At 35.9% G+C, this 72,089-nt stretch overlaps 1 pseudogene; it reads left to right on the top strand.

The window, feature by feature from the left end:
- Nucleotides 1–36,202: 36,202 nt before the first annotated feature.
- On the top strand, nt 36,203–36,967 carry LOC134391808 (dermatan-sulfate epimerase-like; annotated as a pseudogene).
- Nucleotides 36,968–72,089: the final 35,122 nt, after the last annotated feature.

Raw genomic sequence — 72,089 nt, 5'->3', positions numbered from 1 at the left:
TATATATATATATATATATATATATATATATATATATATATATATATATATATATATATATATATATATATATATCGGTGATCCTTTAAGAGGGTAGGAGATATTAAGGGCAATTAGATTCTGAATGTAAGAGGAGAGAACTTTCCAAAGTGTCTTTTTCTTATTGCCTCTATTTCATTTGGTAGTATTAAAAAAAAAAAAAAAAAAAAACTCTCTTTACTGGTAAAGTTTAATTGCTAAACTAATGTTATTGTGAGAATTTTTGTAGCGGCTACACTTGTTTTATGTTGATTATATACACATGTGAGTTGAAAACTAGAAATTTATAATTAAGAAGAGCCTGAGCATTCTATTCTCACGAAACCAACAGAACTCTGTTTTCAGAGCATATAATAGCTGTATATTTCAAAGGTTATTGAACTTATTAGGCTAAAAACTTACCATTTGGGACTTTCAGAAACTTTTTCCTGTGTTTCTCTCCTGAATAGAGCCATCAGCCAACTTGTTGTGTAACGATATCACTAGTCTCAATTTGTGATTATAAACTCCTTAATCAGACAGATGAAGAAAAGCCCCTGTTTTATTTCACTTTTTTTCATTCAGGAGTTGAGTGGTTACCGAGTATGCACTTGTAGGCATGAGGCAGTTTCTAGGCACCCTAGACTATGTCTTGATTCCTTCTAATTCGATTCATACCTATGCCTCTATTCTCTACCATCTTTCTTTTTGATCACTGTAATACTTTCTTACTAATCTCACTTCCTCCAACATCAACCCCTATTCATTCAAGCCCATATGAATGCATTTGACATTATTCTACAACATAAATTTGATTAAATTATTCTTCTGCTTAAACACTACAGTAGATTCTCACCAAGTAAAATCCAAACTCCTTAACATGGCTAAGCAGTGTGTAGACATGAATGGTTCTTAAATTTATTTCCGTCTTTCTTTACATTCCATTTTAGCTATATTGGATTCAATCTCTTCTTTTATTTTTTAATTTTGTTTTATTTTGTCAATATACAATTTGGTTGATTGTTGTGGCCCATCACTGAAACCCCCCTCCCAAATGGCAGTATTTCATTCTTTTTTATAGCTGAGTAGTATTGCATTGTGTAGATATACCACATTTTCCATATCCACTCATCTGATGACGGACATTTGGGGTGTTTCCAACTCTAGCTATGGTAAAGAGTGCTGTGATGAACATCGGGGAACAGGCATACCTTCGACTTGATGATTTCTATTCCTCTAGGTATATTCTCAGCAGTGGGATAGCTGGGTCATTTGGTAGATCTATTTGCAATTCTTGAGGAACCTCCATACCATTTTCCATAGAGGCTGCACCATTTTGCAGTCCCACCAAAAATGTATGAGAGTTCCTTTTTCTCTGCAACCTCACGAGCATTTATCATTCAGTCTTTTGGATATCAGCCGTCCTAACTGGGGTGAGATAGTATATCAGTGTGGTTTTGATTTGCATTTCCCGAATACTAAGTGATGTTGAGCATTTTTTCATGTGTCTGTTGGCAATTCATATATCTTCCTTTGAGAAATGCCTATTTAGCTGTTTTGCCCATTTTTTAATTGGATTATTTGATTTTTTTTGTTGTAAAGTTGTTTCAGTTCCTTGTATATTCTGGATATTAATCCTTTGTCAGATGTATATTTTGAAAATATTTTCTCTCACTCTTTTGGTTGTGTTTTAACTCTGTTAATTGTTTCTTTTACTGAGAGGAAGCTTTTTACTTTGATATAATCCATTTATTTATTTTTACTTTGGTTGCCCATCCTTTTGGGGTCATATTCATGAAGTCTGTGTTCAGTCCTACTTCCTGGAGTGTTTCCCCAATGTTTTATTTATGGAGTTTTATTGTTTCAGGATCTATATTGAATTTTTTAATCCATTTTCAGTTGATTTTGGTTTATGGTGAAAGATACAGGTCTAGTTTCATTCTCCTACATTGAGTATCCAGTTTTCCCAGCACCACTTGTTGAAAAATGAGTCTATTCCCGAGTATGTAGCTTTACCACCTTTGTCAGATGGCTGTACCTGTGTGATTTTATTTCTGGGTTCTCTGTTCTATTCCATCAGTCTGTGTGTCTATTTTTATGCCAGTACCATGCTGTTTTGGTTATTATAACTTTGTAATATAGTTTAAAGTTAGGTAGTGTTATGCTTCCAGCTTTAATTTTTGCTCAGAATTTCTTTGGCTATGGGTGGTCTTTTGTTATTTTATGTAAATGTTTGGATAGTTTTTTCTGTTTCTGAGATAAATGTCATTGGAATTTTGATGGGGAATGCATTGAATTTGTATATCACTTTGGGTAGTATGGACATTTTCACTATGTTGATTCTTCCAATCCAAGAGCATGGGATATCTTTCCATCTTCTTGTGTCCTCTTTAATTTCTCTCCGCAGTGGTTTGTAGTTCTCATTAGAGAGATTTTTCATATCCTTGTTTAACTCATTCCTAAGTATTTTATTTTTTTTTGTGGCTTTTGTAAATGGGCAAGCTTTCTTGATTTCTCTTTCTGCATATTCACTATTAGAGAATAGAAATGCTGCTGAGTTTTGTGTGTTGATTTTGTATCCTGCTCCTGTGCTGAAATCATTTATCAACTCCCAGAGATTTTTGGTAGAGGCTTTAGGCTAATTGATATATAGGATCATGTCATCTGCAAAGAGGGACACTTTGACTTCATCTTTTCCAATCTGGATGCCCTTTATTTCCTTCTCTTCTCAGATTGCTGTGGCTAGTACTTCCAACACTATGTTGAATAGGAGAGGTGAGAGTGGGCATCCTTGTCTAGTTCCTGTTCCTAAAGGAAAGCTTTCAGCTTTGCCTCATTCAGGATTATATTGGCAGTGGGTTTATCATATATGGCTTTAATTATGTTGAGATACTTTCCATCTATACCAAACTTATAGAGAGTCTTTGTCATGAATGAGTTTTGAATTTTATCAAATACTTTTTCAGCATCTATAGAGATGATCATATGGTCCTTGTGTTTGATTTTATTAATATCGTGTATCACATTTATTGATTTGCATATATTGAACCAACCTTGCATCCATAGGATGAATCCCACTTGATCACGGTGTATAATTGTGCATATGTGTTGCTGTATTCTGTTAGGTAGTATTTTATTGAGGATTTTGCATCTATATTCATCAAGGATATTGGCCTGTAGTTTTCTTTTTTAGTTGTATCTTTACCTGGTTTTGGTATCAGGGTGATGTTTGCTTCATAGAATGAGTTTGGAAGAATTGCCTCTGTTTCAATCTTTTGCAACAGTTTGTAGAGAATTGGTGTCAATTCCTCTTTGAATGTTTGGTAAAATTCTGCTGGGAATCCATCTGGTCCTGGGCTTTTCTTTGTTGGGAGCCTTCTGATAACAGCTTCAATCTGTTTTATTGTTATTGGGCTGTTCAGATTTTCTACATCTTGGCTCGGTTCTAGTAGCTTGTGTGGGTCCAGAAATTTATCCATTTCCTCCAGATTTTCAAATTTGTTGGCATATAGTTCTTTACAATAGTCTCAAATGATTCCTTGTATTTCAAATGTATCAGTTGTAATATCACCTTTTTCATTTGTAATTTTTGTTATTTGGATCTCCTCTCTTCTTTTTTTAGTTAGCTGTGCTAATGGTTTGTCAATTTTAATTATCTTTTCAAAAAACCAAATTTTGATTCATTGATCTTTTGTATTTTGTGGGGGGTTTCAATTTCATTACATTCTGCTCTGATCTTATTGATTTTTTTCGATCTGCTAACTTTGGATATGGATTGTTCTTGTTTTTCTAGTTCTGTAAGGTGAAGTATTAGGTTGTTAACTTACCATCATTCCATTCTTCTATAGTAAGCATTTATTGTGATAAATTTCCCCTTTAGTATTGCTTTTGCAGTATCCTACACGTTTTGGTATGATGTATCATTATTTTCATTAGTTTCAATATTTTTTTTTATTTCCTGCTTGATTTCTTCTTGGACCCATATGTCATTAAGTAGAATGCTGTTTAATTTCCATGTGTTTGTATAGTTTCCAGAATTTCATTTGTTATTCATTTCTAAATTTAATCCATTGTGGTCTGAAAAAATACATGGGATAATTCCAATTGTTTTGAATTTGTTGAGACTTGATTTGTGACCTAACACGTGATCTATCCTGGAGAATGATCCATGTGCTGATGAGAAGAATGAATATTCTGAGGTTGTTGGATGGAATGTTCTGTAGATATCTGCAAAGTCCAATTGGTCTAGAGTGTTGGCTAGATCTTGTGTTTCTCTGCTGATTCTTTGCCTAGATGATCTGTCCTATTGACAGTGGTGTGTTCAGGTCCCCTGCTATTATGGTATTAGTGTCTATTTCCTTTTCTAGGTCTAACAGAGTTTGTTTTATAGATCTGGCTGCTGCAACATTGGGTGCGTAAATATTTATGATTGTTATGTCTTCTTGATGGATCAATCCTTTTATCATTATGTAGTTGCCTTTATTCTCTCTTTTTATGGTTGTTAGTTTAAAGTCTACTTTTTCTGATATCAGAATAGCTACTGCAGCTCATTTTTCATCTCTGTTTTCGTGGCAAATCTTTTTCCATCCTTTCACTCTTAGTCTATGTGAGTCTTTGTAGGTGAGGTGGGTCTCTTGAAGGCAGCATATAGTTGGATCTTCCTTTTTAATCCATTCAGGCAGTCTGTGTCTTTTGATTGGGGAATTTAAGCCTTTTACATTCAGAGATTTTATTGAAAAGTGTTGATTTAATCCTAGCATTTTATTGATTTTTGTTTGCATGTCTTAAATGACTTTTGTTCCTTTCTGATTTACGTATTGTTTTCTGTATTTGTCAGTTCCTTGGGTTGTAGATAAACTTTTTTCTCCTCATTGTTGCCATTTTTATTTTACTAGTGGGTTTTGATTTTTCTTGAGTTTTTATGGCAGTGGTAGTTGTTTCTTGGGTACCAAACACAGTACTCCCTTGAGAATTTCTTGTAAGGGTGGTCATGTGGTAGTGAACTCCTGCAGTTTTTGTTGGTCTGAGAAATATACTATTTGCCCTTCATTTCAGAAGGATAGCCTTGTGGGGTAGAGTATTCTTGGCTGACAATCTCTGTCTTTTAGCATTTTGAATATATCATCCCATTCCTTTCTGGCTTTTAGGGTTTGTGATGAAAAGTCTGATGTTAGCCTCATTGGGGCTCCCTTATAGGTGATTTGACGCTTCTCTCTTGCTGCTTTTAAGATTCTCTCTTTGTCTTTGAGTTTTGCCAATCTGACTATAACATGTCTTGGAGAAGAACTTTTTGGTTTGAATACATTTGGGGATCTACGAGCTTCCTGAATCTGAAGATCAGTGATTTTTCCTATACCTGGGAAGTTTTCTGCAACTATTTTGTTGAATATGTTTTCAATGCAATCTCCTTTTTCCTCCCCTTCTGGAATACCCATGACTCGAATATTTGAGTGCTTAGTATTGTCTGATATCTCTCTTAGATTTTCTTCGATGTTTTTAATTCTTTTTCCTTCTTTTTTTTTTTTTTTTTGTCTGCCTGTGTTATTTCAAACAGCCCTTCTTCAAGGTCAGAAATTATCTCTTCTGCTTCTGCAAGCCTGCTGGTTAAACTCTCTGTTGTGTTTTTTATTTCGTTGAATGAATTCTTCCACTTGGCAAGCTCTGCTGCATTCTTTTTCAGGGCATTGATTTCCTTGTACATTTCATCTTTCAGGTCCTGTATACTTTTTCTCATTTCATCATGTTGTCTAGCTGAGTTTTCTTGTATCTCATTTAGTTTCCTTAGAATTATCACTTGAAATTCCTTGTCAGACATTTCAAGGGCTTCTTGTTCTATAGGATCTAGAGCTTGAGAGTTATTACCCTTTGGTGGTGTACTTTCTTGCTTTTTCATATTTCTGGTATCTTTCCTTTGATCTTAGTCATTATGGCAGGGGATTTCACAGTCCGCTGGCTTGACACTATTGTCTGGCTAGGATGTTGCTGGAGCTGCCAATTTAGTATGGCTGCCTCAGTGTCCGCTTGGTTGCCCACTAGTTCCTTGGGTATATGGTCACTCCAGGTCTTGGGCCTCTCTTGGGTGGCGCCTCTCTGCTCAGTATGCACTCTGCTGGGCTGGGGATGGAGTCAGGTGGTGGCGGCGAGGCCTACCTGCTAGGTCATGCACTGGCACCACAGGGCGTGTGGTCTCCGTGGATCTTCCGCTTCTCTGGCTGTGCACCTCTCTGATCGGTGCACACTTGGCTGGGCTGGGGATGGAGTTGGGCCCGCAGCAGCAAGGCCTACCTGCTGGGTCACATGTTGGTACCGCAGGGTGTATGGTCTCTGTGGATCTTCCACTTCTCCCCAATCTCTTCTTCATAGGTATTCACACAAGGAGTCTTCAAAAAGTTCATGGAATGATTTCTACTGCCTTTTAATACCATTTTTCCACAGACTTTCTGAAGTCCCCTCGTATATGCCATTTTCTCTAATAGAAACCACCTTATCTATAGAGTCAACTTCTCCTGCGTAATTCCAATTCAGTCCTTCAGATTTAATTTCTTTATTCTATCATGAACACTCTGATATTTCCAGATTCTCTTTTCAGAACAATGTTACTAATTTTCACAGATGCTGGGAATGCTGTCTGCTGACAGCTCTTAGCACTCAGCCCAGAGTTAAGAGATCTGCCTCCCCCAAGATCACTACCCTTCCTATAGGCCACCTGTACCAACAGCTGGGTGATGCAAGAGATATAAAGACCGGGGCCTCACCCAAGTGTGGGATTATTCTGAAGAGATCCTATCAAGTTGGCTAAACCTCCATCATAAGTTCATTGCAGCTCATTCCATCTAATACTGCTTCCTTCCCTCCCTCCAAGTGTTGATCCCAAGAGCACTTTTGACATAGTAACCTCTGTCTCCAGATACATAGAACCTATGAAATAGGAGATAGATACATAGAAACTAGGAGTAAGTATTGTCCATGTTTCCTATTATATAGAAGAAATCAACCTTCTTGATAAAAATAATAAAACCCACACTGAAAAAGAAAAGCAGTAGAGAATGCTGGTAGGGTCTGAGGTCCTAGCTACGGTTTTTCCTGTGGCTAAAATGTATCACTACCTTTCTTGTGGTTTATATATTCAAACTTTTCTTTAATTGTATATAATAATCAAGTATATTTTCTAAGGTTTCCTCCTTTTGCCCAGGCTAGGTTGAATTCTGTTTTTGTCACTTATAATGAATAAAGTTTACCTCTCGAACAGGAAAAAGAAAGGAAGATAGAAAAGAAAGAAAACAGCATAGATAGTTGAATTAAAAAATAAGAGAATAGGAAGGAATGGTAAAAAGGTTATTGTAATATGTGTAAACATAGCATGCATTTCATTCACCAAAATTCCTACACTTTACCATAATCGTTTGTACTAAGTATACTTTTAACTTGTATAGAGCTTCATAGTTTACAAGAAACTTGCATTTTTCCTGCTTATCTAAAACAATAGCTAACTCCTATCAAACACTTATACTTTCAGTGGCATTTAGAAGCATTCTTCTAAATGCTTCAGACATATGGTACTATTTAACCCTCCAACAGCTGTAAGTTACAGTTATCAGCCCAATCTTATGAATTATGAAACTGAGACTCACAGATGCGGAACAACTTGCAGAATGTCAAATATATAGGAAGTGTAATAAAAGATATGTGAGCTTCAACCTGGTCTCAAAGTTCTCTCTACTGCACCTGTGTCAATAAATCAAATGTTATCCTAAATGACATGAGTGTTCCCTAATAAAACCTTCAAGCTGAAAACATTAGGGAACAATGAGAGAAAAATCCATAAAGGAGACTCAAACTACAGGAACAGAGTGGTAGGAAGAAGACTAAGAAAGACCAAAACTGTTAAGTGCAAAATAATACTACACATAGATATTAAAAACAACCCCAATAATAACAATAATAGTTTTCAAGAAGAATGGGATGATAATCCAGTAAAATGCTGGTCATAGATCAAATAACATAAGGCTCGAAATAAATTGATTAAACTTACTGCTAAAACAGAGACAAACACATGAAACACCCAAAGTGAATGCATGAAGGAATAACAAGTAGATCATTAATGGCTTAAACAAAAGCAGTCTCAACAAAGAGGAGAAAAGATAAGCCCGATAACAGTGTTCTAAATAATAACTGCAAAGTGAGAAGTACACGATCAGTGGATGTTCTTTGCTCGAGTACATTCACGTGGAAGTGAAATTTTTGGGAGGCTGGGGAGGCAATTAGAGGAGGACACGAGTTTGAAGTGACAGAGAGAGATACACGGGTATGTTCATGTCTTGAAGGTAATGCATTTTAAATGGAAGTGGCTGCCTGTATGTGAGGGAGCCAATTAATGGAATAAAAACTTGAAACAATATGGGGGTATGGGGTAATGAATCCAAAGCCTATCAAAAGTAGACTACAGGACAGATATCTATACTTTCTGCTAAGACAGGTAGCAAGGAATTAAAAATGTAGGTGAACTAGATATATTTAAAATATACTAAGAAGACTCCTGTAAGCAACTTGGAAAACAAACAAAATTGGTTTTAATTTAATTTTTTTTTTGTATTTTATGCTATTTGTTGCTATTAAAATTTCTTTGTATTTTTGCCAATTTTGTATGTTATGTGTTAAATCATTTATCACTTGCATTTCTCATTGCATTTGTTCTGGTGTTTTGTTTGCATAGTGTCCCAATTCTAAACGAATAAACAGATTTTGAAATATAAGAAAGAGCCAAGATCTAAGTATTTATAACAAATAATATGTTTATTAGCTCAGTTACATAATTCTCACAAAATCAATGAGGTGCTAAAATTTCTAAGTTTTCTGGGCTACCCTGATATTTTTTTCTGTAATTCTACACTCTGCTCTTTCTATCATGAATTCATGTATCAGTTTCTGCCGTGAAAAAAAAGAGTTACAAATGAAATAACAACAGGCAGGCAGAGCATAAATCTAGAATATTATTAAAGTTTTTAATGAACCCTCTTCTTCTCAGTTTTTAGCACAAACAAGCTTCTCACACATGCATGATGAAGACGTGGTGCAGTTATCAGTACTAACGGTGTGTGCATTTAGATATACACATTTCCTCCGGAAATCCGGTCTTGGTTCTGGCAAACCCTTGAGAAACTGAAAAAACAAAACTCACTGGTCATATTCAGTGTGTGCAAACTAAACAGCCTTACTTAAGAACTTAGTATGTGAAATTCATTATATGAGGTGCTCTGGGGAATTCAAAGATTTAAAGACACTCTCCTTCTTCTAAAAGAACTCCTACTTTTATAAAAGAGATGAGATAGGCATAAAAATAATAAGTAAGCTATACTGAATGTCATAATGATTTATAATGGGAAAAAAATACACTTGTATAGACAGTAAGAGAATTGTTTGGCTGGAAGATTACTGCAATAACATGAAAGATGGGACATATGACCTGGGATATAAAATTATGTTTCAGTACAAATTGGCATGAGAGAAGCCATTCAACTATGTACAGTTGCAGTTAGAAGACAGTAGTGTGTGTGTGTGTGTGTGTGTGTGTGTGTGTGTGTGTGTGTGTAATATGTCACTACATTTTGCTCTGATATGCACCACAATTTACAAAATCAGCACTGACAGAAATAGCACAGGGAAGATGCCGTCAAGTACTTTGGTTGAGTTTAGTCCTTGACTACAGAGCTAGATTACAGAGAGCACATTAGGTCAATATCAACAACACTGCCTTTCATCAACTCTAGACAAAATCTGGTTGTCTATTAAAGCCTAAAAAGGGTAAATCTTGTCTGCTCAATTACTAAACACATACTATGTTCCTTTTCAAAATGTCAAAGAAATTTGAAAAAAAAAAAAAAGAATTCTGAACTTTATTAGGAAAAGTTAATTGCCAAAATACTTTTATATATTTTCCATTTACTAATTCAATATATCTATTGGGTACTCTGTGTGCCATTGTACAAAGTCTGAAGCATAGGAGAACTATCAAATAACAAAATTCTAATAGTTAAAATGATTACCATAAAAGTAGGAATAGACTCATTATTGATGCAATAGTACAGGGAAGCACAAGAAAATATCCAAAAATGTTTACACATAAAATATTCACACAAATTATGAAATATTTAAATTAGTCTTTAAATGACAAATTATTTAAATATTAAATATTTAGTATATGATAAATATAACATTAAAATCAGTGATAAAAGAACGATGAATCATTTAAATAGTACTCTGGCAATGACTACCTAAATGAAATATATATAGAAAGAGAGATGGGTAGAATCATATCTACATTTAGACACACACATGCATGCTTCTCCTGTCTTCCTCACATGCCAAAATAAATTTCGAATAAATAAAAACAATTTCAGTCTGCTTAAATTTTAAATACTATCTCACATAATAAAAAATAAATAAACTTAAAAGGCAAATTACTAAGGAAAAAAACATAAAGACGTGCCTGAAAAGTTACAAGACTAATATAAGGCATTTATATCAAAAAATAAAAGTTAAATATGATAAAAAAATTTTATCCAAGTATAGCAAAAACAGCCTTAATTAACATCAGAAGAATATAACGTGAAAGAACAAAGTAAAAATAGTCACCTATCAAAACTTTAAAACACTACAGCTTGTTATTATGGGTTTGGGGGGGTTTTTTTGGTTTTTGTTTTTTGGGTTTTTTTGCCATAGTTGTCTAATGCAGTGTTTCTGCAGAACAATTTGAAAACATGTATTTAAAACCATAGAAAAGGCCCAAACTATTTGGCTGAAGAATAACAACTCTATACTCTTTCCCAGTAAAAATACCAGAGATGTTTCAAAATTCATATATAATTATGTTCTTCTTTATATATTTGTTATCAAAAATTGTAATCAATCAAATTATCCAATAATAGTAGCATATTTACACAAATCATAAATGTCTAAATGACTTTCTGATTTATAAAATTGCTGACAGCATAATACGAAATAACGAAAACAAGAAATAAAGTGTCTAAATTCTGTCCCCAGAAATCTTCTCTACCTCCTCCAGCTCTTTAAGAAAGAGACAATGAGACACTGAGAAAGAGACGAGGAACTGGATTATCAACTAGAAATTTACGGGCCAGGAGAAGCAGAGGAACCGTCTTCCCACTGCCGTGCGTTGCCCTCTTCCTGATACGATACGCCAATCCAGGTGTGACTTCCTAGAATAACTCCGTGATATTCTGCTTGAGGACAAAGTACACAAACATAATTTCTTAATACTAAAAGTGCATAAGAAATTTTTTAAAATATGAAACGTGTCAAGTTAGAAGTAATTATAAAAATAATACAGTCTATATATGGCCACTGATAAATGAAATATCAAAAATAACATTTCAGTACTTCAATGTCTGTGCATTTTTCAAATCATGAATTAAATACAAAAAAAGAACAAAAAGACGGCAATTAGAAAGTTTTATATTCAAGAAGATATTGCACTACAATATAAATTCCTTTTCTTAACTCATTTTATCATTTATTCAACTCTGTGCCTATGCTTTAAGTTTGAGATTTATCATTGAACAAAAATGACAAAAATCCTTGGTTTGGGGAGATTTGGGACAAGTACAAATAAACAACATATGTGAAATTAATATGGTATGTGAGAAGGTGACATGTTCTACGAAAAAAAATTAGAGCAAGGTCACAGGGGCTGAGAGAACATGGAATGCAGAATGAACAGAGACGGCAAAGGCTCTAGGCTGTACGGTGAGGGCATGCCTGGTATGTTGAAGAAAAGAAAGCCATGCTGAAGTGGAGTACAATCAGGAAAGATGAGCAAAAAAGTTAAGAAAGAGACTGTCCCTTTCCCTTCTTTTAGAGCTGCAGGTGAGTCCTTCCTGTGCCTGGGCTCTACTATATGTTCATATTTCAGAAGTAAAGAAAGAAATTCGACTTCACTATCAATATGCTCCTTTCTGTCTTTAAAAATGTACCATTCAAAGAGACGCAAAGATTAAAACAGTTTAACCAAGAAAACACTTCCATGGTTTGGCGGTAGCTGTGGTCCCAGTGGTTCAGAGGACTTCCATGTTTGTCTCCTAGGAAAGAAAATATTTGTAACTCAGAGCTCACAGAACGTTGTGAAGAAGGCTGAGAGCTTCATACCTTTCTCTCTTGGAAGATTGAGGCTGATATTAAGAATTATTATCAGCTCAGCATTCTCACTTCCAAATTACCTTGTCTGGCCTTTAGTTCTTATAGATCCTCCATGAGGTACACATTCTGCTTTCGGAGCCACTCTAGGGTTTCTATATGGGACAACAAGAGTTAACACTAGATGACAGTGCACATTGCACCTGGTTTTTTGTACTATTTCAAAATTCACATAATAATAATGATCAAGTGCCAAAATATATCCATAACTTTAGACCAGTCCCTTCCTCTACTGAATTAGTTTGATCTCTGGCTGAAAAAATTGATTACTTAGAATCCCTCCTTTTTTTTTTAAAGATATTATATATATCTTAAGATATATATATATATATATATATAATATCTTTGATATATATATATAATATCTTTTATATATATATATATAATATCTTTTATATATATATATATTTATTTATTTCTTTATTTTTTAAATTTTATTTTATTTTGTCAATACACAATGTGGTTGATTATTGTGGCCCATCACCGAAACCTCCCTCCCTCCGCCCTCTCCCCCGTCCCTCCCAACAACATGACCAACCACTGAAGTACTCTGCAATGGTTGAGTTCATTATTCACTGTAGTCTCAGTAACTCATAAGCAAAAAACCCCCCACAGTTTAATAAGGACTTTAAAAAATATTTACCGTGAACATAGACTATTTTTATATTACAATTTAAATGACACAAAGTAAGCTTTTTATCACTCCAGCATTTTAAACTCCTCTCCTTAAGGAGGAATTTAGAAACCATGAAAACACCACTTGTCAGGTATTTAAGCTCTGATTCTGTGCACCCTGAACATCTGCACCTAACTCTATTGCACATCTTGACACTTTGGTTTATTTTTGGTTTCTATGTTTTCTTTAAGCCTCTCAAAGGTAGGATTCATATCGCACTTGTTGACCACCAGCCTAGTGGCTAACATGTAGTGTACATTGAATACGTGTGCATGAAAAGATGAGTGACTAAGCAAATCAATTAGCACATGAGACTGTGTTTGATGAGTATGAGACTCACACACTTTCAGAAGATGACACAAGGAACTAAAAGAGGCGAAATGCCATCAGAACGACCTTGCTGCTGTATTAGAGGGCTCCATATTACATAAAGCAAGAATACATTTCAGGGCTGTAACAAGGAAAACATTCTAGCATTCTGTAAAGATAGGTTGTTCCAGCTCCAATATTACCTTTATTTTGGTCAAGAGTTTTTTGGACCAGAAGAAATTTTTCTGCTTAGTTTTGGAAAGACTCAATCAATTGGTCAAAGCTCTTCATCTTGTTCTCTGATGCCTGAACACTTTGAAAATCTAAAAACAAAATTTAAAACATGGATAAGACACATGCTCAATTTTGAAACAGTAGCTTATTAGATTACAAAGGTTAAATTTTATATTTAGTTCCTTAATAAAGTTTCCCATATGATTTATTAAACTATAAAAAGATATTTGATTAAATAGGTCTTAACTTAGTATTATTTCTAAAATCCATACCTAAAACTGAAACATTAACTCAATTTATTTTAAGATTGAATGTTTGTGTTTATATGAATAGATGAGTGGTTTAACTCAATTAAAACAGACAACAACAGCCACAAAAACCAAGTCCTCAAACAAATCTTTCAGCATCATTACTGGCTGATTTAATATCTATAATTTCACTTCCTATTCAAAATTTTAGAATTTTGAGTTTCAAACTAATGTTATCACTAAGAAACTACTATTGCAAAATAAAATTCTGCAAACAATTTTCATAATGATAAAAACATTCTATTAATCTCATTTAGGCTGCTGCAGCAAAGAAAGCAATCAACAGAGTAAAAAGACAAACTACAGAATGGAAGAAAATATTTGCAAACTACATATCCGAAAAGGGATTAATATCCATAATATACAAAGAGCCCAAACAACTTAACAGCAAATCAAAACAAATAATCCAATTAAAAAATGGGCAAAAGATCTGAATAGACATTTCTCAAAGGAAGACATACAAATGACCAACAGGTATATGAAAAACGTTCAACATCACTAATCAACAGAGAAATGAAATTCAAAACCATTTTGAGATATCACCTCTCCCTAGTCAGACTGGCCATTATCAAAAAGACGAAGAATAACAAATGCTGGCGAGGATGAGGAGAAAGGGGAAACCTTTCTGCACTGCTGGTGGGACTGTGAATTAGTGCAGCCATTGCGGAGAACAGTGTGGAGGTTCCTCAAACAACTACTGATAGAACTATCATACGATCCAGCAATCCCACTCCTAGAGATATATCCAGAGGACTGGAAATCATTATGTCAAAGGGACACCTGCACTCCCATGTTTACTGCAGCTCTATTTTCAATAGCCAGGCAATGGAACCAACTTAAATGTCCATCAGTGGATGACTGGATAAGGAAAATGTGGTATATACACATGATGGAATACTACTCAGCCATTAAAAAGAATGAAATTCTGCCATTTGAAGCAACATGGACAAGGCTGGAGAAAAATCATCCTAAGTGAAACAACCGAGGTGCAGAAAGAGAAATACCACATGTTCTCACTCATAAGCAGGAGCTGAACCTATAAATAAATAAACAATTGAGACAGAGAGAGAAAAAGAAAGAAACAACAATCACAGTAATACATTGAACTTTTAGCAAGAAAGAAAAGACTGTTGATTACTAGAGGTGAAAAAGGGTGGGGGGTTAATGAGGAATTGGTTAGCCATTATTAAAAAGACCAAGAATAACAAATGCTGATAACGCATTGAACCAAGAATGATTACACATTGTAATGACGAATAAGCTAGCTAACCTCATCTAACCAGCACACATTATACACACTATTGAAATCAACACTGTACCCCACTGGTACGTATAATAAATTATCTTAAAAATGTGTTTAAATAAAATAAAATAAGGACATTGCTTCTGTGACAACAACAAAAACAAACAAGCAAAAAAAAATAATTTAGGCTGCAGGAGGCAAATTATTTTTTATTTTATTTTATTTATTTATTTATTTATTTATTTATTTTGTCGATATACATTGTAGCTGATTATTGCTCCCCATCACCAAAACCTCCCTCCCTTCTCCCTCCCCCCCTCCCCCCCAACAATGTCCTTTCTGTTTGCTTGTCGTATCAACTTCAAGTAATTGTGGTTGTTATATCTTCTCCCCCACCCCCGGTTTTTGTGTGTGTGTGTGTGTGTGTGTGTGTGTGTGTGTGTGTGTGTGTGTGAATTTATATATTAATTTTTAGCTCCCACCAATAAGTGAGAACATGCGGTATTTCTCTTTCTGTGCCTGACTTGTTTCACTTAATATAATTCTCTCAAGGTCCATCCATGTTGTTGCAAATGGCAGTATTTCATTCGTTTTTATAGCTGAGTAGTAATCCATTGTGTAGATGTACCACATTTTCCGTATCCACTCATCTGATGATGGGCATTAATGCAGGAGGCAAATTATAAGTTACTTTCTATGACAGTTGTAAATTCATCAAACTAAATTTCTTAATAAGTTGTAAATTTTCCAAATAATAATAATCACATTACTATCGATATCATCTGCCGAAACTGCAATTGTGTAACTTTCCTTGGTGAAATGTGCAGTTACTGAGAGCTCACAAGGTCAAGTTCACCCATGTAATAAAAAGTTCTGAGACTTTTGTAACATTTTACCTGTTTCCTGTTCAGTGTGGCAATAAAACACAAAAAATATTATCTGCAATATGTTTAGAGAAATATGGTAATCTGACAAAGAATCTATTTCTTCTTTTTCTTTGATTAATCAGACTTAACACTGATAAGCAAAGAATCCACACAACATTAAAAGCAGCAGGCTGAGGACACCCCGAGTCACAGGAATTATTCCATATGGAGAAAAGGAAAAAGAAGAAGCTGAGAAACAGAAAAAATAATAATTAGAAATAATGTGAGTTCTTGTTATTCTATATATTGTCCTCATTTTCCATTTCATATTGTTCTCAAAATACCTTGAATTTTCTGAAAGATAATGTCCAATGTATGAATTCCTATGAACCGCTAGACTGAATGAGAAAAAAAAACATTTAAAATGATGTGCAGAAAAGAGTTAATAGAGCAAAGCTGACTGCTCTCTCTGAAAGTCCTACTTACAAGGGTGGCCTTGGCTGGCATCTGGAAACTTAGGTTTTGAGAGGGTACCCTTCACCGTTAACTGATGAGAGTGTCTCACTGTGCCTGAACTCTTTGCACAAATAATATGGTTTATGCTGAACACCTGCTTTCCTTCTGGAATTCTGGAATTGTTACATGCCGGCCAGAAGCTGCCTATGTGGACAGTGTCCAATAAAGACGCTACCCACTGAGCCTCTGATGAGTTTCCTTGATGGGCAACATCTCACATTCACTGCCACAACCTGTTGCTGGGGGAATTAGCATGTCCTGCGTGACTCCACTGGGAGAGAACCCATGGAAACTTTCACTTGCTCTCTCCACACCTCACTGTGTGTGCCATTTCCCTTTATCCTTTCACTGTCATAAATCTTAGCTATGACTACAGCTATATACTGAGCCTGAGAGGCCTTCTAGGGAATCGTCAAACCTAAGAGTGGTCTAAGGATCACCAGCACAAGCAAAAATGTTATGTACCATGTATTACTAAACATCCTTAAATACCACATATAAAATTTCAGCTCAGATTGCATTATTCCGATTGATATGATCAAATAAGGACAGCCCTAATCATTTTAAGTTTGTGTTACTATTACAATAAAATTCTTTATCTGGACTCGATGACTAGCAGCATACTCCCTTCATAGAGAATTGCTATAAAGCTCAGGACTAATTTTAACCAGATATTTGCTTTCAAGCCCAACAACATCTATGAATATAACTATTTCAATTCCTTAAAAAAATAAGATGCTACATCTCCATATTCTAGAAACTGAACTTTCAGACATCATTGCTTAGATTCTTTTTATCTGTATGATGATCTTCCTCCAAAATAAATCTGTATATTCTAGTACTAAAAAAATTATTTCCTTACATTATAGAAAAATTGCACTTTTGAAACAAGGTAAAAAGTTTCCATCAAAGAAAATAGTTATATTCATAATCTAATGTCCAAAACATTTTTTAATTTTCGGACTAATAAAACTCAGTGGTTATCAACCAGGGGCAATTTTGCTCACCAGCAGAGAGTTGTGAATATCTGGATATTTTTGATATCATTACTAAGGGGCAGGTGCTGGCATCTAGTTGGTAGAAGCCAGGGATGCTCTTAAACATCCTACACTCACAGGAAAGTCCTTCAAAACAAAGAATATTTTAGGCTAAAACGTCAGGAGTGTTGAAGTTAAGAAATCCTGCTCTATCTAAATGATGATCAAAAGGAAGCAGACTTTTAGTAGTGTTCTGTTCTGTTTTGTTTTTTAAAAAATTTACTGACTTTTAAACCTTGATTAGCTTGATTAAATCTCTCAGCCTCATGTAAGGAAACAAGTCTAAATTTTAAAAAATAGTTTATCATCTTTAAATGTCTCCTTAATACATAAAATTATCAAACATCTCTGTGAGTAAATATGCCTTTGTTTTTCTATTTCAATCTCTATATTTTGTCTAAATATAAAAATTCCACATAGTAACAACTAGATAGTAAAATCCAGAAAAAATGTACATTCCTATTAAAAAAAGAGAGAACTTAAGTAAAATCGGGCATATATACTTTACCATTCACATTGGTGCTTTCAGGAATTGGGCCCCGTTCATCCTATGGAGGAGGAGGAAGAGGAGGAAGGTCATGAGCTGGTTCCAAGTTCACCATAAGGACTGTTTCTGTCTGCTCTGTGATTTCTTTTAGTACAGAAAATATGTAAGAAATGTATAATCTTGTAAAAAAAAAAACAGGATTAGAATTTGGTTTAAGATATTCATTTCTATTTTCAAAAATTGCTAGAAATACAAATGTAGTAGTATAGACTCTGGACCCCGACTTAAGATGGCTCAACTTACAATTTTTCACTTTACAATGGTGAGAGACTGTCATAATTTCTACCTAATGTACCTTATTCAATAAATAGACATGAGACAGTCGACATGTTATTATAAAATAGGCTTTGTGTTAGATGATTTTGCCCAACTGTAAATGTCCTGAGCACACTAGAGGTAGGCTAAGTTGATCTATGATGTTCAGTAGGTTAGCTGTATTAAATGCATTTTTGACTTACAGCATTTTCTACTTATAATAGGTTTGCCAGGATTTAACCCAATCATAAGTCAAGGAGCATCTGTAGTAGAAAAATCAGAGAAAAGACACTCAAATCACATTTCAACTCCATCCAGCTCTTCTAAAACCATTTAAATTGATTTGTTATAACATTGATCTAGTCAGGAAAGAGGCAATTTTTCTGTTAATTACCTTTAAAAGCACTCTTTCAGGTATTTCTGAAAAGTATTAAAAAAATATATAGAACATTTAGGCCCCTGTTATAACCAGCAGTGATGATAGACACAAATAACTAAAATTTTTACTTTTATTAAAGTGACATAGGATAGATATTTGAATTAAAAAATAATACCTGGAGACTGTTCAGAGTCTGAAGCATTTGACATTATGGAGATTTTTTTTCATGATTTATTAGTTCCAATGGTGAAGAAAAGTCAACAAAGATGTTGGTAGATGATTGAAGTGATATTTCAATAATATCACTTTTCAATGATATCACTTCTAAAGTGATAGAAGATGGAAGTCTTCTTTCCTCCTAGAGGTGAGGAGAAGTCCAGAGGTAGCCTAGGGTGGGGCAGCTACTTAGAGTTGTGTGATGCTAAGTTACTTTGGTAAAAACCACAGAGGAAATGCGAATTAGTAACTGGAATATATTCATAATAGGCTTGAAAAAATAAAAATTGTACCCATTTAATATGTACAACAAGACTTGTAATAGCACCTGACTTGTATGGGGTATACTCCATCACTCTGGGAATAAAAACCTTAACTAGGATAATCTTCTGTAATAAAGCAAAAATTATAATCAAGTACCCTAGAGTGACAATTTCCATAAATTAGTATGTAGTAAAGGAAGACATAATGTATATGGAAAATAAGAGACTAAACAACAAAAGGATAAAAAAAGGAATAATATTGAAAATAACAGATAATTTGTTAATCAAAAGTGGATTTAAGTCATAGACTGTGAAATGGCATTTGAAGGTAGAAGTCACGTATTAAAAATCTCTGTTCAGATATGGACAATTCGGCTTAAGCTTTCTCGGTTACTCTCACCCTTTTTTTTTTTTCAAGTAAAAACAATTTCTATTTATAGAAATATAATTGGGCAACCACCAAAAACCTATATTTTGCTATTTATTGGACACACATCAACAAAGCTCAATATTTTTCATTGAGTAGAAACAGATAATGCACATAAACAAAAATAGACATGAGTCTATCTTATTGGGGTTATAACCTCATAGAAACTAATTTATATTTGAGCCAGACTGGTTTAAACCACACAGGATACCTCAGATATATGCAGTTGTAAACTTTTCATCCTTCCATGTCTAGTTCAGATCAAATGGTCATACAAGTAATCCTAAAAATACATTATGTCTTATTTTTTAATGTATGAAAGACAAGACTGATTAACTAAAAGGAATATTATAACTATACCATTCACTCAAAGATCTCATCAAAGTCATGGATGAGCAGAGGAGAGGCTTAATCAAAAAATATCCTACATCTTTGATTTTTCTGCTTAAATCGTAATTTATTTTTATTTTGTTTACTTACTGACTCAAAAATTAATAATCTGATTTCATTGCATTAAAATTGGATCAGAATTCAGATAATTATAAGTGGGAAGGAGGAAAAATATTAATCATTAATGTTTAAATATAACTTATAATAAGAAACTACGAAAGGTTATTATATGCATTATGTCAGTTGTGGATATATCCACCCTGTTAGAATGAAATAATCTTACTATACCGAAGCCTTGTGATATGATTAACCACCTCTCTACTTGGGTAGTTATAAATGCATTTTAAAGGAAGAACCTCTTAAAGAATGATGTAGAAGGAAGAGTCTGTTTTGTTGTTTAAGAGCAAAAAGGAAAGTGTATAGTGATGGGCACTTATAATAACATTTAAATAAAGGAAAAGAAGGAGGAAGACAAAGAAGAAAAAGAGGGAGAGTAGAAGAAGAAACAATATATGCAAATGTACTTACTTAATTCATATGAGTAAAGAAAATTATTTGCAGTGGTCATCATAGGCTAATGAGACTTTAGGGAAGAGAAAAAGATTATAAATATTTGCTTCTATTGTTAGGCCTCACATTATATACCTGTATTACATTTATAAAGTTTTAAAAGAAATTCTATTAAAGAGAGGGAAGTAAAACCAGAGGTAGTGAGTCAAATAAGGAACAATTCATATTGTAGGCAAATATTTATCTCAGAGTGCTCATAACGGTGTTTTATCTGAGGACCAGAAATATTAGAAAAATGTGTGTCCATAAGTGGAAAACTCTCTATAATTAAATGGTTAATTCTCTACTATTATTATGAAATACTATGCATACAATATAATCACTTTATTGAAGTTTGCTTAATAACACAGTGATATGCTCATGTAGAAAAATTGATCTAATAAAAGGGCCGGGTAAAATAAGGACGGTTTTAACTCAAAATTACAAGGATAAAAAGGATATGGAAGTGTGAACTTTATTCCCCCCCCCCACTACATCCTATCTGTTCACTTGTCTAAACAAGTTCAAGGAATTGTTGTGATTGTTGTGTCTTCTTCCCCCCCCCCCGCACCCTTTATTTGTTTGTATATTTATTTATTTATAGCTCTCACAAATAAGTGAAAAATATGGTATTTCTCTTTCTGTGCCTGACTTGTTTCACAATATAATTTTCTCTAAGTCCATCCATGTCATTGTGAATGGTAGTATTTCATTCTTTTTTATAGCAGAGTAGTATTCCATTGTGTAGATATACCACAGTTTCCTTATCCACTCATCCAATGATGGACATTTGGGCTGGTTCCAACTCTTGACTATTGTAAATAATGCTGCAATAAGCATGGGAGAACAGGTATCCCTTTGGCATGATGATTTCCAATCCTCTGGGTATATTCCCAGCAGTGGAATAGCTGGGTCATATGGTAGATCTATCTGTAATTGTTTGAGGAAACTCTATACCATTTTCCATAAAAACCACACCATTTTGCAGTCTCACCAACAGTGTATGAGAGTTCCTTTTTCTCCACAACCTTGCCAGCATTTTATCATTCTCAGTCTTTTGGATATTAGCCATCCTAACTGGGGTGAGATGGTATCTCAGTATGGTTTTGATTTGCATTTCCCAATTGCTCAGTGATGGTGAGAATTTTTTCATGTATCTGTTGTCAATCCATATATCTTCCTTTGAGAAATGCCTGTTCAACTCCTTTGCCCATTTTTTCATTGGCTTATTTGTTTTTTTGCTGTAAAGTTGTTTGAGCTCCTTTTATATCCTGGATATTAATCCTTTGTCAGATGTATATTTTGCAAATGTTTTCTCCTGCTCTGTTGGTTGTCTTTTCACTCTGTTGATTGTTCCTTTTTCTGTGCAAAAGCTTTTTAGTTTGGTATAATCCCACTTGTTTATTTTTCCTTTGGTTGTTTGTACTTTTGGGGTTATATTCATGAATTCTGTACCCAATCCTACTTCCTGGAGTGTTTCCCCTAAGTTTTCTTTAATGAGTTTTATTGTTTCAGGATGTATATTTAATTCTCTAATCCATTTTGAGTCGATTTTGGTATGTGGTGAGAAGTACGGGTCTAGTTTCATTCTCCTGCATATGAATATCCAGTTTTCCCAGCAACATTAGCTGAAGAGGCAGTCTCTTCCCCAGTGTGTAGACTTGGTGCCTTTTTCAAAGATCAGATGTAGTTGTATGGGTTGATTTCTGGGTTCTCTATTCTATTCCATTGATCCGTGTGTCTGTTTTTATGCCAGTACCATACTGTTTGTGTTACTATTGCTTTGTAGTATAGTTTAAAGCCAGGTAGTGTTATGCCTCCAGTTTTAATTTTTTGGTCAGGATTGCTTTGGCTATGCGTGGTCTTTTGTAATTCCATATAAATGTCTGGATGGTGTTTTCCAGTTCTGAGAAAAACATCACTGGAATTTTGCTGGGGATTGCATTGCATGTGTAGGTCACTTTGGGTAATAGGATTATCTCTATAGATGCTGAAAAAGCATTTGACAAAATTCAACATTCGTTCATGATAAAGACTCCCTACAAGTTAAGTATTCATGGAAAGTATCTCAACACAATCAAAGCCATATATGATAAACCCACTGCCAATATCATCCTGAACAGGGAAAAGCTGAAAGCTTTTCCTTAAGAACAGGAACTAGACAAGGATGCCCAGTCTCACCACTCCTATTCAACATAGTGTTGGAAGTACTCGCCAGAGCAATCAGAGAAGAGAAGGAAACAAAGGGCATCCAGACTGGAAAAGATGAAGTCAAACTGTCCCTGTTTGAGGATGATATAATCCTATATATTGAACAGCCTAAAGCCTCTACAAAAAAAACTCTTGGAGTTGATAAATGATTTCAGCAAAGCTGCAGGACACAAAATCAACACACAAAAATCAGTCGCATTTCTACACTCCAACAGTGAATGTGCAGAAAAAGAAATCAAGAAAGCCCGCCCATTTACAGTAGCCGCCAAAAAAATGAAATATTTAGGAATAAAGTTAACCAATGATGGGAAAAATCTCTACAAAGAGAACTACAAACCACTGTTGAGAGAAATTAAAGAGGACACAAGAAGATGGAAAGATAGCCCATGCTCTTGGATTGGAAGAATTAATGTTGTGGAAATGTACACTTTAGAAGGTTGCCAGTAGCCTCCTCCAGGCAACATATAATAGCTGCTGTGCATATTCTTCCTTGTGCTCTAATGTATTTCAAAAATTTTTTATAAGAATATGCTTTATATTTGTAAGTACACGAAACAACAAATGTTGTTTAAAATTACTAAATAAAATAGAACATCAGCAATATTATTACTTCATTATCTATTACTTACTTATCTATATTCAGTTAAGAATGTCACCTCTTGGAACCCATTAGTTCCAATTTGTGTAATAACACGTATTCCTAAATCCATACAGAGGAATCCCTTTGCTTTCTGATTGAGAATCTTAAGGCTTTCATAACTAAAATGAATTTAAAAATGCAGAGTATAATGGAAAAGGCATGGAGTAAGTTTTAGAAAACTTGCATTGGAAACAACACACCTGGATTCTCATCTAAGCTTTGTAGCTTTCATTGATTAGCTTTCAAGTCAATTGCCTTTTGATAAACTTCCCCATCCTGAACATGACCAGAGAAATTTGTCTTTGTTTTACTATAAGATGGCACAAACATTTTAACATACCTGTAAGGTCCATTTTATTTCCTTTAGTGTATAAGCAAAAAGTTGGAGCATCTAATTTGATATGACTATTATATTTTTAATCACCTTTATTGGGATGAAGTATCAGATAAATGATTAAGCTTTTTAAAAGTAAATGAGATTTTGCCTGAGCTCCTTTCTATTTCCTTCAACAAATCCATAAAACGGACACTCAGTTCTTTGAAGTAAAAAGTAGTGACCTAAAGTCTCAATCACTTTGGTAAAAAAAATAAATAAATAAACGAGCTTCCAGCTTCAGAATTACATATTTGCTGGGGTGGAGGCTGGGTGAGATACACAAAAGTGATCCTAGTTAGCGTTATAAGCACTTGAGTCTAACACTGCAGATGTGGGGGAATGCCTCCAATTAACATAATATAATTACTGACATGTCTGGTGAAAACAAATTTATAATATAATACCTGAATTCTCCTTCTAAAAATAAACAAAATTTAAACTAATTTGGTAATTCATCCTCTGAAATAATCTGTGAAGTTTTAATTCACAAAACATATACAAAATAGGATAAATATTAAATAGGTGGTATAGATTAAAAAATAAAATAATTTTTATCTTTCTACCTCTTTAAGGTACAGTACATATGTTAGATTAATATAATAAAAATGCCACAGTCTCTGAGGACACTTTTCACATTTTACTTACATTTGAACACTAACTTAAATCTCAAAATCACACACACACACACACACACACACACACACACAGACACACACACACACACATCTATTTCCTTTCTGTTTTTTTCACTAGAAGTTAAAAGTATGGTATGTTAAACAAAGACTGCAAACAAATATTTACCATTAGTATTACATGTAACATACAGGAGCTGCCTTTAACAAAAATTCCTCCCTCCTACACATACACACATACACACATGCATATCAAAACATTTTTGAACACATTTTCATATCAATATTAGTCAAGGATCACTACTCTGAAAATTATTCTTAAATAATTAAATATTACACTAGATCAACCAATTATTATTCTTTGCTCATGTTATATTTTTAGGGATTTTATTTATAATATGTTCCAAAATTATATAACTTATTCAGACTTAGGTATTGTGACATTCTGATTTAAAAAAACAAAACTTTAAACCCAGAAGGTATAATTTTTTTGTATGTTTTTCTGGTAGAGTGGCACTGCCTACCACTCCACATATCAACTCAGTGTAATCTCCAGTAGGCCTAAAATCTCATTTACAGTGTAAAATCTGTACGTGCTACTTATTTTTAACTAAACTTAATGATTGAGATAACACAGTATGCCACTGAGTAGATTTCTCAAGGTATGGTCATGAAAGTACAAGGCAGATCTGGTTAGGAAGAGGAAACAAAGAGAAGTGGAAGACAAATAGCAAACATAGGCCCCTGAATTATTCTATAACAAATGTGGATCTTATTATAATTATGCTCTACATGATTTTTACTCTGCCTTTTAAAAATAAGGAACTAAAAATATATACATCACCCAGATACAATTTTATGAATTAGAAAACACAATATTGTTGACATCATCATGTCTCTCCAATTTAATCTATAATTCAACACAATCACAATCCAAATTCCAGAAAACAATTAGGCATTGAAAAGCTAATTCTAAAAAATATGGAAATGAAAAAGAATTGGAAAAGCCAAAACAATTTGGAAAAGAAGAACCAAGGACGCATGTTGCCTGATTTAAGACATTGTAAAGCTACATTAATCAGGAGAGTATAGTATATTCAACAAGATTAGCATATAGATCAACAGGACAATATAGAAATACCAGAAATAGACCAACAAAAATTTACTCATAGTACACTGATTTTTAACAAAGTTGCATTTTAATTCAATGGGGAAAAATTTGGTTCCACCCTCCTCCCCCCAACAAATGGTGCTGGAAAAAATGGATGTTAAAAGGAGGAAAAAAATTACACACAAAAAACAAAAACAAACAAAAACCTCAAAGTAGATTGTAGACCTAAACATAAAACATGAAAGTGCAAAAATTCCAAAATCCAGTACAGCAGAAAACCTAGATTAGTTTGTGTCTGGCAATGAGTTTCTAGATACAGTAACAAAAGCACAATTCGTGATAAAAAGAAGATAAATAGGACTTTATCAAAACTGAAAGCTTTAGCTGCACAAAAGAAGCTATTAAGAGAATAAAAAGACAAGCCACAGATTGAGAGAAAATATTTGCAAATCACATATCTGAAAATGGACATACCCATAATATATAGAGAACTTAAAAAAGTAACCATAAGAAAACACACAACCTAATTTGGCAGTTTCTAGTCAAGTTAAGCATAGGCATACCAGGACCCAGCAACAGCAATCCTAGATATTTACCCAAGAAAAGTTGAAAACTTATGTCTATACAAAGTCCTATGTGCAAGTTTTTATATCACCTTTTTTTTTTATAATCCCTAAAAACTTTAAGCAACCAAGATGTTCTTCCACAGAGATGGATAAGCACACTGTGGCAAATTCATACCAGGGAATACTGAGCATTAAAAAAAAAACAGCTGAAATGCCATCAGCAAAGTGGTAGACTAGAAAGTCTCAAGCTTTCATTCCCCTACAGAAACATTACTTTTTTTAAAAATAAAATAAATGAAAAAGCAGAAACTGGTAGATCCAGTTTTGCTAAAGCTCTGTAAATCAGTCAAAGGCTTACAGCAACTGAGAAAATGCTCAATCAAGAAAAAAGTGTCTTCAAAATGAAAGTTTTGTGGCATTTTTACTCATCTAGACCCAATCTCCTCCTGGAACAGTGGTGGCCCTGGTTTTGAAGCTGTGGCAGCCCAGTTCCCTCCCTCAAACCAGTAGGAGGAGAGTGGGCCTCATTGGCAAAATACTGTGAACATGTATGTAACCTCTCCGGGGAATAGCTGAGGGACTGATCCAAAGTACTCATCTCTGTTTCACCTAGTTTAGAACTCAGGCAGGAAAAGCAGTGGGTACCATGAATAAAAGCTGCAGGTAGGGTGAAACCCACAGACATTGGGGCAAGATATTTCAGGTTGGGACATACACTAGAACGACTAAGACCTGGAGGAGAATCTGAGAAAATATTCTTTGGAAAATCATGATATTCAAAGCTGTGATGTAGGGTGACCTATAAAGCGATTTTAGGGTGGGCCAGACCCCCACTAAAAAGCAAACAAACAAACAAACAAAAACCACAGCTGTGATGTATATAAGGAAATTTAGAAAGTCATGAACTTACCCAGGGCAAGATGGCTACTGAGAAAAGAGTTCCGAAAACCTTCAGTTTTCATCTCAGGCTGATACCTAGGCCAGAGCAAGCCTTGCTAAGTATCAAAAGAGTGCCAAATCACAAAGCCAATCTTCAAAGACTAAGAGAGGTGGTTGGCTTTGTTGTTCGTTTGTTTATTTTCAGTTTCTCTCTTCTTTATGTGTATACATGTGTTTGTGTTTAGCTCCTGGCATTGGAGAAAATCCCCACAAAATATTAGTTGAAAACAAGCTAAAGGAACAGAGACTTTAGTTCAGTGACCACGCAAAACAAGAAATATTTTTTTTTTTTTTTGCCAAATAGTTTTAAAGTTTCACTAAAGAAATGAACTATTTCAGCATTCAATTTAAAAAAGTAAGAACAGCAAACCTAAGGAAAGGAGAGAATATGATTTCCAAAGTTATCACTACATAATATCTAAATGCCTGCTTTTAACAAAATTAAAAAGAAAAAGCTTTCAAAGAAACAGTAACATGCCACACATTCAAAACTACATAAACTGGCCTTAGAAAGCCCAGACATCAGACTTAATAGAAAAAGACTTTAAGACAAATATCTTAAAGATGCTCAAGAGCCAAAGGAAAACAGAAACAAAACATTGAGGTAAAACAGGAAAATGATGTATGACAAAATGAGAACATCAATAATGATGTAAAAATAATAAAAAAGAAAGCAAACAAAAACCGAAAGTAGAATAAATGAAATAAAGAATCCACTAGAGCATTTCAACAGCAGATATGAGTAGGCAGAAAAAAGAATCAGTGAACTTGAAAGCAGGACTACTTAGAGGACACGGTCTGAGGCGTAGAAAGAGAAAAGAATAGAGAAAAGTGAGCAAAGGTTACTGAACGTGTGGGGCACCAACGAGTGGATGAAAATATGTATTACGGAAGTCCCAGAAGGAGAAGAGGGTTAGAGAAAGGAAAGAGATATAGAAAGATTTTAAAGAAATAATGGCTGAAAACTTCCTAAATTTGACAAAAGACATTAATCCACAAATTCAAGCAGCTTTACAAGTCCAAGTCAGAAAAACCCAAAGAAACTCACACTTTGGTGGGTTGATACATTATAATCAAAATGGTAAACACAAACTCAAGGAGAGAATATTGAGAGCAGCAAGAGAGAAGTTACTCATTATATACAAGGACCAGCAGTAAGATTATTAGCCAATTTTTCATCAGAAACCTTGGATACCAGAGGTAGCAAGTTTAAAGAACTAAAGAAAGAAAAAAGAAACCTAGAATTATATAGCTGCCAAAATTCTCCTTCAAAAAAAGAGGGAAAAATTAACACATTCCCAGCTTAACAAAAGCCAGGGTTGGGTGTTACCATGAGTCCTGCCCTACAAGAAATTCTAAAGAAAATCCTTCTTGGTGAAATGAAAGGATGATAGACGGTCACTCAAAGCCTTATGAAGAAATGAAGATCTCTGTTAAAGGTAAATAAATGGGCAAATATAAAAGCCAGTATTATTTTAATTTTAGTTTGTAACTTCAATTTTTTTTATTTTCTACATAACGTAATAGACAAATGCATTTTAAAGTATTTGTAAATCTATGTTTCTTGGGCACACAACGTATGAAGACGTAATTTGTTACATCAATAGCATGAAGGGGGAAGGAGAGTGTAATAACTTTAGGATATTATATGTAACCTTAAAGGTAACTGAAAGAAAATATCTATAGAATATACACAAAGGGAAGTAAGAAGGGAATCAAAACATTTCACTACAAAAACAATCAACTAAATATAAAATAAGGCAATAATGGAGCAAATGAGGAGCTTAAAACCTTTGTACATATTAAAAAACAAATAGCAAAATGGAAAAATTACTTATTAGCAACTACATTAAGTATAAATGGGTTTCACTCTCTAAACATCAAAATATATGAGGAAAAAACTGAGAAGTGCAAGGAGAAATAGATGAATCCATTTTTATAGTTGGATACTTCAACACCCCTCTAAGTAATGGACAGATTCAGCAGACAGAAAATCAGAAAAGTCGTAGTCAAACACACCCCCACCACCAAACAACTGGATATAACGGACATTTATAAAACACTTCATCCAACAGCAGAAGAATACACATTCTGTTCAGCATATTCTTGGCCATAAAATACATCTAAACAAAAGCTAAAGAGTAGAATTCATACAATATCTGTTCTGAGACCACAATGGAATGAAACTAGAAATCAGTAATAGAAAGATAGTTGGAAAATTCCCAGATGCTTCCATATATTTTTAAAAATTTATTTATTTATGAATATTTATGACATACAAAGCTGATTGTCCCACCTCTTGCCCATGATGTGGGAGCCAGATTCATACTGGGGACGTATCCATTACCAGAAATTACTTTTGCACCTGTTGTCCCCTCCCAATTATCTCCCAACCTGCCTCCCCCTCCCCTTGTCCCCTCAACTTCAATTTGTAGCCCTAGGAATGTCCCCTCCCTCTGTTGGATCATGGCACTACTGTGGTCATTCTTTCCTGCCTTCCTTTCTCTCTTAGCTCCAACATATGAGTGAGCACATGTGGCATTTATCTGTCTCAGCTTTGCTTGCTTCACTCAACATAAGTTTCTGCAAGTTCATCCATGTTGTTGAAAATGGGAGTATTTCATTCTTTTTTATGGCTGAGTAGTAGTAGTATTCCATGGTGTATATATACCACAGTCTCCTTATCCACTCATCTATTGATGGACATTTAGGTTGATTCCATATCTTGGCTATTGTAAACAGAGCTGCAATAAACACGGGAGTGCAGGTATCTCTTCCACATGATGATTTCCATTCCTCTGGATATATACCCAGAAGAGGGATTGCTGGATCATATGGAAGATCTATCTGTAGTTGTTTGAGAAAACTCCAAATTGTTTTCCAAAGCAGTTGTACTAATTTACAGTCCCACCAACAGTGCAGTAGTGTCCCCTTCTCTCCACACCTTCACCAGCATTTGTTATTCACCATCTTTTTGATCATAGCCAGTCTAACTGGAGTGAGGTGGTATCTCAATGAGGTTTTAATTTGCATTTCTCTGATGACTAGTGATGCTGAGCATTTTTTTCATGTATTTGTTGGCCACTTGTATGTCTTCCTTTGAAAAATGTCTATTCAGCTCCTTTGCCCATTTTTTAATTGGGTCATTTATTTTTTTTACTGTATAATTGCTCGAGTTCTATGTATATTCTGGATATTAGCCCCTTGTGGGATGCATAGTTGGCAAAAATTTTCTCCCAGTCTGTAGGCTTTCTTTTCGCTCTGTTGATTGTTTCTTTTGCTGTGCAGAAAATTTTTAGTTTGATATAGTCCCATTTGTTTATTTTTTCTTTTGCTGCTTATGCTTTTGGGCTCATGTTCATAAAGCCTCTGCCCTGACCTAACTGCTGCAGTGTTTCACCTATATTTTCTCTTAGTAATTTTACAGTTTTGGGTCTTATACCTAGGTCCTTAATCCATTTTGAGTTGATTTTAGTGTATGGTGAGAGATGCATATAGTTTCATTCTTCTTCATATGAATATCCAGTTTTCCCAGCATCACTTGTTGAAGAGGCAATCTTTTCCCCAATGTAGATTTTTGTTGCCTTTGTCTAAAATCAGACGGCTATAAGCCTGAGGAGTGGGGTTTTGAGTTATAGAAAAATCTCCCTCTAACCCTTCTCTTTAATTCATGAAACACCCCCCATATATCCTCAGTATTTCTTTTTCTCTCTGGGCAGAGTCTTTGGATACACTCTCCAGTTTCACATTGTAGTGATTCTTTGAATCTTCTGTGTCCTTCTTCTTTTAACAACTAGAATCATGGGATTTGTGGGGAGGTAAACTAGTTTTTTGGCCTGAACCAATCATCTCCTTCCTGAGGAATTTTTGTATTTACTGGTATTCCTTTCCTATGAGTTCTGTAGCTGTGATCCCCAGTTCTGCTCAGGTAACCTTCTACTTTCACTAATAGAGTAACCACTTCACCATTTACAGACTTCCACTAAGGCTTTGAGGACTTCTTAATTATAAACCTGGATCATACTAGGGCTTTTTTTTGTCAAGAAAGGCTATATTAGAGGTTGTGCTGTCAGTAGATAATGCTGTGTGCTAATCTTCTTTCTCCTCTCCTCAAGTACCTTATTTGAATAAATTGTCGAGTCCTATTGGTTCTACCTTCATCTCTCTGTAATGAAGTTTGAACTTATTTCTTAATTTTTTATTCTCAAAAACACCTAATATAAGCCAATAATACTTGTCTTCTGTACTATTACAATTGCCTCCTAATTTATCCTGAAGTGAACAGGTTTTTAAAATCCTGTTGAAAAATTAACTGCCAAATAAATTTCTCCAAATATATCCCTTATCCTGTCCTCCAAATGCCTAGAAACCATTAAGGTGTTTTTGTTCTGTTGTTGTTTTTTATTGTTGTTTTTTATTCTCTAATGAACTATGTTCAAAGTTCTCTACTTATGTTTGAGTTCGTAAATTATAATCTTATTTCATTCAAGTAAATTTAAGCTTTACTCCACACATTCCAATCTAGATGACTTCCCGCTCCCTGAATGTTCTCTAAGTGTCTCTGTTCCACTGTATTTGTTTATGCTGTTCCCCTCATCTGGGCAGTCTTTCTCATGCACTTATCTCTGCCTGTGGAAATCATACCCATGTCTTAAGACCCATATTAGCAGACATTGATGACTTCTCTAATTCCTCCATGATGTCTTTTCTAATTCCATAAGCAAATGAGAGTACTCTCCATAAGAGAACAATTAATTATTTTCAACATGCAATATCTTTCTTTCCTCTAGATCAGGGTCTCTCAATTTCAGCAATATTGAGATTTGGTGGGATAATTTTTTGTTGGCGAGTCTCCTCTTTATAAAATGTTTAGCAGCATTCCTGCCCTGTACTCACTAGATGATAGTAGTTACACCTAGGATGTCTCCATACATTGTCAATATTTCCTTGAAGGTAAAGTAACCACCAATTGAGAATAACTGCTCTATATAAGTCTCCTTTCATGTCAAACACTGTAGGTGATTCAAATATTGTTTGGTAATTAATAAGTCCTTCACTGATGGAAGTTATAGTTAGTTGAATATTTATAGTTCTCTGTGTATATTTTTTTTAAGAACACCATCCTGTTTAAGGACATAGCTGAGTTTAGGCACCAAGCTTTCTGATTTGCAGAGCAAGCCATTTGAATCATGTGTGTGAGTGTAATGTATATAATTATATGAATTATACATTATATAATTATATATGATTATACACATATGTAATATCAGCTTTTGGGGGATATAATTCTCTGCTGTACAATGGAATACAATGGATTTTAATACATTCACAAGTTATGCAACCATAAGCACAATCAACATTAGAATATTTTCATCACGCTCCACATTTCCCTCCAATCTTACCAGCCCTAGGGAATTACTAGTCTACTTTCTGTCTGTATAGATTTTCCTATTATGGACATTTTATAAAATGAAATAATGTAATATATGTTGTTTTGTAACTGGCCTTTTAATATTTTCAAGTTTCATCCATGTTGTAGCATGTATCAGTATGCCATTCCTTTTTATTGCCAAAAATATTTTATTGTATGTATATAACATATTTTATTTATCCACTCATCATATGAGAGAATTTAGTTTTGTTCCACTTTTTTGCCATTATGAGTAATGCTATTATGAACATTTGTGTACAAGTTTTGAATGGGCATATGTTGTCATATCTCTTGTGGTTACACCTAGGATTGGAATTGCTGGGTCGTATAATAGCTGTATGCTTAAACTTCTGAGGAACTGCCAGAGTATATTCCAAAGTGGCTCTACCATTTTCCATTCCTACCAGCAGTGTATGAGAGTTTGAGATTCTCCATATCCTTACCAATACCTACTATTATCTATTTTATTATTATTATTGCCACTTAGTAGGTATGTCGTGGCATACCATGGTGATTTTGATTTGCTTTTCCCTGGTAGCTAAAGATATTGAGCATATTCGCACATGCTTATTGATGATCTGTATATCTTCTTCAGAGAAATGTCTTTGTGTATGTTTACTTGGGTTATGTATTTTTATTACTGAAATATAAGAGTTATTTATATATTCTGGATACAAGTCCCTAATCAGATATATAATTTGCAAATATTTTCTCTGATTCTCTAGGTTGCTTTTTTACTTTCATAATAGTGTTCTTTGAAGCACAAAAGTTCTTGATTTTGTTAAAGTTTAATTTATCTATTTTTGGCTGTTTGTGCTTTTAGTGTCACATGTAAGACACCTTTTACCTAATCTAAGATCTCATCTAAGAATTTTATAGTTCTTACTCCTGCATTTGTTAAATATCCTTGGTCTATTATAAGCAAATTTTTGTATATTTTGTCAGGCAAATATGAGATGCCTTTTCATTAATTTAAGTCTTTATAAATTTCTTTCAACAATGTTCTGTAGTTTCAAGAGTATATGTTTTGACTTCTTTCACTCATTTTACTCCCTAACAGTTTATCCTTTTTGGTACTTTTGTGTATGAAATTTTTTTCTTAACTTTACTTTCAGATTGTTCATTGCAAGTGTATAAAAAACAGTTGATTTTTGTGTATTGCTCTTGTACCATGAAAGCTTACAGAATTTATTACGTCTAATAATTTTTCAGTGGATTCTTCTGGATTTTCCATTTACTTTTCATGTCAACTATAAGTACAGATAGTTTTATCTCTTTCTTTCCAATAGGGATGGCTTTATGTCATATCTTGAACAACTTCCTTCATCAGAGCTCCTAGAAGTGGTGAGATGGTACATTTTTATCTTGTTTCTGATGTAAGTGGAAAAGAATTCAATAGTCTTGGAAGCAGCCTTGGGCATGTACATAATGATTCATGAATGACAATGATGTTGCAAGGTTTTCTTTGTCTCTTTCCCTAATCACTCTTAAGATGTTTGCGTATGTTGCTATTAAATCTAGTTGTTAGGCCCTACTAAATGGTAGCTGATTGCTCTATTATTTTTGACAATGCCCTAAGTAATAAATTGCTGTAATGTCTGATGCTATTAAATTTGGGTCCCTTTGCAGGGATAGTTTTTTAGGACAGACTTTGAGGTTTATCTTTACCCCAGGAAGATTAGTGGTCTCTTTTCCTAGTTCTCTATGACAAACTTGCTTTCCTGTATTTACGCTTTCATGGAGCTCCCAATCTCCTCTCAATAACTTATCCCTCAGATCTCCATTTTCCTCAAGAGCATTCTTAGACTTGCACTTCCCAACACTCTGTTCCAAATGAAGTCAGTTTTCTTAAGGAAAGCTTTATGGCTCTGTGTTCTTATAGCATTTCTTTCCCCCTGGACCCAAAATTCTCTGACCTACTGCTTCAGAGCTGGGGACAGTGACAGTGGTCCACTTCTTTCAGACTAACACTCTTGCTTTATGAAGAGGGCCTTGTGGGGAGGAAATAGGAATTTCTGATCTTCTTAGCATGCCACTCCTGGCCTAGAACTTCCTCCCTACTAGTAAGCTGGGAGGAGAGCAACCTGCAGTCCAGTACTAGTGGCCTGCTATAGCTGGGGTAGTGCCTCTATGCCATATGTGTGGGTTGGGTGGAGAAAGGAAGTCTCAATCTCTTGGCCATTCTTGCTTGCAAGTCAGTCTGTATAACATAGAGCTGGGATTAATAGAAATGCTGGTGGCGTATTCCTTTTTGGGAGATATCATAGATTTGGCTTGGAGTCAGAGGGAAAAGGAAGCTGGTCTTTTGGCCACATCCGCAGTTATGTGGTTTGAGCTGGAGTTGCGGAGAGGAAGATGGTCATGGCACAAGGGTACAGACTCACTGTTCTTACCAATATGTAGTAGATTTTGTTAATTTGCTTCATTCCCTTAAGACAAGTACAAAAGATTTAAAATTGTTGTTTTTTTATAGTTTTCAACACTTGTGGTTGTTTTCCGAGGAGTGGTTCCACTGAGCTTATTATGCTACCATTCCAAAAGGTGGCACACCATTATCTGTATGTTTTCTGTTTTCTTTTCTTTCTTTTTTTTTTAATGGAGACAAATACATTTTATTTTGCAAATCTTCTCTCACCACTGACCATATCACAGATGACCAGTCCAGACTGCCTATGGCTGGTTGGGTTCCAAGAAGAATGCTGGGGAGTTCCCTGGGTTTTTTGTGGGTACTGGATTTATGGTTACTAGGCAGAGCCCTGTAGTGGCTGCAGCACCATGGAGAGGCTGTGATTCTCTGTGGAGCTTGTCTTTGGATGGATTTTTTGGGAAGCAGGTGGTGGAGCTGCTGCCCAGTGACCTGAGTCCACAAATCACTTTCCACAGCCTGCAATGGGAGACATTGGTGTCTCACCTGTAATCAACCTATTGGTTGGTCTCTTATTTTTATTGAGACTTGTTCAGTCTGTTAGAAGCTGACTATATGTAAGACCAAAACAGCAGCTTGCAGAACCCTGGCTGTGCAGGTTGAGGATAAATGCCAACTCATTGACAAGCTTAGTGCCGCTGAAAAGGAGTAAACAGATTCTCTACAGAGAATGCCAGGCTAGAGAAAAGTCTAATTATATGCAACCTTACAGATGCTTGCAGAAAGCTGAAGAGCACCAAGTTGAGGCTCATGGAGGAATTAACTTCCATGGCTCAAGAACTGAGAAAAGAGAGATCCAAACTCTCAGACAAAAACAGGCAATAATAGAGATGTTAAAAACTCTAAAGTCCCTAGAAAAGACCATGGGAGTCATCACATCACAGGGAGCTTTTCTGGACCTGCCAAGCCAACAAACAAGCAGTGCTGGACTCTTTCCCAAGAGTGGGCCTGGGTCTTATGGCAGCAGTGTTCACCTGACCTCTGTTCAGGCCTCTGGAACTGCCAAAGTTTTTAACCACCTCAACTCCATCTCAGGGTCATTGAAGCCAATGGCTCCAGGGGGACCCCTCCCTGGGCTGGAGTTCTTCCACCTTCACATGCTGGATACACTGCAACTATCTCCTTCATGGTTAGTTCCTCCAAATCTAAAGAACATTGAACGTCCTTGAGTGAGGCTAGTGGATGTTACAGACCAAGTAAACTCTAATGAAAGGAAGCCAGATCTTTATCGAGTAGAATGTGATTTCCTAACAGAGCAGCAAAAATAGAAAAACGATTTGGATTCAGGTCCAGTTGCTTGGCAGCTTCATGCATCAGATATTGTGTTGTCCTGAGACTTTTCCCCTTCCGGCTCAGTTTCAGGGCCTGGGCACTGAAATAGTAAAGGATGCTGCACAGTGCATAATCAGAATCATATGATACCAAGCAATGCGAAATTTTCTGTCTGCAGAAACCAACCACTTCTTGAAGGTGATCCTCAAGGCTCTGTGTAACCTTGTCGTGGATGTGGGTAAGAGCCAGGCAGATGCAGTGGGCTATGCAGACTGGCGCAGGAACCAGACATTGGGCAGCAGGAAGTCTGTGCTCTGGACGTGGCTGAAGATCTGCTGCACCGTCTGGCGCTCATTGGCCTGCTGCTTGACCCACTCCTGCAGCCGAGCCTTTTCCAGTGTGCCATCTGTGAACAACTCCATGTTGCCGCCAAGCAGGCCTTGGCCAGCTCTCCAGGTAGCCGAGCATGTGGTTCCACTGTCTGCCACTGACCCAGCTGGTTTAGAAGCCGCCTTAGAGGACCCCAAGGATCACAGCGCCCGCTGGAATGAAACTTACAGAAACAACCTGGGTGCCTTGACCACGTTCTGTGTGCTGTATCCTGAGAGCACTGAAGCCCGAGACACGGCCAGAGACTACATGGAAGGGACGGCAGCGCAGCCTAGCTGCTGAAGGCTGCTCCTTGGGATGAGGTCCCGCTTGCTCACTCCCTGGTTGGTTTTGCCACTGCTTGTGACTTCTTGTACAACTACCTGAGCAAGACACAACAGGAGAAGTTTCTTGAAGTGATTGCCACTGCCTCAGGATATACGTATGAAATTCATGCAGGAGAGGATGGGATTTCAATACCTGCACAATCACCAGCCCACCAGCTGCATGGCTTTGCTCACAGGAAGCCTAGTTCTGATGAATCAAGGGTAACTTCAAGAAGCCTACTTATGGACCAAACAGGTTCTGACCATCATGGAGAAATCTCTGGTCTTGCTCCGGGAGGTGACGGACGGCTCCCTCTATGAAGAAGTTGCACATGGCAGCTACACCACTCGATCACTCTTCCAGTAGATGTTTCTCATTCAGAGGCACTTTGGCATCAACCACTTTGGCCATCCGTGGCCAAACAAATTAAGGGAAGGTATTTTCACACAAGAAAGCAGGGACTTGGAGAAATCAGAACTGGAGCAGGCAAAGAAATTATTAAAGGAATAAAAGTAGCTCAGTTGTCCCATGCTGCTTCTCGAAGTGTTTGGCTTTGCTAATTTAGTAGTCTGTATACTACTAGTGTTAGAAGAAACAAAATCTGTTTTTTTTTTTTTATGTAATGATTTTTCTTAAGAGAAACAAAAGATTTAGATAGGATTGGGTTTTATTAATATTAATTTAATGCTATTAGCAAATTTCAGATGCTGTATTATGGAAAAGACTGAAGCACACAATTCTAAGGAAAACAGAAATTTTTTATTAGTGGTGTAGTCATGCTGAAAAATGAGTGTTGCTAAGTCCTGGTATGATGATGTCAGCTTCCTTGGAGAAGTAGTTCTTTAGTTATGTGAATAGCAGGAACTGTTACTACAGGATCTGGATGGCTATTCAGGTTACCTAGTAAAAAAAGATGGCAGAAGATCATTAAAAACTTAAAAGACATGTTCAGTAGAAAACATATGTCTATGAATGAATATTTCTTTGATGATACTGCTCTCTCCCACATGTAATTGGTTGCTTGTATTTGCATTCATGGGTTGATCAATAAGTCAATTACAGGTTACTTAATATTGTATTTTCCTTATATGGAAAACTGTTGTAGACCCAGTGACTAAACTTTTTAAAATGAAATAATTTATATCCTGAATGTTGATCTCAATACCAAAGAAGATGGGAAATCCAAAATTTGGATATATTCTTGTTTTTTAATAGAAAATTTCTTCAAGTTTATTTTGCTAAATAAACACATTATAATTGAGAAAAAAAATATATGTCCATTTAAGTGTGTGTGTGTGTGTGTGTGTGTGTGTGTGTGTCTGTTTGCATGGCTGTTGATATACAAAATCAGAATATGAACTGTTATTTCTTCTAGATTTAAGTATTTTGGTATGTGTCCCATATGAACTTGAATTTACATATATTGGTTTTTGCAATTTGTTACCATCATTATTATTTGAATAAAACTAGGACAGATCTTAAATTTAGTTGTACAATAATATCACCTGCAGAGTGATAAAACAAGGCAATGGTTTACTTATGAGCATCAATTGAAATGTGAATAAGTGAAATCATTAGTATGCTTAGCCAAATGACAAATGTGGTCAGTTAGGTCCACATATGTCTAAAGAGAAAGTCTTACTGTTTGGCCATTAGGTTGCAGAGTTTATTTAACTAAGTAAACAGATCGAAAATCATTCATTTAGAAATTCCTCAATACTTGATTCCTCATTTCACCAAAAAGTAAGAATATATTCCTCTATATCCTTGAAATTTAGCCATTCAGAAACCTACCTGAGATGTGGAAGTCTTTCTGTCCTTATCTCTCGTACATGAACAATAGATCACATTTTATTTTTACCTACTGACTGATGGGACTTAAATCTCTTAAGCTTCTACCTTCACTTTTCTGTGTTATCTAAACATAATTAATTAGATTCCTGTTGTGTATTTTCCCCTGGGTATGCTGCAACAACTTTAGCAAAGGCTGAAGAGAGAGAGTGTGTGTGTGTGTGTGTGTGTGTGTGTGTGTGTGTGTGTGTGTGTGTGTGTGTGTGTGTGAGTCCGGTAATGGGATCGTAATCCTTGGCTTGGTGTCGCCCACACCGCGCTCAGCCAGTGAGCTCACAGGCCGTCCCTACATAGGATCCGAACTCCTGTCCACAGAGCACCCAGCCACACTCTCCCGAGTGAGCCAAGGGGTCGCCCCCCCCCCCCTTTTTGTGTGTGACGGATAAGGGGATCGTAACCCTTGGCTTGGTGTCGCCCACACCGCGCTCAGCCAGTGAGCTCACAGGCCGTCCCTACATAGGATCCGATGTATTGATCATGGGATTATTTTTCTGCTAATGCAGCTCATGTACACAAGGATGATGCATCACCGCAGCACCTCTCTCTGCTCCGCAGCCGCTTTCAGAGCGGGTGTCGTGGCCGCCTGCGTCGAGTTGGCAGGAATGGCCCACAGGACTGGGGAATGTCACTACAGCAGAGGAAGCAGCGACCCAGTCCGGATGGTGGGAAGTCGTGGGAGTGAGTAGAGGCCCCGCGTGGGTGACGGTGTCACTAGAGGCGGGCCCCTGGCAAAGTTCCGGGCCAGGCCTCAGCATTTCCAGGCAGAACCCGGCCCTTGGGGGGAGCCCCCCCGCCCCCCGCCCCGCGAAGCCGGCGTTGCCAAGGAAGCCGGCGTTGCCAGGGAACCCCGTGTTGTGCGTGGAATTCCGACCGTTTGGATCTGGACTAGTCCGTGAAGACCTACGTTCCAGGACATTTGGCGGGGTTGTCCGACGGCGCTGGACGCTTTCTTCGGAGCTGACAGGGTCGTTCTCTAAACCCGCAGCGATGTCGTCCTGGCTTGGGGGCCTCGGCACCGGCGTGGGCCAGTCTCTGGGTCGCGTGTGGGGTGGCCTGGCTTCCGTCACTGGCCAGACTTCAAATCGGACAGAGAACATGCTGAGGGAGGCCATGGAGGACGTGGAAAGTAAGAGCTGGAGCCAGGGGAGGGAGGGCTTTCCTGGGACCCTGGGAACGTCCGACAGCAGACGGGGACAGGTCGCAGACGAGTCCCACCCCGTCCCTTTTTATTCCCACTCCTCCTTCAGACTCTTCCCGGTTGGTTTTCTGTGATGCATGACCACGGGGGTCTGCGGGAGGAGTCTGGTTCTCGTGCTTTGGGCTACTCTGGAGATCTCAGAGTCAAACTGCGCCCAGGTGGAGTAGACTTTAGTTTCCTTTGGTTCATTCACACCCACCACTTATTCTGCCCTCATTTTGGGGGCGGATCTGAATTTTGACCACCTTCATTTTGTCACAGTTATAAGAATTTTATATGATAAGTCACTTTTTTTGTTTTCTTCTATTTTTGTAACAATAGAAATAATTAAAACATTTGGTAACTCTTGCCCTTTCTGTCTTGCGTGTATTATTTGTTAGTGAGACATAGCTGTTTTTCCATTCAGTTGTATTTTTACTTACTGTGATGACACATTGTAAAGTTCCAGCTGCTTTTAAAAACAACCATTCCAAACAGATTAGGTTGTACTTTGTTTTCTTCAGGGTAGCAATTAGACAGCCAGAGTTTCAAACAAAATGTGTAAACAACCAGAGAAGCAACCCTACCTGTGATTTTTAAAACAAGGGTGTTTTGTCAATATAATTTATTGCATGCTGCTTGTATTTTCTTTTGACTTATACTATAATTCAGAGAAGTTATTTTTATAATATTAGAGTGCTGTGAGTAATGAAAAAACACTAATACTTAGAAAAAAATAACTCTGTGGATGATAATTTTCTGACAGCATCAGTGGTACTATTTTGGCACTACTGGGCTCTGACTTTACTTTTAAATGCAAATGTATAAAACCAGACTGAGCTCATTATTATTTTTATTACGTTATATCTATGTTGCTTTAAATAAGCGTTCTTTTAGTGTATTTTCATTTTTTGTTTACAGGTCATTAATTATTTGATATTAGAAGCAGGAGTTAGAAATAAGGCCTTAACTCCCAGTTGAATAAGTTTCATCTAAAATTACAGGGGAAGTCAACAGAGAAAGAGTGTCAGTTTTCAAAACTTAATGAGCACTTCAAGGGAGGAAAGGTAGACATCCTAAGGTATAGGACAGAGGCAAAATAATGACTTCTATGATAATGAACAACATTAACAGCAATGGAAAGTTGTGATGAAAATCAAGTGGTATACATCTGAATTTGCTCTCATATCTGCCTACTATTCTGTTTAAACCCAGTGAAATATATTTTCCTCAAAATGCTTGTTTATGCCTCATGTGTTGATCACATATTCAGTATATGCTATTTCTTTTGTAACAGAATTACCTTATTTTATGAGAACGGAAATTGAAGCCATTCATGCAGTCTTAATATCAGAGGTAAGGATAATTAAAGACTGATTAAACTTAGATTTTTCCTTCCTTTTTTTCTTTTCTTTTCTTTCATTCTTTCTTTTTTTTTTTTTTGTGGTTGGCCAGTAAGTGGATCCGAACCCTTGACCTTGGTGTTATCAACACCTTGCTCTAAACAACTGAGCTAACTGGCCAGCCCAGATTTTCCTTTTTGGAAGCTGTGAGAGTTATTCAAACTTTATTTCAGTCCTGTCATTTTTAATGCACTCCCTTCCACTTTTTATCTCTTCTTCTTTATCTCTGTTTTTGTGAGCTTTTATCAGCCGCCTTTAGATGAAGAATATATTTACATGTTACTGCAGTTTGCTGTTCTTTAATATTCCCATCTCTATTTCTATATGCTGGAAGTAGGAAAACTGCCAAATGTAGAAATGACTGTTACAAAAATCTATCATTATCGAGGATTTACTGTGTTCTAAGAGTGTGTTTTATTGCAGTAGTACATTTATTTAAGTATAATATGAAGACTATAATTCTGTTTAATTTACAGCTTTTTAATTCCCAAACTTTAAAATAACAATAATATTTGGATACAAAGTAGTTAAGAATATAGGTATAGCAAATTAATTTTACCATTTTATTTATTATTGGTCAAGTGTCTAGTCATGACTAGTTCACATTGTACTTAATAGGGATGAGAAAAGCTTGGAAAAGAGTTCAAAGGAAAGCCATAAAGAAAATGAAAGGATTTAAAAGTAGTTTCTAGGGCCGGCCCCCTGGCTCACTCGGGTGAGTGCAGCGCTGGGAGCGCCAAGGCCGCGGGTTCAGATCCTATATAGGGATGGCTGGTGCACTCACTGGCTGAGCATGGTGCAAACAACATTGTGCAGAGGGTTACGATCCCCTTGCGATCCTCTTACTGGTAAAAAAAAAAAAAAGAAAAAAGGAAAAAGTAGATGCTATTGTAAAGGACTAATGAAACTCAACTATTAGCCTTGAGGTAAGAACAGTGAGAGAACACTTAATAATTGTGTTTCAGCAAAAGATATTCTTAGAGGACTGTGGTAAGCATGTTTCCTCTTAACTAAGCCCATAAAAAGAGAACATAGAATTTAGATATAAGAAAATATTTACTGACTGGCATTGTTGGACTCTGGTCTAGACTATCCAGGTGGGATTGTGGAGTTTGAAAGTAGAGGGACCTCTCAAGAAGAACGACAGTGGTATTCTGCTTCAGTACAAGATGGCAGTTTGGTGGCACTTAAAGATCTTAGCCAATAGCTTAGTAATTACCTAATAAGTAAAGTAGGTGTGTTCCAGTGACAAACAGTTTCTTTGTACAGCCAAGATAGGAAATCGTTCCCACAGTTCCTGAAGAAATCCTGAGAAAGCACTCATTGGCACAGATCCACCCAGAAAAATTAAAGGGCAGAGGTGTGTGTAGTAGCATTAGCTTTGGTTAGTTCACCAGTGTACATTTTGATCAAAAACTAAATAAGGTTAACCTGCTCAGTGAATGTCTGCTCCGTATTGAGCTTGAGAAGGGACATAGAAGTCTTCTGTCCTTCTGTTGATCTCAGTTCTTTTAATGCCTCTCATAGTGTTATCATTGGACTATAGTAAATATGATTCTAGTGCTTAGAAATATTTGTTTCTGATAAAACACCTCCAAATGCAAGCTAAATTTCTCATTTGGTGTTTATTCGAAGTACCATAAGCTACTCAAATACTAGAGGAAAAGAGACGATTGGACTTCCCAAGGGATTATTTTCTAAGATAATTTTGACTATTCATAATTCTCACCTTGTGTGCTCACTTCATACCCTAACCCCGTATGTGACTGTGCAGTATATCTGTTCAAGACTTACTGCTGTAAGAGGATAAGGTGTAGATATGGCTGAATATTTTATTTAGTAAGTTTTCATATAGACAGAGGGCAGTGTTTTTACAGAGGTTTTCCAAAGGAAATTAGATTTGCTTATAGATGTTAATATGTGTATCTGACTGAATTTGTTAGGATTCTTTAGTTCCAAGTAACAGTAACCAGTGTCAGCTAACTTAACCTTCTGTATACGAAGAAAAACAGTCATCACATTTACTGTCTTGGTCCAATAGACTATTTTAATCTTTTTATATTAAGTCATTTTACAAAAAACTTACAGAAGTATGAATAAAGTAATGGTGAAAAACTTTATTAGAAATTTTAATATAGCAAATCCAAATTTTTATTTCATATTTTTCTGGTTTGAAAACATATACACACAAAATAGGCAGTGTTCTTTGAATTCAGTTAACTGCTTATTAACTCTTTTTTATGTGTTTTTTCAAATTAAATTTTTTATCGAAACATATTGATGGCACATGTTAACTCTTAAGCATACATGAGAATGTTTCTACTTGTAAATACTTGTTCTAGATTTTAATTACTCCCCTAGTAGATTTTAGGTTATCATTACTTCTAATTCTTTTTTTTGACCGGTAAGGGAATCACAACCCTTGGTACGGTGTAGTCTGCACCATGCTCAGCCAGTGAGTGCACTGGCCATCCCTATATTGGATCCAAACCCGCAGCCTCAGCGCTACCAGCACCGCACTCTCCTGAGTGAGCCACGGGGCTGTCCCCCGTTTTTAAATTTTTTATTTTGTTTTGATCATTACTTCTAATTCTTGACTTGTGTCATTAAAACTGACAGTTTTGAAAACTTTAATGGCTCATGTTTTTAAAAAAAAATTAATCATAATTGATTATACATATTTTGGGGATTCTGTGTTGATCAAATCAATATTACTAGTATGTGTATTGTTACAAATTGTACTTATTCTTTATGCCTCTTGTCCAGTCTCTTCCTATCCCCCCTCCCTCCTCCCTCCCACCACTGATAACCCTATATTTCTTCTCTCCCTCTGAAAGGATAATGGTTACTCAGTTGATTTGCTGCTTAGATGATCTGTCCAATGCTGACAGGTGTGTTCAGGTCCCCTAATATTGTCATAGAGCAGATGCTTCTTCTGTCACTCTGGAATGGGCTTTGTGGAGAGACGCATCCTCTTCTTTTTTTTGGTCTCTGCTGGTGACTATCCTTGTATCAGTGCATTCCAGTGGCTGGTGGACCATCTGTGTCGTGGTTATGGCATCTAGCCACTTTCGTGGCAACCCTGGTAGCTGTGGTGGGCCACCCACATGGAGGTGATGTTTTTGGCATGTTCCTTGGCACTGGCGGTGTGCCTGGTAGTGGACAGGGGTCTGGTCTCTGGCTCCACAACCCAGGTCCCCTGATGGCCCCAAGGCACTGGTGGTGTTCCTGGGCCTGAACTAATATTTTGTCCTTTGCTTACTTCTAAAACAGATGAACTTCCTGTGGGAACCAGTACTTGAGCTGTGTTGTTGCACTAAATGGCTGCTTTGCTGCTGTTTCCCTAGGGAAGGCTTTTTGTGTGGCTCAGGTTTTAATGGTTGACCTTATAGGTACTTCTGGCTCTCCAGAGACCCAGTGCACCTGGGTTGTGTAGAAACTCTGATCTGGGCCTGAATCTTGTCATCAAACTGCACCCCATGCAATTCTGCATTCCTGACCAGTCTCCTCTGAGTGGTCCTGTGCTGACTGGGTGTCTGATTGGCTGTCCTTGCTGTGTCCCAGTTTTCTCCTGGTGGGCGCTCCCCCCCCCACCCACACTTCATCTGCGATGGGTCCTGCATGGGTCCCATGTGATGACTTACTGGCCTCTTTACGGCTCCCCTTTTTCAGCTGTTCTGGCTCCTTGCTCCTGTGTGGGTTTACGGGAACCCTATTAGTGGTCTTGCTGTCCTGGGGGCCACCAAGGCCCTCTTCTCCTCTGCCACCTGCAAGCAACTCCATCTGAAGGGTACAGCTGTGGCTTCTACTGGCTCCTGCACCATGTGCTCAGCAGTTCCAGCCTTTAAGGCTGCCATGGCCCGAAATCCTCCAAGCAGTTTTTTCTTTCTCTCGTTGTGGTTTCTCCCCCTTCATGAACTCCATAGGTCTCTCCTCCTCTTCCCCTGAGCTCCAGTGGCCCCAGCTTGGCTGTTGTTGCATTTTTATAGTTGTAGATTGGTTGATTTGTGGGAGAGAGAACTCATGATTTTGTTGATCAGACAATGGCTGTCATCTTTGCTCCATAATTACAAAGTATTTTTATTCTTATATTTATAAATACCAATTAGAATGATCAATCCATAGAATTATTTTCATTTCTGTGTCATCTATTTCCTCCTAGTCATCTTTGTATACACACCGGCCTTCAGCATTTGTCCATGAATGAACTGCATCAAGTAAATATTGGAGTACAAATGTTATACTTAATGAAAGAATACTGTCTCATATTCATTTAGCAAAATGGGGTGGTTCAGGTCCTTATCCTAAAGTATTGCAGAATAAAATACTTTCTTATTGAATGGCTAATGTGAAAGTCATATTTCCTTTTTGTTTTTAGAAATATATTGTTCATTCATCAGTTCTTGCATTTGAGAAAATTTCATTTTGATATTGCCATCTAAAGACTTATTTGAGATTTTGCCTCTATAGTCAGTTTCACCATTACACTCTAGAGTGCTGCTTTCTGTCTCTTTGCATTCATCTTCAGAGTTGTCTAGTGATTGTGAAATGTTTTCCTCTGTCATTTTATTTTTCTTTGTCGAAAAATGAAAAATTCTGAATTTTCAACTGTGTTCAATGAAAGCCAAAAAACAAACAAACAAACAAAAAACCTCCAAAGATATCTCCAAACTGCTGTTTACTTTCATAAAGATGATGTCATACTTAGGGCAATGCAAACAGAAAACTGGTTATTTCACTATTACATGATTCTTCTGGGTGATTCCGTAAGTCTTCCATTTTCTTATTATTTTAGTCTTTTTCAGCATAGTTGGGAATAGTTGATAAATAATGATAAAATAAATCCTAGGATAATAAAATAGCAAAATGTTTCGGGATACAGAAAAAACAAGATCACAACAATCCCATGGATTATTCTTAGATTTATGAAAGGATCCAATGTACCATTATGGTAATTGCATGGTGGAATGAATTTTATTCTAAAGGCAAATTTTTTGTTTGTTGGAAGACCTTTAAGAAAGAGTAATAGTCATTAATATCAATTCTTACAAATAGGACTTCTTTAAAAAGAAATTAAGGTTGGTACTAGTGGAGCATGATAGTTTACCAAGCATTAAACAGGATGAAATATTTTAAGAATATAAGTGTGTCTGGACTCCAAGAGCAGAAATGTAGGCACACTTTAGGAAGGGGCTGCAACTAGAAATGGAGGCCATCAGGAGTCTTTTTTTTCTCATTTATATTCTTCTCTGCTCTTCGTCGTGTGTATTTATTCTTTTTTCCTTTCACCCCAGCCTCCTCTTCTACGTATTCCATTTGATAGAAAATATGACCCCAGACAACTCTTAATATATTACAGGTTCAGCCAGATAAGGAGAATCTGTCCTTTATGTGTTTTCTCAACTTTTCTGACTCTCATATGGCTGGGGAGATGAGGGCAGACACCAAGTAGGTATTGATCAAATTCAAAGTTCTAGTTATTAGCCACAGTTAAATAACTTCAGGGTTTTTTTGTGTGTGTTAAAAAGCCTCAAGTGGACTTTTATAACCAGGTTTTGACTTCAGTGTATTGTGTTATTCATTTCTGTATGTTTTTCATATTAACAGCTCTCAGAAAATCATGCAAAAGCAGCCAATAGAATAGAAGGTAATTAGTTGTGTGACCAATGGTACTGTTTCTTACTACTACTTCTTCAAGATAAGCGAGGTCTGTGTTAGATTTCTGGGGCTAGAGTCCCAAACTAAGGTTTGTGGATGTTCTAATTATTCCTTTGATTTACTCCATTCATTTTTTCTGGGAATTTGTGAAATATTCCTAGACCATAGTTTTCATGGCTGCTGACATCAGAAGTTCCTAGAATCTAAGAAAAAAACACATGACATCCCAAAAGTGAAAAATTCATCATCTTCTGGCAGCTTTCTTGCCCACTGTCAGTCTCCTTTTTCTCAGTCATGATTGTTAAACTGTGTAGATATATTAGTAGAATAATTAGTAAATTATTTGTAATAACTTTTAAATTCTTTTTTGCAGAGAGTTTTAATGTCTATTTCTCTTGTCCCATTATATTCTTATTATGTTCATATTGTGTTCTTGACAAGGAGTGATAATAGGTTAAGATAATAGTTATGTAATTTTTTCATGTTTTCCAACATCTTAAAACAAAAGACTATGTATAATGTCTAGAGTCACTGAATTATATTTAGACTATTTTGTATACTTTTAACAGTAGTTTTTCAAACAATCCCAGTAGTGATTTTCAAATTGGATTGTTCAGAGGTGCCTCAGGATGTCTGGGGAACAAGGCAAGTAGGTGATGTGAGGCTTTAGCCTCCTACCTGTAATTCAGCCAGAAATCTTTTTACAAAAATATGTCTTAAAAAATTTCTGCTGCTTGGGGAGAAAACAGAAGCTCAAACAGGTAATGTGTCCATTCATTTACTAGACATGTATTATATGCTAGACATTGGGTATAGAAAGATGGGAGAAACGTCAATCAGCGGCTTTTCTAAGCAGAAAATCAAACTGAGCAAAATGTTAATTTTCCCCCTTTGGTATAGAATTAGGCATATTCTGTATAAACATGCTTATGCACTTGTGTATTTTGAAAGTATATTCTAAAGGCCATAATTCTGTCTGAGACCTTTTATAGTTTTACATCATTTTTATATGAAGCAATATTGTTTTCATAATTCCATGCACATAACTTACAGTCTTTTTGTTGAAAATCCTTTTTTCTTTGTTTTCTAGAATGAAAGACTGAAAAAACTTTGTACTGATCAGCAAGAGAAGCATGAAGCCTTAGAGCTTCAAATAAAGCAGCAATCTACATATTACCAACATCAACTACAACAGAAAGAGGCAAAGATTTTTACAGTTACCTCGTATTCACTTTACTGTAATGTATTTAGGAAGGTTTTTAAGAGTTATACTATAAATCAACCTATCTTGATCCATAAAAATATTGAAAGGATGTTGAATTTAATATTTCCCGACTCATTTTGATAACACCATTTTAACAAGAACTTTCTAAGCTTTTCTACTAGTTTATATTATGTAAACTGACCTCTGTGGACTTTTCTACTTTCCAAAAGAAGGAAAGTTTTTATGTAAAATGTCTTCAGGCATCTGTTGCTTGTAATTTCTGATTTTATGAAACTTTAATTTATCATATTTTCTTAAGTTGTTTTAAATCAGTGTGGTTATTCCTAATGACTTTTAAAAATGCTTTTGATTGCAAGTGTTATTATTTGTAGTACTGGCATGTACTTGATTTTCCATGGAAAAAAGAATATGAAATATAATTTTACTGTTTTATAAATGCCTTTGTTTATTTTTAGTTTGATTGAAATGTGTGTTTTGAAATTGGCTTATCTTTTCTTTGCACTGCTGGTAATAGTTATTGTCTGATATAACCACTGTTATCCGGAATCCTTAAAATGTAGACTGCGTCCCCAAGTGTCATGCTGTTATTGAATTCTCTTTAGTGTTTAGTACATAAGTGGAGTCCAATAAATACTTATATTTGTATTAAATTTAACCATTTTATTATCCAGATCATTTGGGTGTTTTTCAGTTTGTTGATTTAAATGTTCATGTCCACCATAACTTCATATTTAGGTGTTTTAAATTTAGATATATTGATTTCTAGTACTTTCAGTGACATGCTAAAGTTAAAAATAAAAGTATCCCACATTAAAGATAAATATAAAATTTAAAATAGAGCTTAATTTTTAATCTAGTGGGAATTTGATAATTTCGTAATACAATAAAGATAAATTACTTCAAAAATAAAATGAATACAGAAAAGCAAAGTTACAAGTTCAAATTAAAATTAGAAGCCCACTTACTGCCAAATTGCTTTAAAACTCTTTAAACCTTATTCATTGATGTTTGTACTTAGGGACTGGTAGCAGACATTCATGGCATCAGTCCATGGACCACACTTTGAGTAGCACTGCCTTATAGACATTACGATAGAATAGTATTCCTACCCAGGGCTTTACAGCTGAACCATTAGTGACACTTAAAAATACACATGCTTATGCCCCCCAGGAGGTGCAGGTTTAGTGTACTGGGAAGGGGCCCTGGTACTGGTAATTTTCAGAAGCTCCATAGATGATTCTGATGCCTACCCCAAAGTTGAAAATACTGCTGTGGGAAATTTTGGCTTTTTATTTTCTACTTAACTGTTGATATTAGAGAGCACATAAAGCATTCAAGGTTGCAAATGTGTCTTTGTGATTAGAGCTTGCACTGTGTAACTCTACAACTTGATATAAATGTCTGTTGTATAAGGACAACTTTTTGTGTTATAGATACATCTAAAAATATGTGTATTTCAGTTCTTTTTACTTGGATGAAAGCTAATATGTGACTGTATAGAACTGCTCTTTTCTGAATCTATTTGCTGCCCTCATTGTGATGTTCATATTTCCCCAAAATGCAATTTATTTCATATCATTTTGGGGAAGATGAATGAAATTTGTGTACTACTGTAAATCTCCCTTAGGGAAGGATCTCTAATATGAAAAACCTGTTTGTTATGACACATGACATAAATGTGTTTGGTTTTTGTTTGTCTAATTGCTTAACGTTACTCATGTAGAAATACTGTAACTTGGCTGTTTTTTCAGTATCGCATTTTCCTTAGTTGTGGCAGAGTGTCTTTTGGACTAGTTTGAGTTTTTCATAAAAGGCTTCTGACAGTTCTCTCTAGATTAGTCACTTGTGTTTTTAGTAATCTTTCATTCCGAATGGATGTGGCATTCTGGTAGATTCTGTGTTCGTAATTTCTTTGAGGCTGTGACTTGTTATCCAATACACAAACTGATGCAGGTTTCATTTTCTTATCATTTTAAGGTTTGTTAATCACAAACAGAACCCTAAGAAATTGCCTATAGTACCCCATACATAGACGATAGCAAACCCATGTTTAACTGAGAAATTCATTGCTTTAGTTAACATGTGAGTGAAATTCTGATCTTATACCATTTGAAACATTATCTGTGATTTCACTCTGGTGATCATGTTTGTTTTTTAAATAACCATGTTATGGATAGGATGTTATAGAAGACGTGGGTTCAGTTAACAGAGTACCATTATTTGATTATCTTAAACAAATTATTATACCTTTTAATATTATTAATTTATAAAAGGGTTAATATGGTTATTTTAAAGTACTTTCTCTAAAACATGGATTATAAATATATAGGTCGAAATCAGCGAGCATAAAGCAAGACAGATTGCACTACAGGATCAGTTGCTGAAACTGCAGTCAGCCACTCAGTCAGTACATTCAGAAGCTGGTGGTATACCAGCAACCCCTGTATCTTCTTCATTCGGTTGTGGGATCGGTCATCATGCCTCAGCTTTCCGTGATGATAACATGGACTTTGGAGATGTTATTTCATTACAACAAGAAATGAACAGATTGTCAACTGAAGTTTCAAGACTCGAGTCTGAAGTAGGCCATTGGAGGCATATTGCTCAGGTAGCTAAAATTTTCATGAGTTTTTGAAAATAGTGAGTAAAAATACTGATGTTATATGAATAGACATATAGAGAGCTCTTGGTATTAGAAAGTACGGTGGGCTAGGAAATAGAAAATCTGTACTCTAATTCTGTCAATGACTTTCTTTCTAAGTGATTTTAGTCAGGTGGTCTTTCTCTTACAGCCTTAGTTTTCCCTTCTGAACAATATTTGGAAAAAAATGTCCAAAAAGAATTTAAAGAAATAGATCCATTAAAAAAATAAAATAAAAGTTTCAAGTCCAGGACTCCAAAGAGATAAAAATTGAATTGCTTTCGATTGAACCAGCACCTTTTCCACTGGAATCCCTGAAGGCTTCTCTGGTGGAAACATCAGGAGTCTGAAGCACTGTGTTTGATCCTGCTCGCTTAGATGATGTCTTTGGTTTCTTTTAGCTCTAGGTATGTGTAAAGTGAAATCTGATAATTGGATTATAAAATAAGTTAGACTATTTTGTGTTGTTTCTCATGCATTAGAAATTAAATCCTTGCTATTTTGGGCTGTAAACTTTCTCCCAAGGAACACTATTTTTCTTACATATTAGAGTTAATGGAGTTTGTCAGTAGACATGAGACCTGGAATAAACTGGAGCACTGTTCACTTGGATTTCATTTCATCAGTGTAGAAAAAACCAAAGTATTTAAATAGACTATTTTTCTATCTTTTTGTGAATTTAAACGAATTATATAAAGGAGAAATCCTCCCAATTAAAATGATCTCTCCCAAGTTGCTAGACAGTCCCAGTACCCAAAATAAACCTTAGAAAGGCTGATTTGTTTGTCCATCTTATCTCCAAAAAGTAGTAGTTCTTAAACTTTGTATCTGTAAGAATATCCTGGGGAACTTGATATTGTAGATTTTCAGGCCTGTCTTCAGAGATTTTGATTTAGTAGCCTTGGAAACCACATTCAAACAAATAAATACCCCAGGTGATTCTGATGTTGTGAGGAACACATTTTAAGAAACACTGCTTAGGTAAGATTTCAAAGGGAAGTGATGGGTTTTTGGTATGTTCACTTTAGCATAACTTAAATGTTTTACTGTATGACAGATCTGTGCTGAAATATAATGGTGAAAAAAATTGGGACATTTCAGGACTTAATTTTCTAGCAAGGCATAATAAAAATTATTTGTATTACACTTTACAAGTTGCTTCCATATTTATTATCACAATATATATTATGTTATCCTGATAACCATGTGACAAATTTATTAACTCTATTTTGGAAATAAGGAAACTAACAGTTAAAGTAATACACCCATTTTTACTGTGATTAAGTTATGATTCAAAAACATCTTTTGACTCCAAAACCTGTGTTCTTTCCATTATACTATGTTCCTTCTTTCAGCCCTAGAGGAGCTTTTAGTTTATTAACATACTATATCGTAAATGTTAATGAACATAAATGACCAACATACAGCTTTGAGTGAGAAGAATCCAAAAGTTCTTTAGTTTACTTGTCATACCAAAAATTATTCTCTCTTGGAGTAGAGATCTTCTGGGTAACATCATTTAAAAAAGGTTTTTACTTGGATCATTATTAGTATTAATATTAGGTAATTTCCATTTGAGAAATTTCCTTTTAAAAAGCTGCTCAATTATCCTCACATTTGCATTTTGTTAAGCTAAATAAAATATTCTATGATTTTTTCTTCTTAACATTAGCTATTTTATAAAACCATTGTCTCTCCAATCAGTTAACAAATTCTCAAATATGATACCTTTTATTTATTGTGTATTGCTATTGTACTAGGTTCTTTAAAAGGTGCTTGGCATTCATTAATCATAATCTGTCTGAGAAATGCCCTTTTTTGAAAAGAACCTGTTAATAAAGTTAGTTTGCAACTTCCTATTTTAAAAAAAATCAGTGTAATTGTTTTCTAATTCTCTTTTTCTGATCTAGACTTCGAAAGCACAAGAAACATATAGCTCAGATCAAAGAGAAATCTTCAAACTGCAAAATATCATTAAGGTGCGTCAGATTGCTGATTTGCAGTTGCTATTATACATCTAAAATCTTATTAATAGCATAAGCGTATTGTATTAGTCTGTTTTGTATTGCTATAACAGAATACTTGGAACTGGGTAATTTATAAAGAAAATGAAATTTATTGCTTACAGTTTCTGAGGGTGGGAAGTCCAAAGTCCATCTGAAGGTGGCAACAGTGACCCAGGGGTCTCACATTGCAAGATGTTGGAAGCAGAGAGAGCAGAGAGAAAGACAGACACTCCTCTTCTTTTTAAAACCCTCAGAACCACACCCCTGACCACCATTTCTACATTCCCTCCAGTGTGGTCCTACAATCCAATCACCTCCTCAAGGCTCCACCTTTCTATCACCATAATAGGATTTCCCATCCTCTTAACAGTCACAGTGTGGGCTAAGTTTCTAATACGTAAAACTTGGGGGAGACAATTCAAGCTTCAGGGAGTTTTGGGGGGACATAATTCAATCCACTACATTCCACCCCTGGCTCCCCCAAACTCATGTACTTTTCACATACAAATACATTCATTTCATCCCCAAAGTCTTAACTTGTTTCAACTCAAAAGTCCAAAGTTCAAAGTCCCATCTGTGAAATTCAAAACGAGTTATCTAGAATGGTGGGACAAACAAAGGGTACATATTCCCATAACAAAAGGAAGAAAGAGGCCAAAAGAAAGGTGTGACAGATCCCAAGCAAGTCCGCAACCCAGCAGGGCAGGCATTAAATCTTACAGCTGGTGAATCATATACCTTGATTCCATGTTCAGTGTCCTCTGCATGCTGGTGTGCAGGTTGTGTCCCCAAGTCCTCGGGCAGCTCTGCCCCTATGGCTTTCCTGATTGCAGGCCACTCTTCAGCTCTACCAGGCTGGGGTTCCACTCTGGTAGCTCCACAGGTCTGGGGCCTCCATGGTGGTCCCGCTCTCCTGGCTCCAGTAGGCATGGAGCTTTTGGGGTTTTTCTACTGCAACTCTGACCCCACATTTCCACTTAGCATTGCTCTAGCAGACTCACTGCAGTGAATCTACTCCTATGACAGATCTCTTCCTGGGGCGCCCAGACTTTTCCATACATCTTCTGAAGTTGGGGTGGAGACTCCCAAACCTCCTCAGCTCTAGCATTCTGCAAATGTGCAGACCTAACACCATGTAGATGCCGCCAAGGCTTCCAGCATGTATCTTCTAAACCTGCAGGTCCAGCTACACCCGGGGCCAATTTAGTGATGGCTGCAGCTGCTGCAGCATCCAAATCAGCCAGGGTGCTGGTGCTGGAAGCAGCTTCCCGAGATGGCCCTGGGCAGTGAGCCTCTGGAGGGTGCCTCAGGCCTGTTAGTAAAAGTCTCAGTTATGAAATTATATTTGTTTCTCTTTTAATATTTTGTAACCTCTTTATTTTTTATGACAATTAAGGTATATAAAAATCTCTTTAGAAAATCTTTTTTTCTGTGTGTATTTGTGTGTGGCTGGCCACGGGGATCCAAAATCATTTGTTAGTTAGTTTATATTTCATAAGTCTCTACACTCGACTGTATCTCATAAAACTATATTAAAACAGAATTCCAGGGCTGTTGAAGTTTCAAGATTTAAGATTTAAGGCTATTGACAACATAAACTGCTAATATTATTCATTGTAAATAATTATTTTTACTTTATTGGTAAAATACTTTATTGCTACTTTGTGTCAATTATTATTTTTCTTTTAAGATAATTCTTAGTTACATATATTTATTGTGTCAATGAATTGTTTTCAGTGTCTCAATTATTGTCAGCTACAGAATTTTTAGTTTTTGCTTTTATTATTATTATTTTTTAAAATTTTCATTGAGTCAAAATTGATTATACATATTTTTTGGGTTCAATATTGAGATATGTTGATGAAATCAATATTATTAGCATATATATTGTTACAAATCGTAATTATTCTTTATGCCCCTTGTCCAATCTTTCCCCATCCTCCTCTCCCTTCCCTCTCCCCGCTCTAATTACCCTAGATTTCTTCTCTCCTTCTGAAAGAATAATGGTTACTTTGTTGATTTGTTGCCTCGATGATCTGTCCATTGCTGACAGGTGTGATCAGGTCCCTCGATATTGTCATAGTACAGATACTTCCTCTGTCACTCTGGAATGGGCTTTGTGGAGAGAGACATCCTCCTCCTTTCTTTATGTCTGTTAGTGACTCACCTTGTGTCAGTGCACTCCAGGGGCTGGCGGGCCATCTGTATGGTGGTTGTGGCATCCAGCCGCTTTCTCAGTAGCCATGGTTATTTTAGTGGCTGTGGTGGGCCACTCACATGGAGGTGATGTTTTTGGCATGCTCCTTGGTGCTGGTGGCATGCCTGGATGTGGGAGTGGGGTCCAGTTCCTGGATCGAAGCCTTGGGTTACCAGGTGGGCTCCAAGGCGCTGGCTGTGTGAGTCAGTGTGAGTGGAGGTCCTGTCCCTGTCTCCATGCCTCATGTCCCCGGGCAGGCCCCAATGCACTGGTGGTGTGCCTGGGCTGGAACTAATATTTTGTCCTTTGCTTACTTCTAAAATGGGGGAACTTCCTGTGGGAACCAGTACTTGAACTCTGTGGTTGAGCTAAATTGCTGCTTTGCAGCTGTTTCCCTAGGGAAGGCTTTTTGTGCAGCTCAGGGATTAATGGTTAACCTTAAAGGTACTTCCAGCTCTCCAGAGACCTGGTGCACCTGGGTTGTGTAGAAACTCTGACCTGGGCCTGAGTTTTTTCATCAAACTGCACCCCCTGCAATTCTGCATTCCCAACCAGTCTCCTCTGAGTGGTCCTGTGATGACTGGGGGGCTGATTAGCTGTCCTTCCTGTGTTCCAGTGTTCTCCTGGTGAGCCTGTCGTCCCCACCACCCATGCTTCAAACACTTCCCATGGGATGGGCCGTGCACCGGTCCCTCGCGATGACTCACTGGCCTCTGAATGGCTTCCATTTTTCAGCTGTTCTAGCTCCTCACTCCTGTGTGGGTCCACAGGGATCCTATTAATGGTCTTGCTGTCCTGGGGGCCACCAAGGCCCTCTTTCCACCTGCCTCCTCCAAGTAACTTCATATGAAGGGCACAGCTGAAGGGCACAGCTGTGGCTTCTGCTGGCTCCTGCTCCATGCACTCGGCAGATTAAGCATTAAAGCAGCGATGACCTGAAATTCTCAGAGCAGTTTTTTCTTTCTCTCATCGTGGTTTCTCCCACATTCATGAACTCCATAGGTCTCTCCTCCTCTTCTCCTGAGCTCCAGTGGCCCCAGCTTGGCTGGTGTTACATTTTTATAGTTCTAAATTGGTTGATTTGTGGGAGAGAGTGACTCTGGGGACTATCTATTCTGCCAACTTGACTGGTACTTACTGATTTTATTATTATTACAACACTTGTTTAGGTGGATTCCAAAGTCTGACCTGTGTTTGAATGTTCATTGTGCTATTTACCATCTGTGTTGCTTTGGGCAAGTTACTTAACCTTTCCAGGCTTCTGTTTTATCATCAGTAAACTAGATGTCATCATAATACCTACCTTGTAGGATTGTTTTGAGGTTTATATTATATTATATTATATATTTATTTATTTATTTGAGGTTTAAATATAAAGCTGTTAGCTCAGTGCTGGCACATAAATAAGTGCACAGGATTAAAGAATACCTATACTTATTTTCTCAGGAAGTAGAAGCTAATTTATAGATTAGGATTCTTGGTTAGCAGCATAAACTATCTCTAGCCAAGTAAAGGAAAAGAGGATTTACTGGAAGGACCTGGTGTAATCCATCCATAGGACTGGAGGAAGAGATGAGCATTCTGGCCACAGGAAGGACAGGAGTAGGGACAGTTTCAGGAATCTAGGTAGTGGGATACAGCAGACAGACTCTTGAAGGGGCAGCAATCATAAAGCTTCCCATCCAACCAATTTCTCTCTTTCGAGGAATCAGCTCAAGATCTACTTTCCTGGGATAGACACTGGTCTTCTCAACTTGGGTAGCAAGGCACCTTGGTTGACAATTTGGAACTCCCATCAAGACTGGTAGATAGAAAGGCTGAGTGAGAGGATGGGATAGTAGGATAACAGATACAGATTGGCCAGAGGGTTGATAGATGGTATTGGTGGAATATGTCATTAGGAAAAGATATTTTTGCTTATCTTTTGTTACAGTGTTTTCTTGCTGGTTTTCCCTCTTTAAAAGTAGAAAAACTGTTTTTAAGGCCTAAGAAGGGAAAAGGTGTAGTCTTTCAGAATTGTGCTAATTTGGGGCCTGTGTTCTGGTTGGAGTATTGTAGAGGGAAGTTGGGGGTGGAGGAGACTTCTTTGTTTCAGTTACTTTATTGATATCATCATTGAAGAGGACAACAAATTTGTTCATTTAGAAATATTCAAGATACAGTTATGTGTTGCTAAGCAATGGGGATACATTCTGAGAAACATCATTAGGCAATTTCGTTGTTGTGCGAACGTCAGAGAGTGTACTTACACAGACCTAGGTGGTATAGCCTACTACACACCTAGGCTGAATGGTACAGACTATTGCTTTCACTACTGTCGAATACATGATCAGTCATTGACAAAAATGTTTTTACAGGGTACATGACTATATTTTGATTTGAGGCATCTGGAAGTTTCTCCCTCAAATTATTACATATTTCCAAATATTTTGAGTAGTAGGTTAATTTTTTACAGCCTGCTAAGTAAGACAATAGAGTACAGTAGCAATTAATACACTTAGAAAGAAGAAATTTGTTACAAGAGAAATTTTAAAGTCACTTAAACACATTTTAGGCTTATTTCAGTAGCTGCTAGTAGTGATTAACATCTTAGGGATTCTTATATGTAAAGGAGAGCCCTGTGAAATACTACATCTTTGAACATTATCTACAGTAAGAGATACGTGTTACATTGTGACATCGCAGCATGTGTCTGTGTGTGTAAAACTGAAAAGTTTCAAGAACTAGAAATTACCCTTACTACATGTGATACTCTGTTTAAAGAAAAACCAAACACAGTGGTGGATAAACTATTGAACTGATTTTTATGAATCAATTAGTCATAACCTGGAATTTGATAGGTATTAGCCAAGAGTAGTAGTTTTTACAAAGTAAACTCAGTAAATACTGTAATCCCAGCACTGTCACACATGTGACTTTGGGTATGTTTTGACCTTATTGGTTTGTTTATTTAACCATAATATGGAGGGTCATAACAGTTATATGGAAAGTGTCAGTAGCTTTTCATATCATTAAATTTTTACATGCATTTCATTTTAATAAGAATTATTGAAGATCTCCTGTTACATCATACTGTGATAGGTGCTGTGTAGGGCTTGTTTGGTAGTGCCTTTCTACTCTGATTTCTATATTTTAGTAGTAGAAATTTGGAAAAGCGTTGGGAGGCAGAACAATGGAATATTCAGCAAGTGCTTCTTGAGCATTTACATGTTGCCAGGCACAAGATAAACTTCTTTTGTCAATTAAGTTCTCTCTTAGAGTCTTGGATTGAAGTTGAGAAAACTTACTTCATTTCTTCTTCTTGGCCATATACCTGATTAAATAGGTACACTCATGGTCAATGGTAAGGTGTTCTTTCCTTCAGAGATAACTTTTTAGCATTAATGGTACTGGTTTATAATTGGTGTGAAAAAGACTCTTAGAAGGTATAGCTTCCTATTACTCACTAACCAAAATTAGGTACAGTGTCTTATGGTTGTACGACTACAACAGAAGGAATGTAGAACAAGTCTTCTGTTGGATATATTTTTTTCTTTTGCGGTTTTGCATCTTGTACAATTTAGTTCTATTTCATTGACATTTACACATCTTAAGTGTGCAGATTTTATCCGGGCTCTTGTACCTTTTAGGAAGCTTCCCTAACTCAAGTATTACTAAAGTATTGTATTACTTGAGGATAATTCATATAAACTAATTAATTTATTCCAATATTCTATGCAAGGGGTCTTCCAAAAGTTCATGGAAAGATTCATATTTTCTTTTAATTCTGTTTTGTCACAAAATGTTTCAAGTACGCTCATATAATTTGAGTACCTTTAATAGTACATTTTGAGTATAATAAATTACATATTTTGGGGGGGAGAAGGGGATGTCCTCAGCAGGAGATCTTCAAATCTATGTAATTTCTCAAGCATTTGCTCTTTCTCTGTAATATGAAAAAGAAAACTAACTAAAAACTTTTTGGAAAATATTGGCCATCCTATTTAGGAGGGGATGTTGAAGTAAAAGGAATAGATGGTTTTATGTTTTGGTTTCAATGATTTATCCTGGGGAAACATTGTATATTTTTAAAGAAATGAAAAGTTTACATAACAACTTAAAATAAAACTAAACTATAAGTAGATTCATTTGATATGCATATTTAAAACAGAGAAAAGACTTGGCTGTAAACAGCCTGACACTTTTCTGTGTTTGTTAGAATTCCAGCTATCATTTGAAATTCATGACTCTACTTTTGCAATGAAGATTTATCTTTTTTTCTGCTGTCGTTAATATATTGTACTTATATGGAATAAATTTTCATTATTGTCTAGCAAGATATCTTTCCAAAGTTGCTTTCATTAAGTTGTTGCTAAAATATTTTTTTAAAATAGACTGTACATATGAAGTGATTTCCTTTTTATCTTTTTCTAGCTACTGACACTTATTTTCTTGAACAACAGTTGTGGGTGCCTGATGAATGGACATCCTTATGTGCATACGCGCCTGTGAGCGTGCACACACACACACCCCACACACATACATTTTATTGGTGATTTGGAGGTTCATGAACACTTTGTTGTATGGGCAAATTTGAAGAGATTTTTGTCTTTTGAGTTCCTTTTGAAACATTTCTAGTAAACTTTTTCCTTTATAATAGATTTATAGAAAAGTTGCAAAGATAGTGGAGAGAGTTCTATAGCTCACACCCAGTATTATTTATTGTTGACATCTTACTTTACTATAATACATTTGTCACAGCTAATGAACCAGTATTGAGGTGTTACTACTAACATTTACACTTTATTCAAATTCCTTAATTTTTTCCAATTGTCCTTTTCCTGTTCCAGGAGGCCATCCGGGATACCACATTATATCTAGAGGTCATGTCTCCTTAGGCTTCTATAGACTGTGACCGTTTCTCAGACTTTCCTTGTTTTTGATGACCTTGACATAGTTAACCACATTTTAAAATTAATTATTTTTTGAAGAAAATGTCTTTTTTAATGTGTATTTTTCTTTAAAGCTAATGTTTTCTTTCTAAAGGGCAAGACTGGGGAGTTAAATCAGCTTTTAAATGAAGTTAAGTCAATGCAGGAGAAGACAGTTACATCTCAACAGGAGAGAGACCAAGTCATGTTGTCCCTGAAACAGAAAGAAATGGAAAACAATACCCTACAGAATGAGGTATACTTTCACTTAAAAGAAACAGTTTATCAAATAATAAGTTTAATAACTATTAAGTAAGAAACCTGGAAAGTTTTCAATTAAAATGAATTTATCTCTTAGGTGATTTTTCTTAGTCTTTCTCTGATATGCTATCGTAGGACTTTTATCTCCCAGGGTGCTTTATATTTTAGGTTTCAAAAATGAAAACCATTTTTGGATATAAGAAAAAATTTTTACCCATAAAATATGAAAAAAATGAGATACACCGAAAAAGTGGTCTGTCACAAAGAACCCAGTACTTTTGTATAGTTCCAGTTCCCAGGGAAGGAGATCATACAAAGTAAAGCTTCTAGATGAATATTCAAGATGATTTCAGGAGAACTTTTCCTAGAATAAATATAACTTGCAATATGAGCAATTAGTATACAATTAATACACTTCAACAATGGGAAAAAGATTTGATAACATAGTGGCTTTTAGCGGCGGTGGGGGGAAGGAACATTTTGTAGAAGAAAAATAAAGAAATGTCCTCTACCTAGGTTCAACATTTACGTAAGAAAGAAATATGGTTAAACCAGGAGCTAGAGAGATTGCATAATCATCTTTTAGAATCACAAGATTCTTATAACCGTGAGGCTTTGGCTGCTGAAGACAGAGAGGCTAAACTAAAAAAGAAAGTCACCGAATTGGAGGAAAAGCTAGCTTCATCCATTAATGCAATGGAAAATGCAAGGTAACTTTTTCATTTTTTTTCATTAACTTTAAAAGAAAACTTCGTGAGTGTCAGACTCAGTAAGCATTTTTCATGTTAGCTCATTCTCACAAAATTCATTATCTCCTTTTTGCAGATAAAGATACAGGGTAAAGAGATTTAGTAAGCTGCCCAAAGTGAGGCACACAGGTTTTATGTGTGAGTTTTGCACTCAAGTCTGAGACTCTGAATCTGGCTTTCAAACTCTTAATCTTAACCATTGCCCTAGGCAATTGCCTCTTATCATTTTAGGGATATAGTCTGTAATTCTGGCTGATTTATTTATTTATTTATTTATTTGGAGTTAGGCAAGAATTTTATTTAGGCAAGAATATATTTTTAAAAACAGTGAAAAGATGAAGAATTTAATCAGATAATTGGCATATAAGAGAAAATTTCCCAAACATCACAAAATCTAAAAAAAATAAAAAAGGATAATGCTTTTGTTGGTAATTTGGAACCAGCCCAAATGTCCATCATCAGATGAGTGGATACGGAAAATGTGGTACATCTACACAATGTAATACTACTCAGCTATAAAAACGAATGAAATACTGCCATTTGCAACAACATGGATGGACTTTGAGAGACTTCTGGCTGATTTAATTAGCTCTGTTCAGCTCCCAAAGAACTAATTTAATTTATGTGGGTTTATTTCTCATCAAGTGGTCTAAGGTTGAACTAGGTGTAGATATTAGAGTAAAGGAAGTAGCAAGGTGAAGGACCTAGGTCAGTATGAAGAATTAGCTGTTGGTTTATTAAGACTTTTAATTGGCCAGGTCCCTGCTTGGTCCCTGCTTATCTTTTTTAAAATTTTATTTTTCTCAATAAAATGTTGTAAAATGTTTTTTCTTTTCTTTTCTTTTTTTTTTATTTACAAAAATGTTATATTTTCCACTTCAGGAGAATCATTCAAACCAAAAAAACATAAGGCAGAGTAACACCCCCCCCAGTGATAATCGTTTTCTGTGCCCTTTTATGCTTTTATATTTGTTTATATAAATATAAATATATATATATATATATATTTATATATATATATATATATATTACTTATCTTTTTAAAAGCAAAATTGAGATCATACTATTCGTACAGGTTTTTTAACCTGTTTCTATCACTTAATAATATATGAGTATCAGTACACATTAAGGCGTATGTTTCTGCAATATTATTTTATGATTAGCCATTACTTGGATTTGCCATAATTTCTTTAACCCAACCACTTATTATTGAATGTTTCAAGTGTTTCAGCTTTTCAAAATTACTAAGAGTGCTGTTGTGATATCCCAAGACATGTAAGTGTTGTGTTGATGACAGATTATTTTGTTAATGTAAATTTTGAGAAATGGAACTTCTGGGTCAAGGGGCATTTAAAAACTTTTGAGATTGTACAGCAAAATTATTTTCCAGAAAAGATGTTTCCATTTAGATTTCCATTTGTGGTATGTGCATCTTTTTATTTATCTTTTTACTATGTATGGTGCTGATGGAGATATAAGAAGATAGTAGACACTATCTGTTCGCAAAGATATGATAGGCCAGTAGAGAAAATATTTCTGAGGGTGACCCCCTTCTCCTCCCTTTGCATGGAGTGTTATTGTACCTTCAGATTCTCAAGGGAAACTCGTTTAAAATGGGAATTAAAATGAGTGATCATTTTTGTGTGTGTTTCACTCAGGCAGACATGCCAGAACATCCTCAGATTATGTCCTTATATATTGTACTCCTTCCTTGCAATTCTCAGGCACTTATTTTCTCAAATTAAAATAGTTTTTAGTCTCTGCCCCTTTTATTTACACTTTGTAATAGTTTCCAGAATACTCTTCCTTAAGGAGAGCTGTGATCTTGTTCCTCTTTTCTTAAAAACCAGTTTTGACTCCCATGATTTGGTTCCATGCTACCTACTACCGTAGCCTTATTTCACACTATCATCTGTATCCAGCAGGACTGTATTACTCAGTTTTCTCAGATCTACTATCTTCCTATTTCTTTTCCTTATACTTTTACTTTTCATATTCTTTCTTCTGCTTGAAGAATGGACCTATCCCTGACAGTTTTTCTGTGAATCCATCTGTTCTTCAAATTCCATTTTCTTCATGAAGGGTACTTTATTTAGCACCCCCCTCCTCATGTGCAGAACAAACACTGGTGTGATGTTTTTCCTTTGAACTTGTATAACACTTTGAGTCTTTGCTAGATTACATATATTTTACTTTAGGGTACAGGTAATAGTTGACCTGTCTTATACTGTGTCCCACCCAATGAAATGCAAGGTCACTGGGGAGGAGGAATGATGCCATTCGTTTTGTACCCTTCCCATAGCATATATTACACATAGTTTAATAGATTTTCAGTAAATATTTGTTGTATGAGTAACTCAGTCTACAAACCCTAACTTTACAATAGTGTGACCTGGTATTTCTTAACTTTGAATTCTGCCATAACAATTTCATCCTTAAAATCACCCTTTGAGTGATTAGCTAACCAGCAAAGCTGAATCAATTTCCAGGGACATTGAGAGCAGAGGTCTTCTTACTATAATTTACTGCTCTTTCCACAAGAGGGTGGTATTGGGTAAAGTCTCTTCAAAGTGAGATGATTTTGAATAAAAATTTAACTAGATATTAAAAACCCAGAAAGATTATTGCAGTATTTTGGATATAATCATTATACATTAAGGAAGTACACCAATGACATAAGCCTAGATAGGTGCTATATAAATCTCCTAGGGATCTTTGGATTATTATTTTGGGACAGGAGTAGGTATTATTGTATTTAATGTAGGTAGAAAGAAAGATGATAGTAAAAGATGATTAACTAATAATGATAGCAGTTAGTTCATCAGTTGGATAGCCTTTGGAAATTGTGAGTTCACCATGACTGCAAGTGTCAAAAGCAAGGGGGTGTCATGGAATCCCTTCTTTGTTAGGTTAGAAGCTGGATAAAATGACTTTGAGGGTCCCTTACAACTTGAAATTCTGAGATAAATTACATCTTAGAGATTTAACCTAGAGACATGAAAATTGCAGACTATTTATAAATTTTTCTTTGGCTGACATTTCTTGTTTAGCCTAATTCTTAGTTTTTGAAAGGACAGCCATTTGTTCAAAGTCGCTTTTACAGGAAGGATCATTGAATTAATAAAAATAGGGAGAACAGAGGAACTATTCAAGTTTCTTAGAAATCTAACTTGAATTTAATGCAATAAAATGTGGGAAGGTCCAATTCATAGGGACAAAGTAGAATGGTGGTTGCCAGAGGAAGGGGGAGTTGTTATTTAATGAATATCGGGGCTGGCTGGTTAGCTCAGCTGGTTAGAGCGCAGCCTTGTAACACCAAGATCAAGGGTTCAGATCCCTCCACCAATCAGCAGCCAAATAATAATAATAATAATAATAATAATAATAATAATAATTAATAATAATAATAATAATAAATAATAAAATGAGCATGGAGTTTCTGTTTGGGAAGATGAAAAAAAGTTCTGGAGATGGATGGTGGTGTTTGCACAACAGAGTGATGGTACTTAGTGCCACTGAGCAGTACATGTAAAAATGGTTACAATGGTAAATTTTAATGTGCATGTTACCACAATAACAAAATGTGGGGAAGATGTTTCATCTTGTTAAAGTACCTAAATACTTTGAAATCTACCCTGAATTTAGTGCAATACGACTTAGGGAAGGTGATTCTTCTGGTTAAAGTAATAGAAGCAGTTTGATTTTTATTCTTTTTGTTTGAAGCCATCAAGCCAGTGCACAGGTAGAGTCGTTACAGGAGCAGCTGAATGTCATCTCCAAGCAAAGGGATGAAACTGCACTGCAGCTTTCAGTGTCCCAGGAACAAGTAAAGCAGTATACTCTGTCACTAGCCAACATGCAGATGGTACTCGAGCATTTACAACAAGGCAAGTTGCATGGTCAGTTTTTCCGTGAAGAAAAATTGTAGTTGTTGGTAATTTTCCCCTATTGGAGTGCCATTTTAGATTAAACATGGGGAAATCTTCAAAAGGTTCCCCACTTGTAGGGGCAAAAGGTAAGTAGCCATCATCAACTATTTAGACTCTTGTACAACTAAGACTAGAGAACATTAACTAGATTCAGTAGTTATTAAAAACTTGATTTAGTATTATATTAGCAGTTAAGGTGAGAGGTGAAGTATAAAGGCAGCACGCGGTAGGATGATCAAGTGATAAAGGGAGAATACAAAGGAAGAGAGAGGTACACACGTGGAAAAGGTGATTAGGTTTTAAGATATTGGTTGGAGGTCGAACCCACTTCAGAGTGTTAATCATTAGTAATTACTGTCCTTTGATACATTTATTAACTTGTTATTAGCTATTCATCTATACTTGGAGGTGACTCTATCTTCTAGTCCAAATGGGAAGTGCTTTTCTGGAGACACAGTAACAGTGACCAGAGCCATTTTATCCTGAGAACCAAATGATGTTTTTTCACATTCTCTCATCCTCAGATTTATGGTAATGCTGTAGTTTCACCCATCCTTTTGTTTTTTCATAGCGTGTCCCTTCAGGGTTATGCACGTGGTTGAAATCATGAATTTTGAATATCAGGTTTCTAGATTTCTGTAATGTAATATAATTACAAGAGCAGGCATGTATACAAACTAGTATGGTAATGAGGCCAGAGAGAAAAAAAATTGCCAAAGAGGAAATACTTGAGTAGAGTTATGACAGGAGAGAAAAATCTGCAGGCTAAACAACATGGAAAAGGGTTTATGCAGAGCAAACAGTGATCTCATTACTTAACATTATCACTAAGGTGTATATAACTTTCTCATTGAGATATTTGAAATAGTTTTGTTGAATTATTAAAATTTCAAGTGGTTTAAAATTCTAGTTTTATCACACAATGGCAAAATACTAATGTAAATTTCTTGGTCTTCAGAACTAGAAAAGCAAAAACAGCTTATGGCTGAGTGGAAGGAAAAGGAAGAAAACCTGGAAGGAAAAGTGGTGTCATTACAGGTAGGTCAAAATAGTTTTCTCTTGTAAATTTTATTATTCATGAAATAATTACTTTGTAGAATCTTTGCCTTGGAACAAATCTTCAAAGCTATTCATTTAGTAAATGATGTTCAAGTGGCTACTCTGTATCTGATCCTCTGCTGGGACATGACAGTAAACTATGTACTCAGGATTTCCCTCGGGTCACTGACTTATAGTATAGAGTAGACACACACAGCAAGTGTGAGAAGATAGGATATCTTAAGTTTTTAGCACATGTGGATATTTTAGAGATCTCTAGGGGAACAAAACCAAATTAATCTATGATTTTAACTTTATAATTTTCTCTTTTTAACAAAATATACTGGGTACTATATTTCACACAGATTAAAATCCTGTGTATGATCCCATTAGATCTTTTTCTTTCGTAGGTCATCTTTTAAAATATTTTTTATTTATTATTCTATATTTCATACAAACAAAAATCATGAGGTATAAATAAAATGAATCGCTAAGAAACAATAGAACACCAAAGTGACCTGCTTTTAGATTTAGGAGATACTTTTCTAAGTTGTAAGTAGATTTTAGCAAAAGCTAGTGAAAAATAATGAAATTCTCTTACCTGGCATTAGTGGTGAATATGCAAGACAGGAACATTAATCTCCCAAGTAAGAGTAGATATATTTCCTACAAAGTTTTAAGACTTTTATTAAACATTAAGTGGCTGCAAAAAAAATAGGTAATATGTATAAAATATAGCAGCAATACAGCAAATACACACATACTCACCACCCCATGTAAGAAATAGAATGTCATCCTTTGAAGTCCTGATGCACCCCTCCACATCTCATCTCCCTCCTACCACCTTGTTGATAACTACTATTCTAATATTTTGTTTTTAAAACCCCCTTGTTTTTCTTTACAGTTTTATCACATAGGTTTTCAGCTTCAAATAATGTTGTTTGGTTTTGCATATTTTTGAAGTCTTTATAAATGAAAGTTGAACTGTTTGTAAATCAAATAATTCTTCTGAGACTTGCTTCTTCAGCTGTTACTGTGGCAGATGGTTCTTTATTTTTACTGCATGAATATATAATTTATTTATCCATTTTACTAATAAAGGAGATTTCAGATGTCTTCTATACAAACAATGTGGTTATATACTTCCTTGTTTATAACTCCTGGTGCACACATAGAAGAGTTTCTTTCAGGTGTGTATCTTGATTGAAATTGCTGAGTTACCAGACCTATAAGAGTACTTCAAAAAGTTCATGGAAAAATAGAATTAAAAGATAATATGAATCTTTTCCATAAGCTTTTTGATATACCCTCATATATGGGCAGCCTCAGCTTTATTGCATGATGGTAAATTTTTTTTTAAAAAGAAATTGTGGTAATTAACTTCTACCGTCAATGTGTAAGAGTTCTTATTCTACATCCTTGCAAACATTTGGTGTAATCTGACATCATGTTTTTGCCAGTCTGATGGGTTGGAAGGTGTCTTTGTTTTGTGCTGCTATAACAGAATACCACAAACTGGGTAATTTATAATGATCAGGAATTTATTGTCTCACAATTCTGGGGGCTGAGAAGTCCAAGCTGGAGGGGCCAGTATCTCATGGAGGCCTTCCTGCCACCTCTTCCCATGGTGGGAGGGCAAAGGGAGGCAAGAGAAAGAGCAAGAGGTGGCCAAACTCATCTTTATAAGGAATCCATTCCCATGATAAGGAACCTGCTTCCTCAATAATGGCATTAATTCATTCATGATGGCAGTGCCCTCATGAACCAAATATCTGCCATTAGGCCCCACCACCCAACACCACTGTATTAGGTATCAATTTTCCAACACATGAACTTTGAGGGGACACATTCAAACAATAGCAGAAGTTCTATCTTCCAGTGGTTTTAATTTGCATTTCCCTGATTGCTAATGAGATCGAGTATCATTTAATACTTTTATTGATCATTTATGCTTGCTTTCTTGTCAGTTCATTAATACATTTAAGAAGATATATTTTATCCAACACTTAGTTATTTCCAGTGAGTCCAGAGTATCTAATCTGTCAAACTGCTAGGATGGAAGTTCAGATCGTCTTTTAAAACTAGGGGGGTTTTTTTGTTTGTATGTTTTTAAATTTAAAACGTGATATCCATTTAGAAAAAGAACAAAATAAATCAGAAGTAACTAAGAGAGAACTAATAAAGATAAAAGCTGAAATTATTGAAATAGAAACCAAAGAAATGTTAGGAAGAAAAATGAAGTATAAATGCTGATTTTTGAAAAAGTCTTAGTGTAAAAAGTCTTAGTATAGTTTTAAGCTTTAATAATTTGTAAGTATAAATGCTACAGGGTTAAAAAAGTAATTTGGAAGTTTATTTAAATTTCATTCACATTAAGTTTAGTTTTGTGGATATTGAATAATAAATTTTTTATTTAGAATTTTTTGTTTCAGTCACCTAGAAGTGTTCAGTCCCTAGAAGCAGAACTGGTAGGATGTGTATGTGTGTGTGACATATGCATATAAAGACAAATTTGTATATATGATATGTATGATTACACACATACACAATTTATTATAAAGAATTGGCTATGTGATTGTGGGAGCTGGCAAAGCAAGTCTGAAATTTGGAGGCTGGCAGTCCAGATGGGAAGACTACATCAAAGGTGGACTGGAACTCACAGGCAGGGGCCAAAGCTATGGTCCATAGGCAGTGAAGAAAGGAAAATCACAAGCAGGATGGAACTCCACCAGCACAGGTGGAAGCTGCTGTCCACAGAAGGATTTTTTCTCTTTTTGGGGAAGCCTAATTCCTGCTTTTAAGGACTTTGAACTGGTTTAATCAGGCCAACCCAGATTATTCAGTATAATGTGCCTTCCTTAAATTCAGCTGATTAAGGGCTTTGACTGCATTCTCAAAATGTCTTCACAGCAACGTCTAGATTATGTTTGAATAACTGAAGACTGTAGCCTGTTCAGGATGACACATCAAAAAGCTGTCACAATGATTGAAGATGACAAAACTTGACCTGTTGGGGGGAGGGGGGGAGGGAGAAGGGAGGGAGTTTTTGGTGATGGGGAGCAATAATCAGCCACAATGTATATCGACAAAATAAAATTAAAAAAGAAAAAAAAAACAAAAACTTGACCTGAAACTTACATGGATAAATACTCAAAAACAACCAAGAAAATTATGAGAAAGAACAGTGAGGAGGAACTGGCCTATTAGATACTAAAATAGAGCCATAAGTCAATACAATATTGACTAGATTAGTGGAACAGAAGCAGAGTCCAGAAATAGACCACAGAATATACTTGAGAATTTAAAACTAAACCCTAAACTAAACTAATTTTAATTTAGTGAGAAATAGGATAGATTGTCTAATAAATGAGGTTAGCACAACTGGCTATCCATATGAAAGAAAATAAAATTGAGTCCTATCTCACACCATATACAAAAATAAATTCCAGTTGTAGTAGAATGAGGATTCTCAACTGGGAATGGTACTGAATACCTGGGGATATTTTTGGTTGTTACAGTGATTAGATGGCTCTCCCGATATTTAGTGGGCCAGGATTGTCAAAAGCACTCCCACTGAGAAACACTCTGTTAAAGATTTAAATATAAAAACCAAAATACCTTGCAATAAAACCTAGAAAACTACATGTACAGTCTAGGGGCAAGGAGGATCCTAACCAAGACTAAAACTCAAGAAGCTGTAAAAGCAAAGTAGGACATGCTTGACTATATACAACTTAAAAATTTACATGGCAAAAGACATCATAGTGTTATTAGACAAATGGCATATGTGGTAAATGGTATTTGTGTAGCACAGATGACAAAGGGTTTACATCTACCATACAAGGTGCTCTTACAAATTGACAAGAAAGTGGCAGCTCATTAGAAACACGAGAAATGTATGCAAAGAAGTTTGCACAGAAGAGCAGACCCGACTATCCTGTAAATGTGAAAAAAATGCTCAAATTCAGTAATAGGGAAATAAAATTTAAAGTAATAAAACCACAGTGAGATATCACTTTATTAGACTTGGAAAAATTAAAAAGAGCAAGAACATTAGTTGCTATATTTCTTGACTTTTTCTGTCCATTCTTTGAAGTTTTATTTCTTATTGTCACTTTTTTTATTTCTGTCATCATGTTGTCTTTTAATAGCATTCTCTCTTTTTATTTAGTTCCTCTGAAAGAGGCAATGTTTTATTGTGAAAGAGTGTGGGGTCTATCTTTGGGACTTAGTAGTTGCATAAACTTGCCCACGGTCACAGTGGTGCAATTTCATCCACTAAAATGTAAAGGGTTGGCTCTGACATGTCTCTCAGCTGTATTGTTTGTGAAACCATTTTTGCATACTGCTTTTTAATAACATTTTTCCCCTCAGGAACGTTTGGATGAAACATGTGCTATGTTGGATTCAGCGTCAAGACTTACAAAACAGTTAGACCTAAAGGAGGAACAAATTGAAGAACTTAAAAAACAGAGTACGTTTTTTCTTTTCCTTCCCCCACCCTACAATACCAATCAGATGTGGTCTTCCACCATGCACTGGCACGGTTGAGTGAGACCAACTTCATTTGTGCGTGACTTCCACTTCTATCTCCCATGACTGGTTAGCTTCAACTTAAGTGTGATCCTGGTGAAACCAGAGTCATTACGTTGGCCCTAGCTGTGCAGTTAGTTTTCCTGGATGTTGAGGCAATGCTGTTGAGTTGGTTGTCACCCTGTTGAGCACTAAGAAGTGGGTTGATTTTTTTCCCTCTTTTATTTTATTGAATCATAATTGATTATACATATTTTGGGGGTTCAGTGTTGACACATGTTGATCAAATCAATATTAGTTGTATATATATTGTTACAAATTGTACTTATTTTTTATGCCCCTTGTCCAATCTCTCCCTTTCCCCCTCTCCCTCCACTCTCCCACCACTTATAACCCTAGATTTCTTCTCTCCCTCTGAAAGAGTAATGGTTACTCTGTTGATTTGCTGCCTAGATGATCTGTCTAATGCTGACAGGTGTGTTCAGTTCCCCCAATGTTATCATAGAGCAGATGCTTCTTCTGTCGCTCTGGAATGGGCTTTGTGGAGAGAGACATCCTCTTCTTTTCTTTGGTCTCTGCTGGTGAATCTCCTTGTGTTAACGCACTCCAGTGGCTGGTGGACCACCTGCATGGTGGTTGTAATGTCTAGACACTTTCATGGAAACTGTGGTTATTATCATATCAGTGATGGGCCGCCCAAATGGAGGTGATGTTTTTGGCATCCTCCTTGGCACTGGTGGTGTGCCTGGTTATGTGAGGGGGGGTCTGGTCCTTGGCTCCATGCCTCGGGCCCCCCCAGGACAAGGGGGTTAATTTGACTGTTTAACTTTTTATGGTTCTGACTTCTCCCTGATCAATTCATATTCATGCTACCCTAAAGCTGTCTGATATGTTAGGGCAATATTTTCAAATAAAAGAGTAAATTTTTATGGAATAAATGTCTGATTATAACTAGATTTTTATGAGTGGAGATAGTGCTTTACACACAGCCATTCATCATGGTTTTTTTTTCTTTCTTGGTGGCTGGCTGGTACAGGGATCTGAACTCTTTACCTTGATGTTATAACACTGTGCTCTAACCAACTGAGCTAAGTGGTTAACCCATTTAACTTGTATGTATTGTTAGTGCCATGGTTATGAACTGAGGATGTTTACAGGTCTTGTATGAAAACTGTGAAGACAGATGCCTTATCAGGCATTAAGTACTTAGTGAGAACCAACTGCTTGGCTTTGTGTTAGGTCCTGTGTCAGATATTAGACAGGATCCCTTTTTCAAGGAGCTTAGCTAAGGAAATGACATCCAGCATAGATACACCATAGGTTAGTAATTTAAGACAGTGGTGCGGGATAGTGGTCATACAACAGTACATATTTAGTTCCTTCAGAATCCTGTTAAGGGTCAGGCGGCATTCCATGGAGGAAATGAACTTGAGTAGAACCTTGAAGCAGTAGTAGGATTTCACCTAGTAAGTGTAAGGACTGTTTAAAACATCTTTCTCTCTGCCTGGGAAAGTAACGGTGAAAAGAAACCCTAAGATCCTATAGGAGAGCTGCCCGGTTATCTCAGTTGGTTAGAGCAGGTGTTAGAACACCAGAGTCAAGGTTTGGATCCATATACAGGCCAGCCACCAAAAAGACAAAATAAACAAAAAAAGATTTTATGAGGACTATTATAATAAATGATGTTGGCTGGTAGAAGAATTAGTGCTATCCTTCCTTTTAGAAATTATCCTTGCAATATTTTATCTAAAAGCGTTCTTCAGTATACA

The sequence above is a fragment of the Cynocephalus volans genome, chromosome 12 (genome assembly GCF_027409185.1).
Source record: "Cynocephalus volans isolate mCynVol1 chromosome 12, mCynVol1.pri, whole genome shotgun sequence".
Classification (NCBI taxonomy): domain Eukaryota; kingdom Metazoa; phylum Chordata; class Mammalia; order Dermoptera; family Cynocephalidae; genus Cynocephalus; species Cynocephalus volans.
Note: the sequence above shows the minus strand (reverse complement) of the source record. Positions and strands in the feature narration are given on the sequence as shown.